This window comes from Quercus suber, unplaced genomic scaffold (assembly GCF_002906115.3).
Source record: "Quercus suber isolate HL8 unplaced genomic scaffold, Cork oak 2.0 scaffold_398, whole genome shotgun sequence".
NCBI lineage: Eukaryota > Viridiplantae > Streptophyta > Magnoliopsida > Fagales > Fagaceae > Quercus > Quercus suber.
Genome location: NW_027069849.1, coordinates 652980 through 717956, shown reverse-complemented (window position 1 = coordinate 717956; position 64977 = coordinate 652980). Strand labels below are relative to the sequence as shown.

The 64977-nt window shown below is 38.6% G+C and overlaps 3 protein-coding genes and 1 pseudogene across 3 annotated transcripts in view; 2 read left to right on the top strand and 2 right to left on the bottom strand.

Moving 5' to 3' along the window:
* Positions 1-4257: 4257 nt before the first annotated feature.
* On the bottom strand, positions 4258-6594 carry LOC112025429 (uncharacterized; annotated as a pseudogene).
* Positions 6595-25033: 18439 nt separating this feature from the next.
* LOC136062275 (uncharacterized) lies at positions 25034-25531 on the top strand. The gene has a single exon (XM_065761137.1). It carries the CDS (start codon positions 25034-25036, stop codon positions 25529-25531), a length of 498 nt encoding a protein of 165 aa, XP_065617209.1.
* A 13780-nt stretch (positions 25532-39311) lies between these two features.
* On the bottom strand, positions 39312-40388 carry LOC112025451 (uncharacterized). The gene is made up of 2 exons (XM_024058123.2): positions 40018-40388; positions 39312-39552 (listed from the first exon to the last, which is right to left on the bottom strand). The coding sequence occupies exons 1-2, from the start codon at positions 40290-40292 to the stop codon at positions 39414-39416; spliced, it is 414 nt and encodes a 137-aa protein (XP_023913891.1). The 5' UTR covers positions 40293-40388; the 3' UTR covers positions 39312-39413.
* A 22694-nt stretch (positions 40389-63082) lies between these two features.
* LOC112025453 (amino acid transporter AVT1D) overlaps positions 63083-64977 on the top strand; it is a 6548-nt gene continuing 4653 nt past the window's right edge. Inside the window, exons 1-2 of the mRNA XM_024058127.2 lie at positions 63083-63411; positions 64067-64341. Of these exons, the coding sequence (XP_023913895.2) occupies positions 63206-63411; positions 64067-64341 (481 nt within the window). The 5' untranslated portion in view covers positions 63083-63205. The remainder of the gene's footprint in view (positions 63412-64066; positions 64342-64977) is intronic.

Sequence of the window (64977 nt, the reverse complement as noted above, 5' to 3'; positions counted from 1 at the left end):
TCTCTACAATAGTTGATTCAATCCATCTAGTCTGGTACTACTCCTAAAGGGTTCACTTGGTAGAATAACTTGATCTTGATCTTCTACATGGATAGGTTCTCTTTGGGGCTAGGTTGTCCTTTGATACCCCAGGTTCTCCATCTTGTCCATAGCAGCCCTATTGCTAGCCATTCTGGGTTTCTCAAGACCTATCAGATGGCCAAAAGGGAGTTCTACTGGCATGGTATAAAGTCTGACATCAAGAAGTTTGTTAGGGAATGTGATGTGTGCCAACAAGTTAAATTTGAAACCTCTGTCCACATTGGATTTCTTCAACCATTGGAAATCCCAACTACCCTTTGGACCAATGTTAGGTTGGATTTTATTGAAGGTCTGCCTGAGTCACAGGGCTTTGAGGTAATTCTGGTGGTGGTGGATAGGTTGACTAAGTATGTCCATTTCATTCCTATTTCCCACCCATATACTGCTGCTAAGGTTGCCTCATTGTATATGCATTATGTTTTCAAACTCCATGGGATGCCTGCCACTATTGTTAGTGATAGAGATGCCACTTTCACCTCCCTCTTCTGGTCTAAATTGTTCATGTTGCAAGGTACTACCCTAGCCATGTCTACAGCTTATCACCCTCAGCCTGATGGCCAAACTGAGATTGTTAATAAGAGTTTACAACAATATCTAAGGGCCTTCACTGCTGACAAACCACATAGATGTGCTGAGTGGTTATCCTTGGCAGAATTTTGGTTCAATACTAATTTCCACACTAGTCTGAAGTTGACACCATTTGAGGCACTATATGGTTTTTCTCCTCCCACCTTGCAAAGTTACATTCTTGGCACTACTCGAGTGGATGCTTTGGATTCTCTTTTGTGTTAAAGGGATTCAGTTTTGGTTACTCTTAAGGCACATCTTGTTGCTACACAAGAGAGGATGAAGTTTCAAGCAGACAAACATAGGCAAGATAGGTCCTTTAATGTGGGTGATTGGGTTTACTTGAGGCTACAACCCTATAGGCAGAAGACTTTGGCTTATAAAGGGAAGTGAAAAATGTCCCCATGGTTTTTTGGACCTTTTTAGATTTTGCAAAAAGTAGGGATTGTGTCTTATAAGTTGGCTCTGCCTTCTGATTCCCAATTGCATCCTGTGTTTCATGTTTCTTGTCTAAAGATGAAGCTCATTGAAATACATTCTATTGTAATAGTGACAGTTGGCAGTTAGAGTGGTTGTTCTAATAGTAACAGTGGCAGTTAGTTAAAGTGGTATTGGTTACAGGTTGCATATATAGGCACATTATAGATTGTATTAGCCACTGGTTGATAAATGAATTGTTGATTCGGTTACACACACACACGTGCACACACACACACACACACACACTCTCTCTCTCTCTCTCTCTCTCTCTCTCTCTCTCTCAATTTTGTTATGGAGGCCAAGGTTCCCTCGAAGTGACCTACAAAAAAAGTCTCAAAATCATCTCAATCTTAACAAGTTCAACAAAAAACAAGTTTTGGTAATATTGCTTCTTAACATAACTAGAAGCATTGGGATTTTTTGGGAAAACTGGTTTAAATAGGATAGTTAGCAGTGACAACATATGGATCATATAAGGATGCTAGAATAGAGGAATAATTGGATTTAGTTATGTTACCAAGGGTAGTAAATCAGTTAGCAATTTCAACCGGTGAAGCAAGTTCATGCTTTTCCAGGTGTTTATCAGAGTTTGCAGCAAGCTGTTTATCTTTTGATTTTCTGCTTGCCATTATGGCATTGTAGAAATTCACGAGGGAGAAAATTAGGGATAGTGTTTGGAGAACCTTTAATATATTGAATATCCCCAAAAAAAAAAAAAAAAACACTTAAAATAGCTTGTCATATGGCAAAAATATGTTTTGAAGCAATGTTTTCAACGTCTTTTTCTAAAAAATATTTAGCACTTTTGCAATTAATACACAGTAAAAACTTTTGGTTTAGTAAATCACTTTGAAAGAATTAATAGTAAAAGAACAATAGGTACTTTAGCAATAATATTTCAATAAAAGCTTAAATCAAATAAGCTTTATAAAACACTTACAAGATCTAATAGTAGATACAAGATTTGAGCAGGGATTGGAAAAGGTTACAAGCGTTGGACCTTCTGAAGGTAGCCTAGAGACTAAAGGGAATTTAAAGCTAGGAAAAATAAGTTCTGCCCATAACATGAAGGGACAACCCTTTTTATAAGCAAAAGAAAACACTATTTTAATAGTGAATAATAAACACTAAAATTGACTTTTTTACTATTCACATCAAGCGTTCGGTAAAATCATGTAAGCAATGATGTCAACAAATTTGTTGGTTTGTTCTGTCAGCAATGGGAATCATTCCCTCGTGGGAAGCAGCGGGAATCATTCCAGACAGCAAGAACCAGCTTTAATATGTTTTTACCAGGACTAGTGAGAATCAATTAGGAGTAGTGGGAATATATATATATATATATATATTGATTATTGAGAAAAAGGTTTGAGGGGAGGGAAGGAATGAAAACACTTATGAAGAGAATATTGAAGCCCAATTTTTCTTCAATAATTCCGAGAAAGTGAAAAGGTTGAAGTATGTACTTTTTGACCGAATGAACATGCATTTTAACATTTTTTAGCGGCATATTAGATTGCATCCATCCCTAGTTCCATTATCAATGCAGCAAAAGAGGCATCAAACGTATAGTAGACATTCTTGTTTCAATGAACTACCAATTTAAGCTAAGAACATGACAAATAGAGCTAAGAACATGACAAATAGAGCTAAGAACATTGTCTAACACGTCAAGATAATGTCAATGTCAATGTCAAGATGTCCAAGCATATGTGCCAGCTGGTTCGCCCAGAGACCTCCAAGATTTTGGTTTGATTATCCTTTTCAGAATGTTTGCATTATAAGTGCGTTTGATTTTTTTTATTTTTTATTTATTTAAAGAAAACAAGGCAAACAAGTTTTTTTTTTAAGAAAAAGGCAAACAAGTTTTTTAAATCCCTTGGATATCCAAGGGATTTAAACTTCTTGTTTGCCTTTTTACTAAGACATGGTTGAAATTTCTTGACATCACATTAAAAAAATGTAGACATGGTTTAATTTCTTATAACCATGTCTTATACACTAACTTATCAATTAGTTCTTATACGCTACCTTATCAATTAGTTTGTAGTAGCATCGGACAACAAAAAGTTTTAAACCATGTCTAGACTGCAAACATTTCCATCAAGATCCAACAGGAAGAGATCTTTAACCCTTTTTTTTTTCTTTTCTATTTCTTTTTTTAAAATTTAATTTAATTTAATTTAATTTATTTAAGTTTTGACCCCAAGGTTGGGGGAAGAAGAGATTCAAACTACTTATTGTCTTTATTAATATGATAAAAGGGCAAGAATGCTACATTTTACAACCCAAAAAAATAAGGTATGGAGTCCTTTATGAAGTTTCCAAGAGCCTTGTAGCTCAATGACTTTACTTGTTCTCTTTTATGAGAAGAAATGTTTAAATCCCTCTTCTCCAACTTGTAAAAATTGAAATATCAATAAAAAAAATATTCCTTCAATTATGAAATTATTTATCCAAAAAAGAGAGAGAGAGAGAGAAAGAAGCTCTCAATGAAGTAGTTAACTCTAACATGGAAGTCAATGGCAATTAACTGCGTAGAATGGAAGAGATATTACAAGTGATAGGTGGACTTCCTATGAAAGTCACATTTGATTTACCCTTGAGAATAAAAAAATGTTACACGATTTCTCTCAAATGCAAAGAACAAACTCTTCCACTTGTGCAACCAAGATCAAACAATAAAGACACCTTTCATTTTTTTTTTTTGTTTAAATTTTATAAATTTTACAATGTCACTACAGAAAACAAAGAATAAATAGATATAGCTGCGAAAGAGAACAGCCAAACTCATTAACTGCATGCGCTAATCAACCTCCATACCAGAATTGGCTTCATCTAAAATCTTTTGTAGTTCCTTCATTCTTTGCCTTGTCAACGCAACACAATCCTGAAACAAGAGCAACTCTTCGTCATCAGCATTCAGCTAATAACTTTCTTTGTATTTGCACAGGTCATTGGCAAATATCTACTGATATATGCTCCTTAGAACAATTGTGCATAAATTGGATAAACCAGTATAAAATGGTCTCCACTGAGTCTTTTCTCTTTTTTTTTGGTAGTGAAAGGGGGGGGGGGGGGGGATTTTTTTTTTTTTTTTTTTTTTTTTATAAATTTAACAATGTCACTACAAAAAACAAAGAATAAATAGATATAGCTGCGAAAGAGAACAGCCAAACTCATTAACTGCACTAATCAACCTCCATACCAGAATTGGCTTCATCTAAAATCTTTTGTAGTTCCTTCATTCTTTGCCTTGTCAATGCAACACAATGCTGAAACAAGAGCAACTCTTCATCATCACCATTCAGCTAATAACTTTCTTTGTATTTGCACAGGTCATTGTTGAAAGGGCATTGGCTAATATAAATTTTAATTCCTTTTCTACACAAAGGTCTAATAATTCAAAACTTCGAACAACGTATTGAGTCCTGGGTTCCAATTTGATTCCACAAAAGGATGGAATCAATGTCAACCACTTTTTACAATCTTAGTTTCAGATATATTATGATCATATACCCCACAATCAAAAAGCATTCTGCTATAATTGTTATGGTTTAACTGAGTATATTGTAGGACCAAAGTTTGGAACATACTAAAATTGATCAACATATTGGCACTTTTGATGGATCCTTTAAATGTTTTTTAGGATGAAATCTAACCTGAATAGCAGATGTATAGGCAAGAACTGGTCCACCTGGCTTGTAAAGAGAAACAAGTTGACTTGAAGAATCCAAAACCACAGTAACAATAGTTTCCATGATGGACTCTTCCTCTGCAGTGGGGTCTGCCAAGATATAATTCTTGTGAAGTACGCATGTTAGTGAGAAAGGAATGCTTTTCAGCATCAGTTTCATCCTCTCTTTATTAACAGCATCCTTTTCCAGCTTTCCTCCATTTTCCTCAGACACAACTACTATTTTACCATCATTATTTAGGGAAACTGCAGGTATTTGTACTGCAAGGCATGGATAATTTTATAACAAATAAGATACTGCAGGTATAGTTAAAGATTTTGAGTTAAATCTGCATTCATATGTATGCAAACATATGAATTGAAAAATTTTATTTAGTTATAAAAACTTGAAACTGAGAAACAAATCTTTAACAAACACTCAATCTATCACTAACTAGGATTACAAAAAATATAAATAAATAAGTCTGATCCTGCCCATAGTTTATGATATCAATAAAACAAATCAATTTTAGACCATCTAATTCTATCAAACCAATTAGACTATGATTTTTTTTTTGGGGGGGGTGGGGGGAAGTTATTCATAAATCTAGTGAGTTCTGAACCCACAACCTCACCTTTTTTTTCCTTTTGATTAGTAATTTACATGCATACCCAGTAGGTTTTGAATTTGAACCCACAGCCTTACCCTCCATGTTGTTCTTATAATGATGTCTTTTTCTTAATGACGTGGAACCTCACCAAGGCAGGGCCACCCATCCTGAGGAGTAATTCAGTGGAACTCCTAGTGAGAATCAAGCCCTAGATGTTTGGATTTACAGCTCATCCCAAGCTTCCAACCACTAGGTTTTGACAGGTAAAAATTTGTTCTTATAATGATAGTAGATACTATTTGAGCTGGAGCTTATTGGCTTGGACAATGAAAATATTTTTGGGAGATCATGTGACAGAAAATTCTCAAATTAAAATTGTCTAAAACTATATAAAAATTTCAACCACTAAATTGGTGGAGGTCCAATACATGGTTGGCCTTGCGCCATACAATCAAGAAGCTTTCTACAGTGTTTGTACGATAAGATAAATAAAAAATTGGTGCGCATTTACCCAGTTTCTCCAAGTAAACCAAAAAGTAAAACACAACCAACAGAAACATTGTAAAACTTGCAACATATATTTGAACAGGGAAAAGAAGACGTAATTTCATATACATAACCAAGTATGACCAATGCTACATACATAGGTAAGAACCAGAGTCATGCCTCTCTTCACCATCAAAACATCAGGAAAGGTAAGGAAACAGTATAATCGAGATTCAAATTTTTGGGGTGTGTTGAGTTGTGTGCAGGTATGATGATTTTTCAAGGCTTCTGTTAGGCCTGTTGCTAGAATCTAAATAGGTCACAGACAATATCAAATGACAGAAAGAATGTAAATCTTACAATGATAGTAAAGGCAGCAACAGCTGATAGTAAAGCAGCATCAAAGAGAGCACCATCAGCATCCAAATAGTATATGTCCTGCAAGATATGATTTTGAGTCTTTCTTTATCATCCAATAGAGAAAAAGGACCATTATAATTAACAATTTGTCCAAAAGAAAATGCTGAAAGCATCAAAAGGAAGACTTCTAAATTCAAACAGATAAAGATGATATGATGCAGACAATAAAAAACCATTACCAAGTATGCCATCCAAGCAGCTTTTCCACTGACCAAGGATAAATCTTTCAAGTTGATCATGCCAGAACTGCAACAGCACAAATAACTAGTCACTACAGTAAAGTTACACTTAAGTGGAATAAGCTAAGAAAAAACATTGTATAAGATAATTGACCACCAAATAGAAGTCTTGATCAACCCTACAAATAATCGTATAAATAAAGGTGATGCTTCAAACTTCAAGGCACAACAAGTGCAAGATAAGGAACAAGTAAGTACCAAAGAGAAAGTTATGGAGATGAGCCTACATGTGTAATTTGATAACAAATTCTGAAGTTCTTTTTTTTTTTTTTTAAGAAGCTCTCAATGAAGTAGTTAACTCTAACATGGAAGTCAATGGCAATTAACTGCGTAGAATGGAAGAGATATTACAAGTGATAGGTGGACTTCCTATGAAAGTCACATTTGATTTACCCTTGAGAATAAAAAAATGTTACACGATTTCTCTCAAATGCAAAGAACAAACTCTTCCACTTGTGCAACCAAGATCAAACAATAAAGACACCTTTCATTTTTTTTTTTGTTTAAATTTTATAAATTTTACAATGTCACTACAGAAAACAAAGAATAAATAGATATAGCTGCGAAAGAGAACAGCCAAACTCATTAACTGCATGCGCTAATCAACCTCCATACCAGAATTGGCTTCATCAGAGAGAGAGAGAGAGAGAGAGAGAGAGAGAGAGAGAGAGAGAGCCACCATTGCTGGTGGGGTTGATGGTGGCTAGGATCGAACAAAGGAGAAAGAAAGAGAGGGAGATTTGAGAGATTTCTAGAAGACAAGAAATAGATTTCAGTTGGTTAAAACTTGAAATCGACCCATTTAGGAAGCCTAAACCAGTCTAAGTCCAACCCAATCCATCAAGCTCACCTTAAGGCTTAGGCCCAGTTCCAAAGCTCAATCCCCCAACTCCTTTGGGCTCAATCCACAATTAAAACCAATACTCACTTTAATGGACAAGCCCAACCCGATAATAAATTTGATTTGCTGAACAAAAAAGATCATGGAAGGCTTACAAAAGAGAAGGCTTGGGCCCTTCCCATCTTTGACCAGACCTTGAGAAATAGGCCCAAAGATATTACAAAAAGCTACCCTTTGATGGGCTGAAAAATTTCCTTATCTCTAACCAAAAAAAAAATGTATATCATGAGCATCAACTCTTCTAAAACAATTTAGCATTTGACACGTCAAAAAGTTATTTTATCTATTTTAACACACGCTTTGAATTTTTTTTTTTATAGCCATTTTAGTTAGCATATCAAATATTAGTGCATTAAACTTGAATTAGGAAACAAGCAATTAAACCACTAATCAAAGCCAATTTTGATTTCCGTACACGTATGATCCAATTAAATGGAATTGGCTTCCCTAACTCACCGAAGTTTTGTGGAAAATATGCAAACTTGGGACTAGAAGGATTCCTTTTGGAAGTACAATTAAACAAGTAGTAAACATAGAAATGTAAAAAGAATACTTATATATATATATATATATTAAAAGAAACGTAAAAAGAATATTAAATTATATACGTCCTTTAAAAAATAAAACGCATAATTTATTGATAACTCATTTTTTATTTAAAATTATTTTGTTCATACTTGATTACATAGTCAAGTAAGATTATTTAGTATCACTTTACAATGAAGTGAGAATATTCAGCATTGGCACGTACCAAATACATTGACCATCAACGCATTGCCCTAAACATTTGGTCGTGGTGGTTTTTAACATATAAATTGACAACTATTACTAACGCAAATCCCTTTGCATATTTTACATTGCGAAGAACATTTGAACTGCCGACATTGATCATCCCTAGTACAATGAACCGAGGGGGGTGCGGAGACACCCAAGGCTTCCTCACGATCGCATTTGCCACCAATACAAAAGGAACCAGTTGAGACTTCACATGAAACTTGTACCATTGTCAATGATAGACCTGCATTCAAAATTATTTCATAGTTTTCATTAGCCACTTCCATGTTGTATAAAAAATTCTACCTTTGTAATTAGTAGAGGGAAAGGAACTTACAAGATGAAATGGCCAATAGGATAATGACCATGGAAACTATCTTGGAAGATGCAAGATCCATATCTACGACGTTTATGTGGATACAAGACAACCTTAATTTCTAGCGACTTTGCTTTGCTCTATAGAATGGGATCCCCCCATAGGCAATATTTATAGAGTCCAAATATTCTACAACACTTTTTGTATACTACTTTATGTTCTACCAACCACTACTTGCCATGTTTTAATTTTGCTTTCTTTATAGAATAACTAAAGTTTAAAATGGAAAGCAATTATACACATAGTAAGTAGTGTTGGTGGAATATAGAGTGATACACAAAAAGTGGTACAGAGGATTTGTGTTCATATTTATATGGGAGGTCACATCTCATTTAGGAATAAAGTTAAAACTTATTACACTCATATGACTATATGAGTATACAAATATCCTTTATCCTTGGAAATAAATCCTTCGGTTATTTTAATTAATTTGGAAAATGGTTTAAATAGTTTTAATTTACACCATTAAAGGCCAATAAATTTGATAAGGATTCTTTCTAGTTTTACTTAATTTGGAAAATGGTTTAAATAATTTTAATTTACACCATTAAAGGCCAATAAATTTGATAACAATTCTTTCTAGTTTTTGCACTAACTTTTAATTTACACCATTAAAGTCCAGTAAATTTGATAAGGATTCTTTCTTATTTGGATTAATTAATTTGGAAAATGGTTTGAATAATTTTAATCCACACCATTAAAGGCCAATAAATTTGATAAGGATTCTTTCTTAGTTTAGTTAAAATTCCATGTTTTCAAAAGGATTTGTGACTTTGAGAAATGTTTAATTTGAATGCTATATAGTGTTTTGGGGAAAAAAAAAATCTTGATGCTTAGGTTGCTTTATTAGTTTGAATTTTGTGTTGAACGTAATAGATAAGCATCTTCATTTGAAAAAAAAAAAAAAAAAATCATCAAAAGTAGAGAAACATCGGATTGGGCACAAGTAGTGTTTGCAATGGGCAGGGTTGCATCAGATTTGGACCAGGCCTAACTTCGAGTCAACATCATGCTATTTACACTGAACCAGCCCAGCTCTGGCCTGCCATATTGGACATTATTTTATTTTTGCTAATAAAAAGAGCATATGAGGTCTTCTAGATTGTAGAAGAGAGAGTTAATGCATCTTAGATCACTAATTTCAAGAATGTTGATAACATGAGAATTCAACCGTCTAAGAAGAGGTAAAATTTTGGCAAAATTAAACTAGTTTTGTAATTTGAATTTATCTCATTTAGAAAATTCAATATTATCAAGTATATATTGCGTACTTAAATAGGTTTATTTTAATTAAAAATTCCAACCAAAGGTCTAATTTGTTACAAACTTAATGTGCAGGACCAAGGATCAAATTAACACTAACGTAACTACAAGGATTATAATTGTAAATACCCCAAATTGTTATTATTATTATTATTATTTTTAGAGAGTTTCAACTTATGGTGCCCGCTCCTGGTAATAGCTTTTTATCATCAGACCAAGACATAAATCAATTTTTGGTATAGGTGGGGATTGAACCCCAGCTCTCTTATTCAATTACCCCCCAATTATAACCAAGTTATGAATATTTATCAATTTTTTTTTTTTTTTGGTTGAGAAAAACGAAGTTATCATTTTTAATTTGCACACTTAATCTAGTATGTATATATGACTTTGTACTTTCTAGTAAATTCAATGGTGTAATTTTTTTTTTTTTGGATAAAAAATGTAATTACATACAAGTGAAAAAACTCTAAAGACAATTAATTTACGAGAAACCAAAAGATCACATCGTCCCAAAAATTATTAGAACTCTAGAAAATGACACTAGCAATGTCTAATTAATGGTCCTCCTATCCCACTCAATAATATAACACCAACATGCTTTCTAAACCCAATTAATTTGACAAGAGTCTATGGGGTAGTGCCGGAAGCGATGGGCCAGCAAGACAAGGAAAGAGGTCGCATGGGCTGTACGAATAGGAGAAGAACCAAGGATGGTGTCTCTTGAGGCCCACAGTGATTAATGGTGATGCTAAGAAAGCCCAAATGGTGGCCCATGAGCTTTCGCATTGCTGGACCAAGAAATTGATCACTAACAAGACCATTCAACGTTTTTGGTTGGTTGAGATTTTGTATTAGTACATTGGTTATATAATATATTATAAGCTTGTTTAAAAATTCTATATACTATTTTCATGTTTGTGTGTTCTAATAAATATTATTATTTCCTTAAAAAAAAGAAAAGATTTTTAGTTTTTTTTTTTAATTTCTTATTTTGAAGGACCAAAGTAGACCGAAAGGGAAGGAGGTAGACCAAATAGACCCAAGTGGACGTAATTGGACCAAAGTCATTTGAATTGAACCAAAATGAAGCGAATGGACTGAAATGGACCGAATGAATTGATGTCAACCGAAGTGGACCTTAATAGACTGAATAGACCTAAGTAGACCGAATTCGACCGAAATATACCAAAGTGGACCGAATCCAATTGAAATGGACTATGGACCAAAATGAACCAAATTGGAGCAAAACTTTATATTTGCTCTATTTTCAATAACATGTAAATAATGTAATATAATTGCAACTAATTCCTCAAATGCTAAATCACATAATGAGTTTATGCATGGTAGGCCCCTACATCTTTCTAATCTAAGCAACTCCCAAAGATAAATCATGTTAACAGGAAAAAAGATATTTCCTTATAGCAATTTTAACTTAAAGAAGAAAAAAGCTAGGAATGATGAATTGTACATACCAAGCAACGGCTATCCAACTATAAGGGGAGAGATCCATGTTGTTGAATGTCGTCAAGCCAGGATGAGCCTCAGCTAATTCATTTATCTGATCAGCAAATATCCCATCACATATAATCAAATATTAGCTAGTGGCAAAAGTACGATATTTATATTGTGGTATTGAGTAATGAGAAAAGAGGAATATTTAGATATAATAATAATTTGCCTTTGTAGTCAGCGGAAGTCTATCATAAGGACCTAATGTCTTGTTGAACTGAAAGTAGAGATGACCAAGGCCTTCCATTATTCTGGATGGTCCCTCGTGATGATCAACTAGCAGTGTGGTATGTTGTGAAGTCCTAGTTGATGAATTATTATTGCTCACACTCACTGAGATAGATTCACAAGGTTATCTAGTATATATCTGGATAGCTGACAGGGAAGGTGCATAGTATTGTACAACACTTTCACCATTGTTCAACAGTATTGGTACAGAAGCCCCATAGAAACTCTTCTCAACATAAAACTCCCGAACGTCACTCAAGGAGAAACACCCCACCATATCGTTCCCACTACTACTCTCACTTGATTGCCCAGACCCATTTAGTGTACGAGCCTGCATATATAAATAAGATGTGAGGAATAAAAGAAAATGAGAAAGAAGGGTAACCCTCCAAATAATTAAACGAAGACAGCTTTTATTCATTTGAAAAGTTACTTTTTTCCAAAAGTTATTTTTGCTATAGCCTGATATTTAAGCGTGATAGTGCTAATTATGGTTTTAGAAAACATTTATATTTGTTTTTCGTCGCTACTTCTTTTATAGATAATGGTAAAAAGTGAAGCAATTGGTCCTATAAATTTTTTTCCCGTCAGGAGTATGGTAAATGGTAAATGGTGTATGAATAAGCCGAGCATTACCAGGGTTACACATAAATGGTATTATGGAAAATAGTATACGGGGGGTTGCTATAAATGATGCCATGAAATGGCTAGCAATTCATGTGATCCATTCTCAGCTAGTCTTCAGTTCGGGAACATGGAGAGGATAATGGCTTTTTTTGGTGGGATTTTAACAATTGAGTAATTATTAGATATTGGTGTGTTTGGATAACAGGATTTGGGCACATAGTTTTGGATTTGGGTGAATAAAATCCAAATGCCCTATTTGGATAGCCAAGAATTTTAAATCTTAAAATCTTTGAATTTGAAATAATTAATTTCTAATTAAACTCATAGAATTGTAGAAATTCATATGATATACTTAAATATTTATGGACTTTGAATTAAGGAATTTCAAATCCATCACATTAAAATTCAAATTCAAGTATCCAAACACAACTTTGGAATTTGGTGACATTGTGCTCCTTTACAAAACACCAATAAGTTTTAGTGTATAGGTCGGATTTGAATTTCAGATTTTTTATTCGATGACAAGAAACTTCACCAGTTGAACTAATTAAAACTTACATTTCCATCTCCATTAAAGTTATTACCTATCAATGATGTCTAAACATGAAAAATTAATGTTTAAGAGTAAATGATGAAACTTTTTCTTATTAGTGTGCTATGTGCATATGTGAAAATAAGGATCAAAAGTAAACGCTCAAAAAAATAGAACATTCTGGTATATCAAATTTCGAATAAAAGCCTAGATATGCCCTCTCATTGACTATCTTACATTTAGATCCTAGTTTGAAATTGGTAAAAGATCATCAAAGTTACGCACAAACAAATAGCTGACATGAATATCGGTCTAGATTAGCAAAGAGAGAAATTAAGTAGAATTCAACCGATCAAGAAGAGAAAACATACTGTTTTGCTAATAAGGAAAGAATTGAGAATGGAAATTAAAGAATACCTTGGGAAGCAGTTTAGTAGAAACAATGGGAGTTACGGATTGAAGAAAGCAGTGAAGGTTGGAGTAGTGATTGAAATCAGAAAGCAATGGCAAGTCCCAAGGAGAGTGTGGCATGATGGTTTGGTTTCCACTTGTTTCTTGAGAGATGAGAAAGATGAGGAACAAGATGTTGAAAGTTTCAGGTGATTATCTCTCTATCTCTCTGTACTTTTGAAGCATAAATAAGCTCAGTAGGTGGTGGTGATGGCTGTGCGTTAATGGAATAGAATTGTTGGAGATTCCCCAAATGAAAACACACAAACACACATACCCATATATATATTGGAAAACAAAATGTAAAATTGTGTGAAAATAATAAATACGGTTAGAAAGTAGGCATGATATCCATGGTAATTCCATAATAATATGTAATGTTGCATGCCTGTTTTCATATATGGCATATTGACAACCATCCTCATTCATCTCACCATTCAACACTTTGCTCGCGTATTTCACTTTTCCCCTTTCCCACTATTGCCGTCTTGCTCCTCCCACATCCTTTGGTTTTGTGATTGACTCCTTTCCATATCTCTACCAAGTGAGAGAGAGTAACGGACGACCCTGAACATGAAGAACAAGACAAGAAACTGCATGCCCCCCGCTCCAAATGACAAAACAAAAAAAAAAAAAAAAAAAAACAAAAAAAGAAGGCAAAAAGCACTTAATGTTTGGCAGCTTTTCACTTGAAAAACTTGAAACCAGACAAAACCGCTTCCAACATTTAGATGCGGAGGAGATATATATTATCATATATGGATAATGGGTTCATGCTCATCTCATTTCTCACGCCCACCACATTTCAAAACTAGACAACTTATTTTTTTATAAGTAACCGAAATTTCCTATTACTGCAACGTGGCTTTTACATTTCCTTTGCTAACATATTAAATACCTGCTCTATTTCATCAATACTACTATTTAAGGGGCTTCTCCTGTTTGAATTCTTCATTTTTTATGCCTAAAATGCCCTCATCATATCCACTTACAAGATTTCAACTAACGGGGATAAATATGTAAATTAAAACTCCTACACTTTAAGACCTACAAACTCACGTACACTTTGCAGTTTATATATCACTTTCTATCTCTCATTCTTCTTCAGATTATAGACATTTATTTTAGCTCTACATCCTCCTTCCTTTTTCTTCAAATTAAAGACATTGAGCTTGTTTGGATAGCATGAAAACTAAGTGATATCACTCAGTTTTCATGATCCATCATCCAAAACAAGTGGGTCCCACAGATGGATGATTGTTTGGCTTGGTTTTGGATGATTGTTTCCATCACTCAATTCTTTGATTTTTGAGTGATAAGTTATAGAAACTGAAAACACATTTTATGTGTTTTCAGTTTTCATAACTTTGTTTTCAATGGCATTTTCATAATTAAAACTACATACCGAGTCCCATGGTTAGAGTCAGTCGCAACTTTTGACCCTTTTTTTTTCTTCACTGGGTTCGATGAGTTTAGTTTCTTCATGTTCTTTTTTTTTTCTTTTTCCTTTCACACAAGGTGGCTTCTTCTTCTTCTTCTTTTCTTTTCCCTTTCACGTTGGATCTAGTATCAAGCAAATTTTATTGAAACACAAGCTGTAAACCAGCAACAAATACAGAATCCACTCAAGTCAAAAGGCTTAAAAATACAACCTCAAGCCAGTGGCGGCTCTAGGATTATTTTCTAGGGGGTGCAATGAGAAACATAAATTATATAAAATCTAAAACAAAAATGAAGTTGAATATATTGGCATTGAAAAAAAAAAAAAAAAAAAAAAAAAACCCAAATGCAAGAAGTTTTTCGATTACCTTCTTTGAGATTTCATATATTGAAATCGTAACATGATATCTTTATTATCAATTCTATCAGTTACATTCTTTTTCAATGTACATAACCAAACAATTATTCATCCACTGATCTTTCATTTAATTGATTGATTTCAATTTTTTAAGATCTAAATGAGCTTTTTATAAGGTTTAAGAATTAAGATTAACAAATTTATACTTTTGTTGTTGGACTTTAAAAAAAAAAAAATTTAGATCAAATTAGTTTGTTATTGGACTTTTTTGTGTGTTTAAAAAGGCAAGATATTGTTAAGAGCATCATATTCAAACTTATTTCAATTGTATTTAACAAAATTTTAGAGTTAGAGTGTTCAAATTTTTATTTTATTTGAGGAGTCAAAAAAAAAAATTACATTACAATATATATTTTTGGGGCTAGTTCAGGGGGTTCATTTGAACCCCCTGAGCTTAATGTGGAGCCGCCCATGCCTCAAGCCCCAAGCAGAGGCTAACAACAGATAGCAATGTCAAAACATTAGTACAATACACCTAATAACTAGTTCACATCCTTGACACTGTTCTGTAATTCTACGGCCTAGATAATAATAGGTTTTATTACCAGTGAAACTTTTATAAAGATTTTAATTGAGTAATTTATGCTAGTACTTAGCCTAATGTAAGAAGGTTTTGCCCTTGTGTTATCCTTGCCTTTTAAATGATGGTATTGCAACTTTTTTGCCTCCTCATTAGCTCACCCTTGCCTTTTAAACGATTGTAATGCAACTTTTGTGCCTCATTAGCTCATCATCATCTAAATATCTTAGTTTTAGCCATTGCTTTGTTAAGAAAGATTGAAACATGTAGTGTCAAATTAATGACGGCTGGCTAATTCATCGATGGAGTACAATCCCCTTTATGATGCAAATAAGGGTTTCAATGTGATGCCATCTTCATTTCATGATGTCAGTGATGTTGAGTTTCAAGATAACTGGGGTCGTTTTTGGTATGAGCTCCAGACCTTCATTATTTTTCTTTTCAGTATCATATACATGTTCACGATATTCAACAAAATATAAACCCTAATCATTCATCTAATAAAAGAACAAATAAAACATGTTAATCCGCTGACCCAGGACTCAAACATGTGAAGAACAAATTACGTAGAGGCTAAACATGTGAAGAACAAATAAAACATGTTAATCCGCTGACCCAGTGTGCATGCGCATGGGCCTGTTCGTTGATCCACCAGCGCCGACTAAAACCGATCCGACTGCACTGATTCACCCCTTTCAGGTGGGCCGAAGGTTTCCGGTACTGTGGTCGGCGGCATCTCTTCAGTGCCGACGTTGGATCGGTGCGGCCATCGGCGCCAGGATATGCACACCGCCGAGAACCAAACCGCACCGAGGATATTTAATATATATATATATATATATAATTTTGGTTTTTTTTTTTTATTTCATATATGGCGTGCTACTGCTTCGTCCTTACTGCTCTACCTCGACTGCTCTCAATTTTTCTGTTCAAAAAATTATGGCGTGCTGAGCACACCGTGTGACACTACTCTCTCTCTCTTTTTGCTTTTTCCTTTTTCTTTTTTTTTTTTTTTTTTGAAAGTGTGTGACACTACTCTCTAAGAGCATCAGCAGTGGGGCTTGTAAATGCCAAATCTTAAGAATATTTGGCATTTAAGCCCCAAAACTGCTCAGCAACTGAGAGGGCATATGTTATATGCCAATTTTTTTTTGAGATTTTGCTACAGTACCATCTCAAATGTCAGATGGTACTGTAGCTCAATGTTATAAAAAAATATATATATTTTAATGCACTCATTTCTCTCTCCTCTCTTCATTTTAACCGGGAAATTCTCTCTCCTCTCTCATTTCTCTCTTCCTTCTCTCTTTATTTCTGCTCTCTCTTCTTCTTGCTCTATGATTCTTCTCAACGTCTTCACTCTCCGGCAACTCTCTAGATCAGCGTTGGATCGTCTACCATGATCGAGAGGATCGGCGCTGGATCGTCTACCACGATCGGAGAGGATCGTCTACCACGATCGGCGTTGGATCGGCGTTGTACCATGATCGGAGAGGATCGGCGTTGATCGGCGTTGTACCAAATCTAGATAGTGGTGGGTCTCGAGCTTCCTTCAAGGATCGGCGTTGATCGGCGTAGATCGGCGAATCCGCTTCCTTCGAGCTTCGGCGGTGGTGGGTTTGGTTTTTGACCGTGGGTTGCTGTGTTTTTTTTTTTTTTTTTTTTGTGGTGTTGATGGGCGGAGAGGGAGGTGGTGGTGGTGGTTTTGATGGACGGAGGGCAGTGTTCTGGTCTTTTCTCTGGATTTTTTTTTTTTTTTTTGTGTGTTGATGGCGGGAGAGGGTGGTGGTGGTTTTGATGGACAGAGAGGGTGGTGGTGGTGGTTTTGATGGACGGAGGGCAGTGTTCTGGTCTTTTCTCTGGATTTTTTTTTTTTTTTTTTGTGTGTGTTGATGGGCGGAGAGGGTGGTGGTGGTGGTTTTGATGGACGGAGAGGGTGGTGGTGGTGGTTTTGATGGACGGAGGGCAGTGTTCTGGTCTTTTCTCTGGATTTTTTTTTTGAGTGTTGATGGTAGATTATTGGTTGCCGGTGGTGGTGGTGGTGTGCAGCGTGGTGGCGATGATGGTGGTTCTTGAACAGAAAGAAGAGAAAAAAGAATAAAAATAAATAAATAATGTGTTGTATTGTACAGTGATAATTGTGAGATATTAATATTTTATTGCGGTAGAAATATTATTTTAATGAGTAGAATTGAGAAATAAAATTTGGGATGTTGGAGAATTGGAAAATTATATTGTAAATTGATAAAGTTGCTTTTTAAGATGGTAAAATAGGATGGGATATAGAAACCGGATGCGGATGCTCTAAGGATCTAAGCTCAGTTTCTCACAATCTCACCCGCGTGAGAAGTCAAAAAAATATAACGTTATTCTGCCTTTCAAAAATTAAAACATTTTAGCGTGTGTCAGTCCCCAAGACTGAATAGTCTCACTCACTCTCTCCAGTCTTGTCTAAGACTCTAAGCTATCTTGCATTTAAAAAAAAAAAAAAAACTCTCAGGTCTTAACTCTTGTCTAAGACTCTTAAGGCACTAAGCTGACTTGCATTTAAAAAAGAAAAAAAAAATTTATGATGCCATATTGGGTAAAGTGTTTAAGTCACTGTGTAATATTTTTTTTTTTGGTTTAATTTCAGCCACACACGTACCCTTAGTCCTGATTGAGTTAGACTCTAACTTGTCTCTTCTCTCTCTTTTTTAGACTTTTGCTCTCAGACTCAATTTACTCATTAATCACTCAGCTCAGTCACATTTATTTTCTTCAAAGTTCCAACCCTTAAGCCTGCCGAACAAAGTCTCTTAATCTCAGAAATCAGAATGTCATTCTCCCACCCAACCATTTTTCTCCTCTTTTGCTCTCAGTCCATAATTTTTCTTCCAAACCCTAATCCCGCCGAACAAATAGTAAAGTTTCCCTCTCAATTTCAGATTCTCAGGCTCCCACCTAACCATTTTTCTCTAATCTTTTGCCCTCAGCCACATAATTTTCTTTCCATACCCTAATCCCGCCGAGTAAACAGTAGTTTTTCCCTCTTAAATTCTCATTCTTAGGCTCCCAGTCCCACCTATGAGCTAACCTTCTACTCTTTAAGAACACAAGCTCTCACTTCTCAGTCTCCCACTCTCATCAAGACTCGTCTTTGAATCTCAGTCTCTCTCTCACAAAGAAAGACTTTCCTCTTAGTCAGTCTCCTTCTCATCTCCGTTCTCCACCGTGGCTCTACCATTATATAGTTCTGTCTTTGGTAACCCTAACCCCTAATTATATAGTTCCACCCCCTCTACTGAGCCTACTCCTGGTTCATGTGCTAAGGCTAATCAACCAAATACATAATCTCCCATTCCACCATCAGGTGCTGCAACCCCTCAAGCACAAACAGAAACTTAACAAGCTACTATTAATGGTGGTAAAGAGCCCTCCAAGATATGGGACCATTTCTCTAAAATAGAGGGATGTGACCCCCTTTACCCTAAGTCACGGTGCAACTATTGTAAAAGGAATTATAATTATCACCCAGAGAGAAATGGAACCTCTGCCATGTGGTTCCATATAAAATCTGGTTGTAAGAAGTACCCCTATAGGCGTGATAAAGGCCAAACCACTTTGAGTTACCAAAGTAAAAAAAGGAAGGGAGAGGGTGGTAATGAGCTGGCGTTGAGGAAGTTCAGTGTAGAAAGACTAAGGATGGCCTTAGCTAGGATGATAGTCGTTGATGAACTACCTTTTAGGTTTGTTAAGCATCGTGGGTTCATTGATTTTATGGCAGAGGTAGAGCCTAGGTTTGAAGTTTCCTCTCGGGTTACTATTACAAGGGATTGTCTTAGACTTTACATTAGGGAGAAGGAGACTTTAAAAAAGGTTTTAATGGCTGGTCAAAGGGTGTGTTTAACAACTGATACTTGGACTTCAATCCAAAACATTAATTACCTTTGTTTGACTGCACATTATATTGATGTTGATTGGGTTTATCATAAAAATATTTTGAATTTCTGCCTAGTACCTGATCATAATGGTGAGACCATTGGTAGGGTGGTTGAGTCTTGTTTGCTTCAATGGGGGATTGATCATATTTTTACAATTATTGTTGATAATGCAAGTACAAATGATGTGACCATAGAATATCCTAGGAGAAGGAAAACAAAGGATAGGGTGGGTAGCCTATTGGGTTGTGAGTTCCTTCATATGCGTTGTTGTGCCCATATTTTGAATTTAATTGTGCAAGATGGACTAAAGGACCTTAATGAGTCAATTGTTAAGGTTCGTAATGTTGTGAGGTATGTGAAATCCTCTCCTAATAGATTTGAGAAGTTTAAGGCATGTGTTGAAAAAGAAAATATTCAAAGTAAAAGTTTGTTATGCCTTGATGTGTCTACTAGGTGGAATTCAACTTACTTGATGTTAGAAAGTGCACTAAAGTTTGTGGCTGCATTTGAAAAGATGGAGGAAGATGATGGGCATTTCCTTCGTTATTTTGAGGATCCATATAGCGGTCCCCCTCAGTTTTTAGATTGGGAAAATGTAAGACTTTTTACAAAGTTTCTTGGTATGTTCTATGAGGCAATTTTAAGATTTTCTGGTTTCTTGTTTGTGACTATTAATGTGTATTTCCATGAGCTTGTTAGTCTTCAAGACCAGTTAAATCAATTGTGTAATGGTAGGGGTGATCCTTTGTTAAAGGGTATGGCACAAAGAATGAAATTGAAGTATGATAAGTATTAGGGAAGTGTTTATAGGATAAATCCAATGTTGTTTGTGGCTATTGTGGTTGATCCTAGATATAAATTGAAATATGTGAGGTTTTGGTTTAAGCAATGGTATGACAAGGAGAAGGCTGATGAGTTAGGATTGAGAATTAGGGAAGATTTGAATAGATTGTACAAGCACTATATTGGAGCAATAAGGACCCCATGTGGTGCTAGTGCTAGCGGGACTAGTGAGATTGGTACTAGTGATGTTACTGCCATGTCCTCCATGCTAAGTGGCTTTGGTAGTGCAGAAGAGAGGATGAAGAGGTACAATAACATTTACAAACAACACTTAGCAGATGAGGATAGTGTAGAATGCAAATTTGAATTGGATCGATACTTGTTAGAAGCTAGTGTAGATCTGGAGATGGAAGGCTTTGATATTCTTGATTGGTGGAGAGCAAATTGTTCAAGATATGGGATCCTTTCTCAAGTTGCCCGTGATGTTTTGGCAATTCCCTTCTCTACTGTTGCATCAAAATTTGCATTTAGCATAGGAGGTCGTGTCTTGGATCCTTTCCGTAGCTCATTGTCTCCCAATACTGTTGAAGCTTTGATTTATACACAAAATTGGTTGAGGTCTAAGGATTCAACTGAACCAATTAACCTACGAGAGGCAATGGATGAAGTGGAAAACTATGAACTAGAATTGGGTAATGTGTTTTTATTCTTTTCTAATTTTTTTTCTTATTTTGTTATTTATAAATTCTCTTGTATTTTTTTTTTTTTTTTTGGTTATTTATTTATTTGTGAGTTATTATTTATATACAATTTGTTTTGTTTTGTTTTTTATTTATTATTTATTTTTTATTTTTTCCTTTTAGAGCTTGCACCAAAACCCACTATGGGTACAGATTCTATTCTAGACTGATTTGGAAGGTGGGGTTGTTTTTTGGACTTAGCTACCTAAGGTAACTTAAAAATTTTATGTGATTTACTTATGTTTGTTGGCTGCTATTTGTAATGGTATTAGTTGTCATATTTTGCTTTCTACTTTCTACTTATCATTATTTTTTGGGGATTGAAATTGTAGGGATGGAGTTTTTTGTATATGATGACGTGGAGATGGAGTTGTTGGCTGGCTGATTGCAGAAATTTTTGGTGTTTGAATTGCTGATTTAATCATGGAGAGGACCAAATTGGGAGTGTTTGGGTGCTTGGGATGTTGCTGGTTGTTGGTTGCTAGCTTGATGCTTCTTTGCTACTCTCTCCTTTATTTTTGTTTACTAGATGCACACATAACAACACAAGTACTGAACACTTAAAAATTATTAGACTAGACTGCCTCCATTTTTTGTGAAAAATATGTAGTTGTGTAGTGTATCAACTATATACTGTCCAACATCCATTATGTATATTTATATAGTGCTTCTCAAGCACTACCTGACTACTTTGTAGTGCTGCACTACTACTCCTCCTCGAGGCTATGCTACTACTTGTATTTGATGTGATTACTATGATATAAATATTAATGTTAATGTTGCTGCCATGCTAGAATTCTCTTGTTATGGTTGAGACTTGATATTCTAAAATTGTGTGTTTGATTTGGAATGTTGTGATAGGTTTAGATTTATTAATATGTGATAATGTGTTTAATAAACACATGTTTAATTTGACAAGTTGAATTTAAGTTATAGTTTAAGACTTGATACTTTATAATTATGTATTTGATTTGGAATGTTATAAGTCTTGTAACAGGTTTGGAGTTGTCTTTTTGTGGTTGTAACTAGATAAAGAAGTTTGTTAAAAAGAAGTCTATTAAAAAAAGGGTTAAAATGGGCTCAAAATGCTATTTTTTAAAGGCCCAAAAGCCCAAAACTTAGAATAGTCATTTTTAAAAGTCCAGCCCATATAACCGAACTAACAGCAACGAGCCGCTAAGATTAACCGCACCTTGTGTAGATCGGTTCTTACCTTCCAAAAGTGAGATGCGGTCAAGCATAGGGTAAAACCACACCCTATAGGTGTGGTGCAAAAAACCTCTCTAAAATCGACCGAACCGAACCGTGTACAACCCTACATGCGCATAAATAGGGTATGCATACACATCCCTGTAGTATGCATGCGCACACTTCGAATATGTGTACACATGCATGAAGCATGCACACGCATACATGCTCATAAGCCAACCTAGAAAAACAAAACAAAAAAACAAAGCAAAATAAGAAAACTAACAGCCTATGATGCTTCTAATACAAACACAAAGTAAATCTAAACTAGCACAGGTATATCAAGGCATCAAAACATGTAAGCAAACAAAAAAATAAAACACAAAAACTCTTCAAAGCTTTAATTTGACTGTTCTCCTCAGTTAATCTAATCAATAACAAACCCAGAAGGTTAGTAAACTTTAGAACTCAAAGGTCAAGACCAAAGTAGGTCCCAACCAAGTAAAACTTGACTTGAGGATGTTTTTATGTGAATAACTCCCTCTTTAATTCACTATTTTCTAGTGATTCTTGTATCTTTTGTCCTCTTTTGAAAAGTACCTTTCATGTCTTTTTATAATGGTAAAATAGGGGTGCGGGGTGGCTCCCAAATGATGTGGAATTTAGTCTACATGAATTTATGTCCAAAAATATTTCCTTTCATTATTTCTAGAACACTAGATGCATGCGCATACTCAAGGTATGTGTGCACATACCTTAAGTATGTGTGCGAATACTTCAAGTGTGCGAGTGCATACACGTGTATGCATGTGCACACTTAAGGTCTCTTGTAGCCTTTCTTTTCCAAAAATAAGTTTTATTTTTCCATAAATAATTCCTAAAGTCAAGATTTCACGAAATTGGGCCCTAAATCAACATTGGGCCTCTAAATGACATCATCATTGGGGAATGGAGGCTCAGGTCGTAAGGGGTACAAAATGAGGTGTCTACAGTATCCTTATGGAGTTTTGTTGAATGCTTTCCTTTCCCATTTGAGAAGGTTGAGGCAAGGAAGTCATTAAGGAAGAGACCTGTGGCTGCTTCCCATGTAGCTGTGTTGGTATTGAATGGCATACTAATGAGTAAGAGTTGGGAAGAGAGAGGAAGGGGGAAGAGAGATGGAGAAAGAGTTCGAAATTCAATATAAAAAAAAATTAGTGTAGTAATGATAAAGGCTCACTACATGTAGCGATGAGACTATTCTCGTTATAAACTTTAGTTAATTTACTGAGACTGATGCATACTTATTTTGTTTGAGTGTAGACAAATTTTTGCTAAAATATTAAATAGGTGAAGCTGATGATAATGCTCTAAGTTAGTAAGTTAGTAAGTAATCAAAATTTCTTATGTGTTAGTTTCATATGGTTTGCATTTAAAAAAAAAAAAAAAAATTATGGCTTAATATTTTTTTTTCAAATGCCAGTTCTACCTTAATTCTTTCCCACTTCCAGATTCCAAACCCAAAATGAAAAATGGCAGCCACCTTTCGTGGTGGCACCTTGAGCTGCACTGCTATGAATGGTAATGGTGCTAATTTAAGTCAACTCTGGGCTAGGCTTGCACAAGAAGAAGGAGCCACTATGGTGGTAGCTTAATTGTTGTGGCCATAGAGGTTTTGCCGAGGTGGAGAGAGAGAGAGAGAGGGTTTGTGAGAGAAAAAGCCACCATTGCTGGTGGGGTTGATGGTGGCTAGGATCGAACAAAGGAGAAAGAAAGAGAGGGAGATTTGAGAGATTTCTAGAAGACGAGAAATAGATTTCGGTTGGTTGAAACTTGAAATCGTCCCATTTTGGAAGCCTAAACCAGTCTAAGTCCAACCCAATCCATCAAGCTCACCTTAAGGCTTAGGCCCAGTTACAAAGTTCAATCCCCTAACTCCTTTGAGCCCAATCCACAATTAAAACCAATACTCACTTTAATGGACAAGCCCAACTCGAAAATAAATTTGATTTGCTGAACAAAAAAGGTCATGGAAGGCTTACAAAAGAGAAAGCTTGGGCCCTTCCCATCTCTGACCAGACCTTGAGAAATAGGCCCAAAGATATTACAGAAAGCTACCCTTTGATGGGCTGAAAAATTTCCTTATCTCTAACCAAAAGACAAAAAAAAAAAAAAAAAAAAAAAAAAAAAAAAAAAAAAAAACGTATATCATGGGCATCAACTCTTCTAAAACAATTTAGCATTTGACACGTCAAAAAGTTATTTTATCTATTTTAACACACGATTTTACAATATATTCTACATCACATCTTTTATTCAAGATTATAACACATTAAAATAATTTAAAACAAATCTTGTCTATGTTAAAAAAATTAGCAAAACAAATATATTTTATCATGAGGCCCCATATGAGAGAGAGAGAGAGAGAGAGAGAGAGAGAGAGAGAGAGAGAGGACTTGGGATATGATGTGGGAGAGAGAACTGGAATAAATTAAAAAAAAAAAATCAAAGTATGTTTAGCACATAGAAGGGGCTATGTTTCGACGGTTCCATTAGCCTACATTCACCATTTATAATGGTCGAGCAGACCCCGTAGAGCATGTCAGCCAGTTCAATCAAAAAATGGCCGTCCACTCCAAGAACGAAGCTTTGATGTGCAAGGTCTTTCCTTCCAGCCTAGGACCTGTAGTGATGAGGTGGTTCAATGGATTAAAACGAACTCCATAGATTCCTATAAGTAGCTCACCCAAGCCTTTGGCTCTCACTTCATTACAAACAGCAGGGCCCCACGGCCTCTGAGTTCGTTATTGTCATTATCCATGCATGAGGGAGAAACTCTAAAGGCATACTTGGACAGATATTGGGAAATGTATAATGAGATGGACGGCAACTTTGACAACGTCGCCATTAGCACTTTCAAAAGCAGTCTCCCAACCAACCATGGCTTAAGGAAATCCTTGACTGGTAAGCCTGTCACCAGTGTACGTCAACTTATGAACTGGATTGACAAATACAAAAAAGTGGAAGAAGACCAGCTGCAAGGGAAAGGGAAGGAGAAGGTTATCCCTCAAAAGAACAGGGATTTCAGGTCGAACCGATACAACAATGACCGTCTGAGGAGAGATTTCACTGGACCGGCCAACACGCGAATGGTCAACACTGTATTCAGAGAACCGATACATCAGGTTTTGGAGAAAATCAAGCATGAGCCATTCTTCAAGCGGCCTAATAAGATGGCTGGAGAGTCAACGAAACGCAACCAGAGACAGTACCACCAAGACCACGGACACACCACAGAGGACTGCAGGAATCTCTAGAACCACCTAGATCAATTGGTTCGAGAAGGGAAATTAAGGCACCTTTTACATCCTTCCAATGGCCATCAAGGCCAGGCAGACCAAGAGCCCCGGAGAGATGTTTCCTTAAGACCGCCCATAGGAATGATAAACGTAATTTTTGCTGCACCGGGAAGAACGGGCTCATGCCCCTTTAGGGTGATGTCTGTGGCTCGGTTGCCTGCCAATGACCCCAGCCCAGAGCCGAAAAAACCCAGAGTGTATCCTCATCTGGTCGTGAGTTTCTCCGAAGATGAAAAAATTGGAACCATCCAACCCCACGATGATGCATTGGTAATCACTCTGCGAATTGGGGGCTACGACGTGAAGAGGGTGATGGTAGATGGTGGTAGTGGAGTCGAGATCATGTACCCCGACCTCTATAAGGGGCTGAAGTTAAGACCAGAGGATTTGACGCCCTACAGCTTCCCTCTAATGAGTTTTGATGGAAAAATTGTCATGCCAAAGGGCCAGATTAGACTACTTGTGCAAACCGGCCCAGAAATAGTGGAGGTTGACTTCATTGTGGTGGATACTTACTCCCTCTACATCGCCATCGTGGCCAGACCTTGGCTTTATACCCTAGGAGCCGTCGCCTCCACCCTGCATCAGAAGGTGAAATTCCCCTCCGAAGGTCGGGTCTTGGAGATTCAGGGTTGCCAAACCACAGCTAGAGAGTGCTTGGTGGCTGCCATCTCAAATAAGCCCAGAGCAGAGTCCTCGGCCCCTGTTGATAAGGGTTCATAGCAATTAAGGACCCCGACATCACCTACTGACACACCAGCCAAGGAAACAAAATGTGAGGACCTAGAAAGAGTAATCATTGGCGATGATCCGGAGAAGTTCTTCCAAGTAGGGTCTCAATTGCCCCCTCAAGAAAAGGCAAAATTGGTAGATTTCCTCATAAAAAATGTTGATGTGTTTGCATAGGACGCCTATGATGCCCCAGGAATTGATCCGAACTTCATATGTCACCACTTAAATGTAAATCCATCAGCCACTCCCAAAAAAAACCACCTCGGCACCCATCCAGGGAGCACGCCGACGCTGTCAGGGATGAAGTGAGAAAGCTCAAGCAAGCAGGGGCTATCAAGGAGGTGTTCTACCCTGAGTGGTTGGCTAACACCATGGTTGTAAAGAAGAAGAGTGGGAAATGGCGAGTTTGTGTGAACTTCACAGACTTAAACAAGGCATGTCCAAAAGACCCATTCCCCATGCCTCGGATAGATCAGCTAGTGGATGCAAGGGTAGGCCATCCACGGATGAGCTTCCTAGATGCCTTCTAGGGCTACCATCAAATACCATTGGCCTTAGGCGATCAAGAAAAAACAACATTCGTTACTCCCATTGGGAATTACCACTACAAAGTGATGCCCTTTGGCTTGAAGAATGCAGGGTCAACCTCCCAAAGAATGATGACTAAAATGTTCGAGTCACAACTAGGCAAGAATATAGAGGTCTACATAGACGACATGGTGGTAAAGAGTAAATTAACATCCGAGCACATGGAAGACCTCGGGGTTATTTTTCATGTTTTAAGAAAACACAAAATGCGTCTCAATGTCTCTAAATGCTCATTTGGTGTTGGGTCTAACAAATTTTTGGGCTACATGGTGACGCATAGGGGAATTAAGGTGAACCCAGATCAGATCAAAGAAATCCACAATCTGCAGCCTCCTCGAAATCCCAAAGAAGTTCAGAAACTCACTAGGATGATCGCAGCCTTAAATCGGTTTATTTCTAGATCTGCAGACAGATGCCGAGCATTTCACCTCCTGGTGAACAAATGGAAAGGATTTGAGTGGTCCGAGGACTACGCTTTGGCCTTCCAACAACTTAAGGAGTACCTATCATGGCTGCCCATCATGTCCAACCATAAGGCCGACGAGGTTTTATTCACCTACATCATAGTGGCTCCTCATGCTGTAAGCTTGGTGTTGATATGCGTTGATGATGGCGTACAACGGCCAGTATATTATGTGAGTAAATCATTACATGAGACTGAGGTACGTTATTAGCCGCTGGAAAAGGCGATTTTGAAAATAGTGCATGCCACGCAAAAGCTCTCCCATTACTTCCAAGTGCACACAGTGGTTATTCTAACTCAACTTCCACTCAGATCTGTGCTCCAAAGTACCAATTATACAGGAAGAATTGCCATATAAAGCATAATCCTAGGAGCTTTTGATATCAAATACATGCCTCGGACCTCTATCAAAGGCTAGATCCTCGTTGATTTGATAGTCGAATTTGCCGAATCATCAATAGAAATGGTAACAGAGGGACAAAACATGGATGGAAAATTGGTTGGCACAATCTCTACATGAGGACCCTCATGCTGGAAAGTATACGTTGATGGCGCGGCAAACCAAAGGGGGTCTGGAGTGGGGCTGGTCCTAATATCTCCTGAAAAGACTACTATAGAGAAATCCTTGAGATTAGGGTTTTCGGCCATAAACAATGAAGCTGAATATGAGGCATTACTGCACAGAATGGCCATGGTACAGAAAATGGGAGGAAAGGCAATGGAAGTGTTCTTGGACTCTAGATTAGTTGTGGGCTACATGATGGGAGAGCTAGAGACTAAATATACGAGAATGCAGGAATACCTGAGTCGGGCCAAGCGCTTGCAATCGGATTTTGAATTCTTCAACCTGTCACACATTTCCAGGAGTGGAAACACGCACGTAGATTTGTTGGCCACCCTTGCCACCTCCATGGTGCAAGGTCTACCTCAAACCATCCTTGTTGAGGACTTATGCAAATCAGATGGAGTCAAGGTAGGCGTGGTGCAGATCCATCAGGCCAAGTTGGGTCTGAACTGGATGGATCCTATAGTGAATTTCCTTAAGGATGATGCACTGCCTAAAGAAAAATCAGAGGCAGAGAAAATACGAAGAAAAGCTCCTCGTTTCTGGTTGTCTGAGGATCATAAGTTGTACAAGCGCTCCTATTCTGGACGGTATCTGTTATGCATACACCCTGAAGCATCAGAATTACTGCTCGAGGAATTGTATGAAGGAGTTTATGGGAGCCACACTGGAGGAAGATCTCTGTCTCACAGAGCCATTACTCAAGGATACTAGTGGCTGGGAATACGGAAGGAAGCCGAAGAGTATGTCAAGAAATGTGACCAATGCCAAAGTTTTGCTCCGAACATCCACCAACCAGGAGGGGTCCTCAATCCTATCTACAGTCCATGGCCATTTGCTCAGTGGGGCTTAGATATCGTAGGTCTTTTTCCTAAAGCAGCAAGAAATAAGAGATATCTTATAGTCGACACTGATTATTTCACTAAGTGGGTCGAAGCCGAGCCCTTAGCCAACATCAGGGATGTGGATGCTAAGAAGTTCATCTGGAAGAAGATCGTTACTCGATTTGGGGTCCCTCATACCCTCATCTTGGACAACGGCCTCCAATTTGATAGCAAGGCCTTCAAGAGATACTGCTATAACCTGGGAATTACAAACAGATATTCCACTCCGGCCTACCTCTAAAGAAATAGACAAGCTGAAGCTGTCAAAAAAGTCATAGTTAATGGGCTGAAAAAGAGATTGGATGATGCAAAGGGAAGATGGGTGGAGGAAATGCCACACGTCTTATGGACATATCGGACTACACTGCACCGATCAACAGGAGAAATCCCCTTTTCCATGACTTATAGGGCCGAAGCCGTCATCCTTGTTGAAACTTGCTTCCCAACGTTGAGGACGAGCACTTTTACTTCGAGTAACAACGACGAACTACTAAGAGAGAGTTTAGATTTAATCGAAGAAAAAAGAGAAAAGGCAATGATCCTGCTAGCCAACTACCATCAAAAGCTGAAACAAGGGTATAATGCCAATGTAAAACAGCATCCACTAGCATCAGGAGACTTGGTGCTGAGAAAGGTTTTGGGTAGTGCCAAGAACCCATTCTAGGGAAAGTTGAGGCCCAACTGGGAAGGATCGTATCGCGTCACCTTAGTGGCAGGAATAGATGCCTATTATTTAGAAGACTTAGATGAAAAAGCTGTACTTCACCCATGGAATGTAAACAACCAAAGAAGGTATTATTATTAATGAAAACAGTTTCTGTCTGCACTATGACTTATTGTAATTACGTGCCATATTTCTAGCAATTACTTAAGTGTTAGACAGAACCAAGGTCTTTCATGGGTCCTCGAACCGCAAACCTTGGGGAAACTAATAACTTCTAGCAATTACTTAAGTGTTAGACAGAACCAAGGCCTTGCATGGGTCCTCGGACCTCAAACCTTGGGGAAACTAATAACTTTTAGCAATTACTTAAGTGTTAGACAGAACCAAGGTCTTGCATGGGTCCTCGGACCTCAAACCTTGGGGAAACTAATAACTTGTGGCATCTATCCAAGTATTAAACGAAACCAAATTATTGCATGGGTCCCCGAACCACAACCCTTAAAGAATTTAACTACTTTAAATGTTTACCTAAACCATAAACAGAGCCCAAAATGGAGCCTAGCTCCATGAGCATCACTTAAAGCATTTCAAGGTACATTGGGCTTTACTTTATCCTTCATAGTCCACGTTATAATGCTTTTCTTTATAGTCAATATTGTAATGAACCTAAAAATTAGAGTTTTATCCTTACAAATACTGTGAGATTTGCATTACAAACTTAAATCCTTTTATGGCAAATTGCCTTACCAAAATTACCTAATTCTCCATTGGAGCCCAAGTTGAAAATTACGTTGTGGACTTAGTATTTTTTGAATATCCATTCAATGGACTTGTTGTTCCTAGGGCTATGCAAGTGTCAATAAAAATACGAATCATGTAAGCAAAGGACTTTGTCATTAAAAGAAACACACACATTTCATTGCGAAAAAGACAATTTCATTACAAAAATCCAAGTACAACAAAAAACAAAAAAATGGGCAGCCTACTTCTTCAACTTGATGGACAGCTTGTCCTTAGAGATTTGTTGAGAAGCAGCATCAGGGGCCTCAGAGCCCTAGCCTGGCAGAACAGCCTCGGAAGGCACAGCAGGAGAGGCCGAGGCTAACCCCTTTTCGGCTGGAGGAGCTTGAAGATTAGCTAAAGGCTTCGCCACACCCCGGGGTACCTCCTGGTTACTAGTTTTTTCCTTCTATAATACCCTTGGGTGCTCAGCCTCCTCGGCAGGCTTATCAATTGAAGTAGGATTATTGGCAGCACTGGCTTAATCTACATCTGCCGCTTCGGATGCAGTATTGGCTTCGGAGCTGGGAGGAGTAGCCTCTCGTATGGCAGGGGGTAATACACGCTCTCGGCTCTCCTAAGCTCAGATGAAGCCTCAACCCCAGCTCGGTTGAAGGCCTCAACCCAAACTTGGAAACAGTAGAGCCTGCATACCCCAGGAACCTGAGCCTTGAGGTTGGTCTCAGTCTCAGCTATTCCCATCTCGTAAGCATCCTACTCGGCCTGCTGTTTAGCCTCCTCTGCTAACTTCCTGGCCTTCTCTGCCTTAGCTCGAGCATTCACTACCTCGCCCTTTGCTTTCTCCACATTTTCCAACTTCTTTTTAAAGGACTTGATATGTCCTTTGGTAGCAGCTAATTACTCCTCGGCCTTGTGAAGGAGCAATCTTTGGTCCTCGGCTTGCTTTTGGGCGCTTGCCAAAGCCGAATCCGCGCTCTTCCTGGCCCTCTCCTCTTCCTGCAGCTTGCCTCTCAGGTCTTGGGTGGACTGATCAGCAATGTTGAAGGCTTCAACAGTAGCAACACGCCTCTTCCTTTCATCATCTAACTGTCTGTTGCTGCTATTGGCCATCTCCTCAATCCTGAATGCGGCCTAAACAGCCTGAAAAAGAGAACAAATATGAGATAAACAAGGAGCAAAGGTCAAAAAGTGGGGGTTGACTGACTAAACTAAGTTGGAAACCTTACCATGCCCAAGTACCTCTTCAGGCTAAGGAAGACCTCCTGCCTCCTGAATAACCGTAGCTCAATCATATCCGCAGGCAATAGCAGGGCCCTCTCCAGAGCATCGGCCACGTGGCTGCCAGTACCTCCTTGGAAATCCCTAATGGAGGCAGTTTCCATCAATGGGGCCCCGTCGAGCATTAGGGCCGGGAGCCAGGCCTGTGACTCAGGCCGAGGATCAATCGTCCTCTCAAGCACCTTGGGCCCAACCTTTTGTTGTTTAGCTGCCTGCTGGGCCTTCTCTTCCAGCGTAGGGCGAGATCCCTTTTCTTCCATAACTTCCTTGCCCTTTGAGTCCCTTTTACGCTTAGGGTCAAAAGGCTCCGGCCTCAGCAGTAGGGTTGGCTTGGGAGGAGGAGGAGGAAGTTAAAATAGAAGGTTTAAGGCTTATCTTTTAGTGTGTGAACATTTAAAAGAGTTCCATCACTTGGTTCCCCAAGCGTGATGTCGTGGCTCACAAGAGTACTAGGTCTATAATCCATGGAACCCAAAATCTCTAGTTCCTTGAACTGTAGGATCTTTCTCTATGACTATTATGCAATGGAGTTTTGTCCTTTCCCTTTACCTCTATAGGTCCTACACAAGAACAATTATACAATACACATATCTTCAAATAATAGTCAGTTCTTCAGATTAGGATATACATTCTAAAACATATACATATATATAAATGAATTTCATAGGAATGAGTCAGCCGCGAGGATCCTGGCCCTGATTCTCATAGACTTAGTACTTTTGCACAAGACTTGTAGGATTTGGAGCTCAAGTCCAAGTAATTTTGCTTGGGCATCGCCTTCCAAGATAGTCAAGTGAGGAGGATTTTGTGGGAGAGAGTGATATTTGATGTGTGCATGTTTTGGCATATATTTCTTTGGAGGCTAAGTGATATTTTGAATGATTTCAAGGATATGGGATGAATTCCTCCTCTTTGGCTCTCTTATTTTGTTCCTTTTCTCTCCTCTCTCCCTTGCTAAGCTCTTAAAGCTCTAAGAATTATCTTTTTGAACCTCTGAACTCTCCCCTTTTTTCTCCATCTGAATCTCCCTTTTTCTCCCCCTCCCTTCTACTATGCCTTTGTGTTCCTTTTATAGTGGACATGGTCTGGTACCCCAGGCAAGGACGTCCTTGGTCTGCTGAGTAAAACCATGTCCTCTGGAACCTAAAAAAGTGCATTGCGCAGAAGTTTAGCTTAAGTAGGCAATTATAACTCAGAAGAGGTGTTTGGCTTTAGCTATAAATGGAAGATGCCTTCTTGGAAAGTCAAAGGAGTGGGTGAGTTGCTCAATGCAATGGATGACAGTTTTAATTGAAAATGACAATTAAGAGGAAATTGTGGGGAGATGTCATGCACATGGAGGAACTGAGTTTTCCATTGGTTCATGCATTCAAGCAAATATATGAACCAAGGGAAACCTTCAGGATCCTCCTTTCACTAGAAATCACTCCCCTACTGACCAAACCACTTCTCCCTTACTACCAACTCAGGATCCCATGGGCTTGGACCATGGGTTACAAAGATAATATCTAGTTTTGTTGGACTTTTTAATGGCTTTCGCTAGAAATCTGAACATACATTCCATGTGTCAGTCAAGGTCCTCTTCTTAAGGCTTCAAAAGGACACATCAAGGTCCTAGGGCCATAATGTTGATTCTTCTTGCTGCATATCCTCTGGCCTAACCAAGTCTGGGTCATCTTCTTTATTATTATTATTATTATTTCTTTCCTTTTCCTTCTTTTTGGGACTTTAGGCCTTCATGGTCCTTCTTAACTTCATGAATTGCGTCTTCTTTTGTTAAGGCCCATGGAATTTTCTTACTTTTCATGGAATGAGCTTTCTTGTCAAATTTTCATCCTCAACACCTCTATTTGACTAACTACTAGCCAAGAATCCGAATGTATCTCCAAATCGGCTACTTCAAGGCTAAGTGCGACTCTAAGTCCCGCGAAAAATGTCTCATATTCAGCCTCATTATTGGGTGCTCGGAAACCTAGCCTCAAAGAATGTTCTAGCTTTACTCCCTCTGGGGACACGATCACAATTCCAATTCCTGCACCCCTTGCATTGGATGCGCCATCCACGTACACCTTCCCGGGGAGTAAATTTAGTGACAAAGTCGGTAAGCACTTGTCCTTTCATCGAACTTTTAGGCTTGTAGCAAATATTGAACGACCCAAGCCTGGTTCCCCATTTAGCTATTCAGCCTGTGAAGTCAGATCTCTTAAGTAAGGATTGCAGAGGGTACTCGGTTAACACATACACCGTGTAGGCTTGGAAATAGTGGGGTAACTTCCTAGTGGCATGGACTAATGCTAATGCGAGTTTTTCCAATGGTAGATACCTGGTATCCGCATCGACCAAGGTTTTACTGATGTGATAGACTGGTCTTTGAATCCCCCTTTGATCCTTTAATAATACTACACTCACGGCATGCTCGAATACTACTAGATACATATACAAGTCTTTCTCTAGATCCAGACAAGATAATATCGACGCACTCATTAAATATTTCTTCAGATCTTGAAAGGCCTCTTCGCAGTGTTCGGTCCAGCGAAACCCCTTCCACTTCTTCAGCAATTGATAAAAAGGGCAACATCTATCCGCTGACTTCGACACAAATTGGTTCAACACAACTATCATCCTAGTTAACTTCTACACATCCTTCGGGTTACTTGGTGGCTTGAACCGCTCTATGACACTTATTTGATCAGGGTTAACCTTAATTCCTCGATTAGTAATCATGTACCCTAGAAACTTTCCAACCCCCACCTCGAAAGCACATTTGTTGGCATTGAGGCATAATTTATGCTGTCGGAGTATCTCAAAAACTTCTATCAGATCGCCTATGTGCTTCTAGCTTTCGCTCTTCACAACCATGTCATCTATGTACACCTCCACCGTGCCTCCAATCTTGCCCTTGAACATCCTGGCCATCATCCTTTGATAAGTGGCCCCTATATTCTTAAGGTCAAAAAACATTACTGTATAGTGGTAATTCGCCTCGGGGGTTATAAAAGAGGTCTTCTCTTGATCCTCGGCTGCTAGAGCAATCTGATGATATCCTTGGAAAGTATCCAAAAAGCTTATCCTCTGATGTCCACACATAGCATCTACTAACAAGTCAATCTTCGAAATCGAAAAAGGATCTTTGGGGCATGCCCTATTAAGATTAGTAAAGTCCACACAAACCCACCACTTACCATTCTTCTTCTTAACCACTACAGTATTAGACAACCACTCCAAAAAAAAGACTTCCCGAATTGCCCCTTCTTGTTTCAGTTTTTCTAGTTCTTGCTTCATGGCTTCAACATGTTGCTTAGCTGACCTCCTCAGTTTTTGCTTCTTTGGGGGAAATGACAAGTCCACATTTAGCTTGTGTGTGATAAACTCTGGATCCACCCGGGGGGAGTTGTACGGGCTCCAAGCAAAAATGTCCACATTTTGTTGCAGGGCTTGCTTCATACTTGCCCTAATTTGGAAACTCCTATTTTCGTATAAAAGTATGCTTACCTTAACCAACTCCTCGGCACTGTCTACACTTTGGCCCTCTACAGGCTCCTATAATTGCTACAATAGGTCATGCTCAGCTGATTCTTTCTGCTTAATTTCTCGATTGACAGCCACCACCAAACATTGCCTCACTACCTGTTGATCTCCTCTTACCACGGAAATCCCATGATCGATGTGAAACTTCACCTTTACATGCAAAGTGGACGGTACAGCTCCCATGGTGTGGATCTAAGGTCGGCTGAGAATTGTAGTGTACTGGGAGAAGGAACTTCCCACAATGAAGTTTACCATTACCTCTTTACCTTCAGTATTCACGAGCAAGGAGATTTGCCCTTCTAGGATCACCACTCTGCCATCAGACCCCACCAAGGAGGTGTCATACTTAGACAAGTCCTCCGCCTTCAACCCCAACCCCTTAAATAGATCAAGGTACATCACTTCAACCCTACTTCCCTAATCTACTAATACTCTCTTCACTATAAAGCCATTGATTCTAGCAGTAACTACTAGAGTGTCATCATACAGCTGTGTAAGGTTGAAATTTATCAACCATCTTGTTGGCTATATTTCGTGCCAATTTTCTTGTAATTTAAGCATTTAGTAACCCTGTATTTAGGTGGGATTATTGTAAGGGTAGTGTGTGAGAAGTTTTGAAGAAAAGCTCAAGTATGTGCAAAGAAGCAAAGCTTCGCAGCTAGGACTCGCGGGTGGCTCGCGGCTGCAAGTCGCCAACTTCAGGCACGTCAGATGTACGCAGGGAAGTTGAACGGTCGCGCCAGCTGTCGTACTACAGGAGAAAAGTCCCAGGCTGGCCAGACCGTTACATCGCGACTTGATTTCGCGACTTGGACAAGCCGCGAGACCAAGCCACCAATTTACCCTGTTTGGCAAAAATCTGTCTCTTCATATTCTCATCTCACCTCACTATATATAGACCCTTATACCCACTAAATGGGGAGAGCTTCCAGAGAGAATTTTGTGAGAGAAAACCCTAGAGAAAAATAAGATTGCCTCATCCCCAATCTTCATCTAAGAAACTCTACAAATTCCTCTACTCTCTTCCTCTCCATTGTCATACCCTTCAGAGGTATTTTACCAAATCCTTATCTCACCACACTCACGTCTGTGAAAAGGTTTATTTGGTGTTGAGGAAAGCAGTTTGGAAGGAACCAATATACATTGGTTGATACTATGGTCAAGTAGTGGAATCCGGGAAGCTAAAGAAGAAATAGGTTCGGCGTAACCTCGTTGGAGCAAGAAGCTTGGAGGGCTTAGGTACCTGGGTAGATTAGGCTTGGAGGGTCTTCTGCTGTTCATGTATTCCAACTATATTCTTTAGTGGATTTTATCACCACTTGGAGGGTGGCAAAGAGGTTTTACGCCGAGGATTTCGGTTTCCTCTTCAATAACACATCGTGTGTTGTCCGTGTGTTTGCATCTTTCTTCCCTTTATCTTTGCCTTATATTTACTGCTGTAGATGTGTTTATATTTGGCTTAGATTGTCTATCAATTCTGTTATAAGCTTATTATCATGTTCTGCACATTAATTGTTTGATATAAAGCTTGAATTGGTATTTTTGTAATTTGGGGTCTAAACATTCAAGGGTGTTTCATACCCATATTGAACTTTCAGGCTAGGTCGTCCCTTCCAAATCTTCATCCCCAAACTCAATTGGTCCCCAGTTCAACTTCAGTTTTTTCTCGGGCCGAGTATCACCCTCAGCATTCTCCACCGAGACTACACTTAACACCCCCTTGCATCGACTCACACTTGTGCCCATTGAAGCTGCATGAATTACTTTGATTATCCCTATGGCAATAGGAGTGTGTTCCCCTGAGTTCTTGACGACTGCCCTGTGGTGCAACCCTCGAGTGCCTCTACAAACTCCTTTAAATGCCCGGATTTCACCATCTGCTCCAAATGATCCTTAAATACCCAGCACAGTTCAGTAATGTGCCCCTTGTCTTGATGGTATGTGTAGTATAGGTTCTGATTACTTCTCGTTGAGTCGCCCCCCATCTTGCTCGGCCATTGAAAGTATGGCTCGTTCTAGATCCATTCTAGAATCTTATGGATGGGCTCCTTAAATGCCACATTAATCTCACAGGTCCAAACACTAGGCTCTTGGATTCTTAGCTCCCTTCTTGATCTTGACTGAAAACCCCCTGAACAAGAATCATTCGCATATTGTGAAGAGGCAGGTGCTTTGCCTTTACTTTGTTGTTGCCAATCATCCTCTAACATCTTAAACTCTTTAATTTACCTCATTAACTGATGCATATTCTCGAGGGGCCTCATAGTCCACGAGTCTTTCAACTCCAAGTCCTGCAGGAGCCCCTATCCAAAGGTGCTAGCAGCCACCTTCTCATTGCCTCCCCCGATCTCATTGTACTTCTCCCAATAGTGATTAGTGTAACTTTGAAGAGTTTCCCCAGCCCCTATCTTCATAGATGGCAACGCGTCCACGGGCTGTGGTACCTAACTACAAGTCATAAACCATGCCCCGAATTCTTGAATTAACTCACCGAAACTGTGAATTGATCCCTTCCTTAACCCATTAAACCATCTCAAGGCAATAGGCTCCAAACTGGAAAGGAATACCTTGCACATAAGCGCATCATTCTGGCTGTGCAGCAACATCATCTAAATATTATGGCTAACATGTTTGACGGGGTTAGCCTTACCATCATACGAAATGAACGGCGGTCTACTAAATTGCCTCAACATCTACACTCATTCAATCTTGTCAAAAAATGGTGATCGGGCTACTCTACGTAAAGCCCGGCTCATTGTGTCCATCGCCGTGCTATGATGCTTGCGTCGCTCGAGGGACACCGACAATCGTTCAGCGAAATCCCACGATCTCTCTCTTGATCAGCAAGAACCGCTTTGGTGGGACAACTTTCCTTGACTTTCCCCGGTACTGCCAAACCCTTCAGGGGATTCACCACGATTCCTCCTACAACGCCTACCTCGTACTTCTAACTCCAAATCTCTCACTTGTTTACGTAGGCACTCCAATTCCTAATCCCTCCTATCATGCTGCTCCTGTTTAGGGATGTCTGACGCTGGTCGATACAACTGCTAGGGAGTCATTATCCCACTCGTACCATTTAGGCCTAATGGTAATGGGCTGATAACCGCACAACAATGAATGAGGTAAGTGTGAGGTAATCATGCGCTGCAAACAGGTGATGCCATGCTTGTGCAACTAGGTGTGGACGACATGCAATTTAAGGTTCTCTCTCTTTTGATAGTATGCAGTCTGGGACACTCTGGCATTTTGTTAGTTTTATTTGTCTAAGAAGAAAGTCCTTAGACACAAGTGTGACTGGTTGTTAATATTCAGTAAAAAAGTGATGTTAATGGTGGGTCTAAATAATAGCCAGTAAAAAGTTGTTAACTCAAATGTTGTAAAAATTGTTGTGAATTTTTGTATGTATGTAGCATTGCTCTTGTCTAGGTTAGTCAAAATCTGTTCAATTTTGCTTTTCTCACTACATGGATGATAACAATAGTATCCCAAGAAGCAAAATATTTAGAAAAAAATTTCATTACTATAGATGTGTCAAGTTGTTAATAAGTACTAAAGTCGCGTTAGTAGGATAAAAACTTGCCAACTCAACTACGCTGAAAAATATTGTGAAAATTGTTGTATGTAATAATATCTTTTTTAGGCAATCCTAGTAGTACCTCATGATGAAGTTTATACTGTTTCATCATGATTTTACGGAAGTTCGGTTGCCAATGGTTTAGTAAACCTAACATATTTTTTTATAGGAAGGTAGTGGCAAAGAAGGTAGATGAGATTTGAACCAGAGTTATGAGACACCATAAAAGATGTCATTATCACTCTTAAACTATCATTTGTACCCGTAAATTTCGTATTTTAGCATGGATGGAACCATGCGCTGGAAGAATATCCCAAGTTTATGCCCAATAAGAGGTCCAAGGATATCAGGCCATTCATTATGTAGCCAAACGAGATTACAATTGCGATTATATATCTGCCAATAGTCTGAATATATGTCCCCTTCACAATTGTGTAATAACTATTAACTACACCAATAGGGAAAGGCTTCCTCACAAATAACCAACGTCCTTTTGTTGGTAGCATAATTGGATGAAAATAACTAGACTCTAGTAATATGAGGCATTGTGGAAGGGCCACAACATTGACTTGTTTGTCAATTTTCGGAAATGAGAATTTGTTCACTTATTTACCACGGATTCAAATAATAATCAAAGACTAACATGCTTTAGATACTGGCAAATATATACCGTGTAAATTACACTTGGCATACATGTAATATGTTGGAGATCTAACCGTGTTAAAAGGGACCTCATAATCTCATAGCTTCAGAATAATTGAAGACGAAGTATGATCATAATATAATTATTGCAAAGCAAAAAGGAAGTTACATCGGACACCTATTTGTCAACTTGGTTGAGCTTGCCAAGACCATTGCAGCGAGCACACACGATTTGAGCTTGGTCCTTTCGTGCTGCATTTGCCCTCAATGTCACCCCTGACTTCCTGACAAAACCCGCTCCATCGCATTCTGGACACCTGTGATGAGCATTGGGAAGCAAACACAAAATGAAAATAAAACAAACAAACAAATCATCCCACACAAAAACAGTAAACTGTAAACTACATAAAATAGGATGAAGCTTAGCAAAGCCCAGCAGAGTGGTAGGTTAGGTTGTTCAAAATTTGCTTTACTCTTAAAAACATATTATCTTAGTTTTGCTTTCATCTTTATTGTTTTTGAGCAACAACCAACATGTATCTTAATGGCAATTTTTATGAAATCAATTCAAAAACTAACATCATAAGAGAAAAGGGCAAAAACTAAAACAATGAGAGGGGAAACCTTGTAGCTAAACTACGTACTTTCTGTTTGTTTATGTAACGGATATATTCCGAGATCAAATCTTTATTCCCTCATTGGGACCATCGAATTATATAAAAATTAAAATTAAATTAAAAGTAAAAAAATAAAAAAGCAATGTGAGGGGAAAATGTAATTACAAGTCCTTGCGAGAAAATAGGAGAGGGAAGGCAGTTCCAAGGAGGGCCACTGCAGCAGCGCCGGCAATAAGGTAGGTGGTGCCATTAGCGGATACATCTCCAACGGCCGCAACCACAGTTGAAGATCTTCTCTTTTTAGTTATCTCATTCTTGTTCTTCCATGGAATGACTGTTGAACCAGCTACTGATGATGATGCATGAAGGGGACTAGCTGCAAATGCTGATGGTGATGGCCTGTGTGTAAAGATGGCTTGAAGAGGAGCAATTGATGCCATGGTGTTTAATGTTCTTTGTACAGTTGAATGGGTTGCAGAGATTCAGGGTTTGAGTTGTTGGATGTTATACTGACACGCTTCCATGTTTTAAATCATTCAGGGCTTGGCCTATTGCTGTGTTAATACTGCTATGTGTTAATACTTTGGATAAGGCCACGTCAGAAGTCAAGATTGTTGTGGTTTTTCAGATAAGGCTGGGTGCCTGGGGGGTCGGGGGTCCCAATTCCCAACTGATCCCAAAAGCCTACAAAAGAGTCCCAAACAAAACTAATAAAACTTCCAATGCATGATTTATGAGTAAAAAAAGAAAAAAAAAAAAAAATCCTTGACTCTGGGTCTTGGGGGTGATTTCGCGTAGGAGAAAGGAGGAAAAAAGAGCTTGATTTTACATTAAAAAAAAGAAAAAAAAAAAAAAATCCTTGACTCTGGGTCTTGGGGGTGATTTCGCGTAGGAGAAAGGAGGAAAAAAGAGCTTGATTTTACATTTTGTGAAGCCTATAAAAAGAATTTAAGCTAAAGCAGGCAAAAAAACAGCTTGGGCTGCCTGACCCGACTCAACTCATGCGGATCCATTAAGTGAGGCGGGTTTGGTTAGGTGAGTTAGATAGATAATTTAGCGGGTTGGGTTGAAAGTAGGTTGAGATATTTCTAACCCACCACAATCCGACCCACCCACCTCTCTCTCTCTCTCTCTCTCTACACACACACACACACACACTTTTTTATGTCACAAAACTCTACCTCACATATGCACCCATTTTATTTCTCTCATCTTTTTCTCTTTCTTTTTATCTAGTGTGATAAAATTTTAGTGATGATGTGCATCAGATGCTATATTTCAGTTTCAGATAACTCTACTTTAATGATATGCATCAGATGCTATTTTTCAGCTAACTCTACTCTACTCCCCTCCCCTCCACTCCCCCTCAATCCAAACAGGCCCCACTACATGTTAGCCATTTGGATTTAGCCACCCGAGAGGGAGGGTGATTTAGAACAGACAGCACATGCCTTCTTGGAGCAGTAGGGGCGTAGAAAGTCACAATGCAAGATCAAATGGGGGTGCCAGTAGAGGCCATCAGGGCGACAATGTTAGAATTGCATAAAATTTGGCAGGTTGAAGGGAAACAACATTTTGATCCAGAATCACATAGATAGGCGTCACCTAAATTTAGGCGAATTACTTCATTAAGGCCCTGAAAACAATGCGAATTAAGGTTTTAGACCTTTTTTTTTTTTTTCTCAATATTTATATGTTTTGTAGCCGTCAGAGACAAAATAGATTATTATCAATAAAATACAGACTTTTTGTTAAATTCTTTCTCTGGTGGATTCCAATTATCTCCTTGTGGATTAAAGGAAACCCCTCGTAAATTCGATGTTTACTACTAGAAACTAACAGTTTAGTTTCTGTTCCATCAAAGAGAGTATCATATGTGCTTTCTTCAGACTTTCACGATATCAGTTGGTATCAGAGACTTGACTTACCTTGGTCTGATGGCTAATCAACGAGACGGTAACCACGAAAACAATGATAGCGGTGACAATGTCAACAACCCAGTCCTTACTAGGGCTAAGTTCCTTGATTTTTGTGATGAAAATCAACAGTTTTGTGATTCAACCCAACAAACTCTAGACAAGATTCAAGAAGCACTTGCCATACCCTAATCATGATGACGAAAAGCGACATGATAACCGAGCACGTGGCCCTTCCCATCGTGGTCCAAATCAAAACAGGCAGCAAGACTACAACGAAGAGAATAGTAAGGACAAGAAGTATGCAAAAAGAATCCTTGGGAATCATCGTGGTCTTATGAGGGATAATGGCAGAGATTATCAGGAGCAGAGGGACTATCAGATGAAAGCAGAGTTACCATCCTTTAATGGTAATGTCTACATTGAAGGGTACTGTAGAGGACAAACAGATGTGTTTGGTAGCTTACAATTGAGGGCAGAGCGTCTACCTGGTGGGATTGTGTTCAATTAAACCATACTCGTGAATGAAAGCTTCCAATACGATCATGGAGGAGGATAAAGAGATTAATGGCAGATCAGTTCTTACCACCAAATTACTAGCAGGAGTTGTTCAAACAGTACCAGGATTACAAGTAAGGTACTTGAATAGTTAATAAGTACATGGAAGAGTTTGACAGATTGGCAAATCGCAATGATTTGGAGGAAATTGAAGATCAATGGATATCCAAATTTGTACACGGGCTGCAAGTTTCCATCCACGATCAGGTATCCCTACAAACCTTATATACTTTAAATGAGGCTATAACCCTATCCGAGAAAATAGAAAATCAACATCTCATGGCAGGTTCAAAGTTTTCCAACTGTAGTTTGGATTCATCTAGTTCCACTGCCAACAAAAGTAAACAGCCCATGTTTACACCACAATCACAACCTATGGTTAAGGAGAATAGTGGTTTCAACCATTCCACAGTGGCAGTGGCAGGTTCCGTAATACAACCAATAGCGAACGCCAACCCCTATATTCGGCCAACTGGAAATAAGTGCTACAAGTGTGGAGAACCAAGGCATCGATCTAGTACATGCCCTACACAAGCCGCAGTGAATCTGGTGAAGGCAAAAGGCAAAAAGGAAGGTGAAGAGGTGTATAATAATGCTGATTCATATGCCTATAACCCCAATGACATTTAGGAAGATAAGGAAGGCATGTCATTAGGGAGGTCTTTAGTGATTAGAGTTGTTGCTTGCACCAAGGGTGGATTACAGTGATTAGCGAAATGAGATATTTTGAGTGCATTGCACCATCAATAAAAAGGTCTGTGACTTGATCATTAATAGTGGTAGTGTAGAGAATATTGCATCTAAGAGTTTGGTTGCCAAGTTGGGACTGAAGACAGAAAAACATCCATCTACGTACAAAATAGGTTGGATCAAGAAAGGTACAAAAACTCTTGTTACTCAATGATGTAGTGTCAATTTTTCTATGGGTAAATGCTATGTAGATGAAGTAGTTTGTGATGTTGTTGAAATGGATGCATGTCATTTAATATTAGGTAGACCTTGGAAGTATGATGTAGATGCTACTCATAGGTGTAAGGATAATGTATATATGTTCTTTAAGAATGGTAGAAAAATTGGCTTTGGTCCTATTAAGGATAGCAATGTACCCAATAAGGATGAGCTTGACAAAGAGTGTGAGGAGATGAAATAGGTTTATGTAGTAGTGGTGACAGATGGAGAGCCAAAGAAGGTTGCTAAGATACCTGAGGCAATTCAACCATTGATCAAAGAATTTGAGGAGCTTTTTCCAAAGAAGTTGCCCGCAAGTTTACCACCAATGTGCGACATCCAGTATTGCATTGATTTAGTTCCTGGAGCTAGTCTACCAAATCTGCCACACTATAGGATGAATCCTCAAAAGGGTCAGATTCTACAGGGGCATGTGGATGAGTTTCTGAGCAAGGGATAGCTCAAGGAGAGTATGAGTCCATCTGCAGTATCAGCATTATTAACACCGAACAAGGATGGGGGCTGGCATATATGTGTGGATAGTTAAGCTATTAACAAGATCACAGTCAGGTATCGATTCCCTATTCCCCATCTGGATAACATATTTGATATGCTGAGTGATTCCAAGTGTTACACTAAGCTAGATCTCAAGAGTGGGTATCATCAGATTTGGATCCAACCTGGAGATAAGTAGAAGACAACTTTCAAGACAAATGAGGGGTTGTATGAGTAGATGGTGATGCCTATCGGATTGTCCAATGCTCACAACGCTTTCATAAGGCTTATGAATTAGGTATTGAAACCATTTATTAGGAGGTTTGTGGTAGTTTATTTTGACAATATCTTGATTTATAGTAAGATAGAAGCAACCCATTATAATCATGTGCAATTATTATTGACGGTATTGTAGGCCAATGAGTTGCACATCAACTTGAAGAAGTGCAACTTCTTGACTAATAAGTTACTGCTCTTAGGGTATATGGTCAGTGTGGATGGGATTCATGTTGATGAGGACAAGGTCCGTGCAATCAAAGAATGGCCAACCCCAAAGACAATAAGTGATGTACGAAGCTTCCATGGGCTGACAACCTTCTATTGAAGGTTTGTTCGAGATTTCAGTAGCATAGTAGCCCCTATCACTAAGTGTCTGAAGAAAGGGAGGTTCTCATGGGGAAAGGAGGCAGAACAAAGCTTTGCCTTGATCGAGGAGACGTTGAGCACCGCTCTAGTTTTGGCATTGCCCAACTTCAATAAGGTGTTTTAGGCAGAGTGTAATGCATTTATGGTCAGGATAGGCAATGTTCTTTCACAAGACAACAGACCAGTAGCATTCTTTAGTGAGAAAGTTTTTGAAGCTCAAAGTAAATGGTCGGTCTATGAGCTAGAGTTCTTTGTTGTTGTTAGGACATATGTGTTTCACTTCTTAAGAACATATGTCATTCTTTTATGTAATTGGCCAATCCTTTGACAAAACGCACTTTACTTGTAATTGGGTAAATCTAGGTGTTTTTAATACTTTAAGAAACAAGGTTTCAAGATCAAGTGTTAAAGTCATTCAAGTCTGTCCAAGAAACAAGCTGAAAAGTGCAAGTTCATTAAAGCTCGACAGCTGCTTGACAGCTTCTTGACAACTTCTATCTGTCGAGGTTTAAGAAAAATGGATTTTTCTGTTCTGTTTTCTTGGTATCTGTGAATGTGTCTTTGAGCCTTCTTTTTTCCTAACCCTAAACATATAAAATGATTATTTTAAGGGCCGTCAAAGTGTTCACAAGTTGTACAAGTATTGAGCAAAGTCTATTCAAGCAAATTATGACCAGAGACGAAGTTTTGCCCTAGTTCATCATTCTTGTGAAGAAGTTGCTGTGTTTGTACACCATAAGGTTTTGTAACCAAGTACTTTTTGATCTTCATTGTTGATGAAGTGAAGAACTTTGCAGCTAACATCTTCTTCAAGTTCATCTATGAGGATTGTAGAGTCTAGGGACAAATGTTTTGTACTAGATCTAAACCTTCTCTTTACTATAGTGGATTACTTTTCAGGAAGGTTTCCCCCCAAGTTTTTTACTGTGAAACTAGTTTATTTCATTGGTTTTCTTGGATCATCGTATCTTGTCTTATTTATTTTTTCGCTGCATGATATTGATGTTTGTTTATTTTAACAATTTTTATTCATTATAAATCTAATTAACAACTTGGGTTTGAAACTTGTTAATTCTATCAACTAGGGTCTAAATTTCCTAATAGTTGTAGTACGAACTCTTAAGCATTGGGAGCACTACCTGATTCAAAGGTAGTTTGTATTATATACAGATCATCAACCATTAACGCACATCAACAGTCAAGCTAGCATTAACCAGATGCATGCTCAGTGGGTAGCTTATATATAGCGCTTTCATTTCACATTAAAGCACAAGTCTGGTGTCACTAATAAGGTGGCAGATGCGCTTAGCAAGCTAGCATCTTTGTTGACCACACTACATACTAAAGTTATAGGGTTTAATTGCCTCAAGGAGCTATACCAGGATGATGTGGATTTTGGTGATATTTGGGTAAGTGTTAACAAACTCATACTGCTATCAATAGTATGTACATCCAGGATGGTTTCCCCTTTTAGGGTAATCAATTATGCATCCCTAAAAGTTCATTAAGGGAGCAAATTATTAAGGAGTTGCATGATGGAGGTTTAGGTGGAAACATGGGCAAAGACAAGACTATAGCACTGGTGGAGGAGAGGTATTATTGGCCACAACTCAAAAGGGATGTTGGCAATCATGTGAGGAAGTGTCCAATCTACCAAACTACAAAGGGTCAATCTCAGAATACTGGTTTATACATGCCTTTACCAGTTCCACAAGTACCACGAGAGGATCTCTCTGTGGATTTTATACTAGGTCTTCCTTGAACCTAGGAAGGCATGGATTCTGTTTTTGTTATGATAGACAGGTACTAGAAGATGTCCCATTTCATAGCATGCAAGAAGACTTCAAATGCTACTCGAATGGCCAATCTGTTCTTTAAAGAAGTTATGCATTTGCATGGAGTACCAAAGTCCATCACCTCTAACTGTGATACCAAGTTCATTAGTCAATTCTGGCAGACCTTATGGAATCATTTTGACACTTCCTTGAATTATAGTAGCACCAGTCATCCTTAGAATGACAGCCAGACAAAAATGGTTAACCAAACTTTGGGGAATCTGATCTGGTGTATCTTAGGAGCGAAGCCCAAGTAATGGGATCTTGCACTATCCTAAGCAAAGTTTGCTTACAATAACTCAGTTAGCAAAAGCACTAGTAAGTCTCCATTTGCCATCGTCTACTGCATGCCCCCAAAACACGCTTTGAACTTGGTAAATTTACCTGAGCTTCTAGGTGTGAGTCAAGCTACAGAAAATATGGCTGACCGTATTCATGTCATGCAAAAAGAGGTGAGGTAGAAACTTGAAGCTACAAATGCCAAGTACAAGGAAGCTATTGATAAAAAGAGGTGTGAGAAGATCTTCAATGTTGGGGATTTAGTGTTGGTTTATCTTAGAAATGAGAGGTTTCCTGTTGGTACCTACAAAAAATTGAAGGGCAAGAAGTATGAGCCATTTCAGATTACTAAGAAGATTAACAACAATGCTTATGTGGTTGGTCTTCCTCTAGACATAAGCATTTCTTCTACCTTTAATGTTGCTCACTTATATGATTATCATCCTCCTGATGAACCAGATATTGGAAACTCAAGGTCGTTTTCTTTTCAAGTAGGGGAGACTGATGTAGAACAGACAACACATGCCTTCTTAAAGCAACAGGAAGTCACAATGCAAGATCAAATGGGGGTGCCAGTAAAGGCCATTGGGGCGATAGTGTCAAAATTGCATAAAATTTGGCAAGTTAAAGGAAACGGCATTCTGATCCAAGCTCATAATCTATAAGTGTCACCTAAATTTAGGCGAATTCCTTCGCTAAACCCCCGAAAACAGTGTTTTTGCTATTTATAGTAATATTTGTCTTTCCTTAATAACTTTTAGTTTAAAATTCAAAATAAAGTTCCATCCATTTTGGAACGATCCTAAAGGTCAGTAGTTTATAATTCTGCATTTAACTCAATTTTTCCATTTTTGGTAAATTTCGGTGTTTTGTCACCTAATCGTGTAATTAGTGTGAATTAGGGTTTTAGACTTTTTTTTTCTTAGTATTTATATGTTTTGTAGCCGTAAGAGGCAAAGTAAATTATTATCAATAAAATACAGGCATTTTGTCAAATTTTTTCTTTGGTGGATTCCACCTATCTCCTTGTGGATTCAAGAAAACCCCTTGTGGATTCAAGAAAACCCCTTGTGGATTCGAGGTTTACTACTAGAAACTAACAGTTTAGTTTTTGTTCCATCAAAGAGAGTATCGTGTATGCTTTCTTTAGGCTTCTGCGAAATCAAAGGAGGAGAGGTAAGGGTGTGCCTCCAACCCGCCAAAACCTACCCGACCCAACCTAGCCCCACTGGACCATATATTTAAAATATATTATATTATTAATAAATTTTTTTAAATAACCAGCTCTTCCTATCTTATATAAAAACCAATTAGTTCACACATACTCTAGTAAATTATTATTGTTGTTTAGTCATTAGTGTTGTTTGCCTTTAAGAAATTACATTGATACTAATCTTTGGGCTTTTTTAATATATTTATATTTATATTTTTTTTCCTACTCAATTTAATAATAATAGTAATAAATAAATAAAAATTGTCCAACCCATGGGTTCATCCCGACCCATATAGGTTGGGTTGGGTTGGGTTGGGTTGGGTTGGACTTATGTGATGGGTTGGGTTGGGTTGGGTTGAATTTTTTTTAACCCACCATAGTGGGTTGGGTCAAAAAATCCACTTAACCCGACCTATGCACACCCCTAGGGAGGGGAGTAAAGTGGAATTGGCAGGAAAATATTCTATTTTTCTTTTCTTTTCTTTTTGATACAAGATAGAAATTTTACTATTTCTTAATCTATGTGTATATGTGTATAAAACTCCCTCCTGGAGACTTGAACCCCAGCCATTACCCTCCACACCCTACAAGCACTTATACTTGTGGAGTGACCATCGCACCAAGGGTATGCTATGGTAATATTCTATTTTTCAACTAACTCTACTCTACTCCCCTCCACTTTCTCTCAATCCAAACAGGTCCTGCTACATGTCAGCCATTTGGATATGGCCACCCCAAATCCCAATTTCCTTCCCAATTCCCTTCACTATTGTTTTCCATTCCCCTCCCAGCATGTCATTTTGTTATGTTCTAGGAGGATGAGTCATGCGTGGTTATAAGTTGAAGACATCAAGTTAAAAGTTGCATATAGAGGAAGAACTCCTAAGATGATAAATGATTGTGTTAGATTAGATTTAGTTAGCTATTATTATTTGAATTCCTTTTAAGAGTTGGGCTAGCAGTAGAAGTTATCAATAAATAGATATCTCCTAATCTTTAGGAGAAGTGATAGAACCATTTAGTTGATTTATTTTGGGATTAGTATTCGAATGCAGTTGCACTTATCGTATTGCATCTGTCATTGTTTTTTGTTATGCTTCATATTGGATTAGTTCATATTTTACTATTAACTTCTGTGATTTGTTTGTATTTTTAGTGCCTATAAGAATTACACCTATTAAAATTTTCTATTGATAATCCTGCATTATATATCATATTATATTATATTATATATAATAAAAGTTGGATTTAGACGCCGTGGTTGCGCCAAATGGCATCACCAAATTGCAGAAATTTTCTTAAATATTTAGATTTTAAGAAAAAATATATATAAGTTTTCTTCAACTACAATTTCTAAGTAGATATAATTTTTCTTCAACTATAATTGCTAAGTGGATAAAAATCTTAATTTGATTAAAACAATTCATCTTTCACTCAAATGTGACTTAATTAATTTGAAGATGAAGGTTACATATAAAACAGTGCTGTGCTTCCTTGGCCAATAAGACCCCGTGAGGTTGAAACTTTAAAATTCATGAGAGGATATATATATATATATATATACTTTTCCTCTCTGACATGTGTGTCATCTTAGTTGTATGGATATAAAAGTGTATACTTCATGTGGCCAGCAATTGGCATATCACATAGTGGTTTAATTAGCTTTAGACTTTTTGTTCATGTAAAATTCTTCAATGTGGAGTGTGTGTATATATATATATATATATATCAAATAATTCATAATTAATACCCATCATACGATTCCTTTGTGCTATTATTTTCTTCTTCTACCTACAATCTCTATTATTCTCTTCTTCTACCTACAACTTTACAAGTACATATTTGTTTACTCTAATTTTTTTTCCCCCATCCAATTGAATATATTTTGTGTATTTGTTTAAGTTGATTTCCTTAAGTTTAATCCAATTTAGAGAATTGTTATGGATTGTCAATTGATTTCTTTTTTATAATGTTAGTTTCATTGTTTAGAAATTATATAAGAAATTGAGCTTTCATGTCTAATTAACTAAGAAATTAATTTTTTTACTTTAAACTTGAATAAAAAAATTTTAAATAAAAATTAATCAATTTAGGTTTTCCAAAAAATAAAATAAAACGTGTAGTTGTTTGGAGCAGTGATTTTTGGCATTTTATGGATTTTAGAGACTTACAGATTGGGTGTCCATAGATAAATACAATGGCAGCCGAAATCCCACAAGCCAAGTCGGTGATTTTTCAGGTTTATTTGTTCGTTCTTTTTTAACAGCGAAGAAACTATGAGCATGAAAGGAAAAGAGAGAGATAAATTTGATGAATGTGAATTTGTGATGGTTTTTTAATAGGTTTTTTGGATTAAATTTGATACTAATAGAATGGAAGTAAAAGTGTAAAACTATTAAAAAAAAATCTGATATTTATCTTGTAGGGACCAGGTTTGAGCACTTTTCCTTTTAGATGAGTGGACTCAAGCCCAGGTAGCTCAATACAATGAATTTGTAGAAAGCGGGTCAAAGAACTAGGCCCTAGTGAGGATTGCAACAATTAAACATGGTAATACGCGGATTAGATGGCGAGAACACAAGCTAAAGTATGAAACTCGGCTCCTCGGCACTGTCCTTAAAGCGTGTAGTTCTTATTATTTCTTTGGTGCTTCCTTACAAAGATGTTACAAATGCTACGGTGTTTCTTTCTTCTAAACTTCCATCCCCCGTTTCTGGAGGACTGATTACATTATATACCCCCTTCTGGTTAATCTTGGCCCTCCATTTGTTGATCATGCAGGTCACCACTTGAGTGCTTGTCCCATCAACCACCTTCCATTCTTTCTGTGGGTTGCAGCAACTAAGGCAGTGCTATTCAGGGGTCACTTCTCCATTAATGGGGCCAGAATGTTAGTTGTGGGCATTTAATGTAGAGGTGACAATTCCTCTTGTAATTGCTCCTCCACCATGCCTCTATGGCTAACGTGTTGTACTTGTTTCTCCCCTGAGACGCTCTAAAGGGTTACCTCCGAAGGTATTTTGCTCTTCCTTTCCATGATCTCGACAGGCTAAGGACAGGATTGTCCTCGACAATGCTTCTTGGTAATTAAAGCTTCCTTGATTCATCCTCGGACATTTCTTCCTCCTCGGCGTGGGCCTTGGGCTTAGCATAGAGTGGGCCGGGGTTGCCAAATTCTCTGACCCCACAATAGCCCCTCAAAATCCTGCTGTCAAGATCCTCGAACAAAGAGGAGGATTTTGATGTCCTTGGGCCCTTACCATGGCTTGTCAAGTCTTGTCATCCATCAGTTCCAGAGCCTTTTCACATGTCCAAGGCACATTCCTGACGCTTCGGTATGCAGAGCGTGCCCTTATTAAATTCGGGCAGCTCTATGCTCCTCACGTTCAACGGTGTGATGATAATCTAACAGTGGTGATCCTCCTGACTTTATAGGTGGGAAAACTCACACGGTTATTTTTAATTGGGGGTATAAATACCCATTTGAATTGATATGCCTCTTTACTTTCACATTCAAGAGTTCTTGCGCACATACCCTGAATCCGGTCAAATCCCCAACTAAACTCACGACTTCCTTCAGCACAAAAAGTCTGTCCGATGAGCTTTTCCTCATTTCTGTAAGTCTTCTCCTCTCTTTCCAAATTACACTTCCTCTCTTCTAAACTTTTTTCTTCGTATCCCTCTCTTCCTTTCATCTTTCTCTGAATCTTTTAGTTGTCTCTAGGGATGGGTAGGTTCAAGAAGCTGGTTGAGTCTGAAGAGACAATGGAGAAATTCATCGTCGATTATAAGATACCTAGTAACTTAGGTCTAAGGTACTGTGAAGAGGGAGAGGGGAGTTTTAGGAGGCGAGAGAGTGAGGTGATGATTCCCATAATCGCCTTCTTAGAGGGAGGTATAAGAATCCCCATGGGTTAGATGACGAGGGGTTACCTTAGGCATTTTCGGTTAACCCCACCCAGTGCGGCATCAATATGTTTAGGATTCTGGGCTGTGTAGATGCCCTAAACGAGAAGATGGGGCTGAGGTTAACCAATCATAACGTGAACTGGTGCTACAACCTTTAGCTCCTGAAGGGCAAGTCCTACTACATAAAGACGAGGGAGGATAGGGTGTGGCTTATCCACTACCTCCCCTCGTCCAGCAAGGGGCTGGATAAGGACTTTCTCATCGTGTCCATAGAGTGGCATGATGGCCTTCATTGTCCAACAACGGAGGGTACACCAGGTAGGGCACTCAGAGTAGGAGAGGATCTAGTTTCTCGTGTCTTCACGGTCTACTCTATTTGGTTGCTAACAAGAACATGTTTTCTTCTTTGCAGATCCACATGCTTTTGAGCGTCACTTCGGTTTGATCAACAAGGCGAACTTGGAAACTGTACTAAGGGTGGAGATCTTCGTGAATGAGGCCGACAACCAAGTTAGGGCTACTCACAAGATCTTGCGATACGACCCTATTCAGAAATTGTTCTCGACGCCAAAGTACGAGATCAGGGCAAAGGATCCTCGACTTCGAAAAATCGCTGTAACCGAGGACGGTTTCTTGATCCTGGAGGGATCCCCCACTCCAGAAGGTACTCCATTGGCGGGCTCCTCTACATCCCACCAAGTTGCGGAGGCCAAGGGAGGAAGTAGAGAAACAGAGGAAGAAGTTACTGGTTTGGGTCCGTCCAAGGACGAATTTGGTGTGTTTGAACAAATCCATCTGTCCGAGAACCCTTCTGGTGACTTGGGTGACCAGAGCCCAGCCGAAGCAGACTTTCAGTCAGCAGGAGACTGAGGCGAGGTATCTGACTGAGGCGAAGGAGCAGCTGAAGATTGCCAAAGAGCAAATCGTCGAGCTGAAGAAAAAGGCAACTGAGGCAGAGGGAGCTAGGAACGTTGCAGAGTTTGCCCGAGATGAAGCCTTACGGGCTAAGGTAAAGGCAGAATTTGCCAGGGCAGAGGCTCAAGCTTCTAAGGAGGAAGCCGATAAGGCAGCTTATGCCGCTAGGGTGGCTGAAACAGAGGCTGCCCTTAAAGCTCAAGTCTCTGGGGTATGCAGGCTCTACTGCTTCCAGGTTTGGAATGAGGCCCTCAAACAAGCCGGGGTTGAGGCCTCATCCGACATGTGGAAGGTGGAGAATGTGTATTATCCCTTTGGCATCCGCGAGGCTACTCCCTCTAGCTCTGAGGCTGGGATGGCTGCTGAGGAGGCTGGTGTTGTTCCCAATGGAAAGGCTGAGGAGGCTGCGGTGGTTACTGAGGTGTTTATTGCCACTTTTGATGAGCCTGCCAAGGAAGCTGATTCTCTTGGGGTAATTGAAACAGCCAAAGGTACCACTGATCCTTTTGGGGTAATTGAAACAACCAAAGGTCCCAACGAGGTGATTCGATATAGTCCCTCCTAGTTAGGTCCTAGCTTTCCATAGGATGGGTTCTTGGCAATGCCCATAACTTTCCTCAACACTAAGTCCCCCGGTGCTAGTGGTCTTAGCTTCACATTAGTATCATATCCCTGCTTAAGCTTTTGGTGGTGGTAGGCCAGCTGGATCATTGCCATCTCCCTTCGCTCATCAATTAGATCTAGGCTCTTCCCTAGTAGCTCATCATTACTATTCGAGGTGAAGGAGCTCGTCCTCAGCGTTGGGAAGTTTGCTTCTAAAGGGATAACAGTCTCATCTAGCCTCTTCTTGAGCCCATTAATTATAACCTTATTGACAGCCTCGGCCTACCCATTTCCCTAAGGATAGGCTAGAGTTGAGGACCGGTTTGTGATTCCCAGTTCACAACAGTATCTTCTGAAGGCTTTGCTATCAAATTGAATCCCATTATCTGAAATAAAGGTATGAGGGACCCCGAATCGTGTAACAATGTTCCTCCAGATGAACTTCTTAGCGTCCACGTCTCTAATGTTGGCCAGTGGCTCAGTTTCAACTCACTTAGTGAAATAATCTGTACCGACCAACATATATCTTTTATTTCCTGACGCCTTGGGGAAAAGACCTACAATATCCAGGCCCCATTGGGCAAACGGCCATGGGCTGGACAAAGGGTTAAGGACCCCTCCTAGCTAATGAATATTTGGGGCAAACTTTTGGCATTGGTCACACTTCTTAACATACTCCAGGGCTTCCTTCTGCATCCCTGGCCACCAATATCCTTGGGTGATGGCTCGGTGAGATAGGGATCTTCCTCCTGTGTGACCCCCACAAATCTCTTCGTGCAACTCCTCAAGCAGTAGTTTTGATGTCTCAGGGTGAATACACAGTAAATATGGTCCAGAGTAAAAGCGCTTGTATAATTTGTAGTCCTCGGACAACCAGAACCGAGGAGCGTTCCTTCGTATTTTATCAGCCTCCGATTTCTCCTTAAGTAGGATATCATCTTTGAGGAATCTTACTATAGGGTCCATCCAGCTAGGGCTCACTCTAGCTTAGTGGACATGAGCCGTGCCTTTTGCCACTTCACTCGCTCTCTCTAAATGCTCAACAAGGATAATTTGAGGCAGATCTCCTTGCGAGGATGTAGCAAGTGTGGCCAATGAATCTGCATGGGTGTTTCCACTTCTGGAGACATGTGACAAGCTGAAAAGATCGAAGTTTGTTTGCAAGCGTTTGACTTGGCTTAAGTATCCTTGCATCCTCGCATCTCTGGCTTCCAATTCTCCGTTTACCTGGCCCACCACCAATCTCGAATCCAAGAACATATCCACTGCTTTTCCTCCCATTTTTGCACTATGACCATCCCTTGCAGCAAGGCCTCATACTCAACTTCGTTATTTGTGGCCGAGAACCCGAGTCTTAGGGATTTCTCCACAATGAACTTCTTTAGGGACACTAGGACTAGCCCCACTCCAAACCCCCTTTTATTCACGGCACCATCAACGTACACTTTCCAGCATGGGGGCCTTGGAATAGAGATTGCCCTAACTGACTTTCCATCCATGTCTCCATTCTCGGCTACTGTTTCCACTAGCAATTCGGCAAATTCGACCACCAAGTCAACCAGGACCTAACCCTTTATAGAGGTCCAAGACATGTACTTGATGTCAAAAGCTCTCAGAATTATGTTCCACTTAGTGATCCTTCCAGTGTAATCAGCAGTACGAAGTACAGACCTCAAGGGTAGTTGAGTTAGAACAACTACCGTGTAGGCCTGGAAATAATGGGGAAGCTTTCATGTAACATGGACCACAACCAGTATGGCTTTCTCCAAGGGCAAGTACTTGACCTCAGCTTCATGCAGCGACTTGCTCACATAATAGACTGGCTTTTGAATGCCACTGTCATCTCGTATTAACACCAAGTTCACCGCATGAAGGGCTACGGCAATGTATGCGTATAGGACTTCGTCGGCTTCGGGGTTAGACATGATAGGTAGCCGAGATAGGTATTCTTTGAGCTGCTGAAAGGCCGCAGCACAATCCTCGGACCACTCGAATCCTTCCACTTGTTGATCAGGAGGTAGAATGGCCTACATCTATCAGCCGAACTAAAAATGAACTTGTTTAGGGCCACGATCATTTCAGTGAGTTTTTGGACCTCCTTAGGATTTTGCGGAGGCTTCAAGTTATAGATAACTTTAATCTGGTCAGGATCAACCTCAATTCTCCTATGAGTAATGATGTAGCCCAAAAACTTGCCTGACCCTACGCCGAATGAGCATTTGGAAGCATTCAGGCGCAGCTTGTGCCTTCTTAGGATGTCAAAGATACAACCGAGGTCTCCTAGATGCTCGGACACCACTTTACTCTTTACCACAATGTCATCAACATAAATTTCGATGCTCTTGCCCAACAATGGCTCAAATATTCTCATTATCATCCTTTGATAGGTAGACCCTGCGTTCTTCAGGCCAAAGGGCATCACTTTATAGTGGTAATTTCCGATAGGTGTCACGAAGGTTGTTTTCTCCTGATCCTCCAGGGCTAGTGGTATTTGTTGATAGCCCTGAAAGGCATCTAAGAAACTCATCCGAGGATGTCCCGCAGTTGCATCCACCAGCTGGTCTATCCGAGGCATAGGGAACGGGTCTTTCGAGCGTGCCTTGTTTAGGTCCGTGAAGTCTACACAAACCTTCCATTTTCCGCTTTTCTTCTTGATCACCACGGTATTGGCCAACCATTCAGGGTAAAAAACCTCCTTGATAGCCCCTGCACGCTTAAGCTTCTTCACTTCTTCCCTAATCGCATCGGCGTGCTCCCTTGATGGGCACCGAGGTGGTTGCTTCTTAGGAATGATAAATGGGTTGACATTGAGGTGGTGGTAGATAAAGGCTGGATCAATCCCTATGGTATCACAGGCGTTCCATGCAAATACGTCAATATTTGTTTTGAGGAACTCGATCAACTCCTCCTTCTCCCAGGGAGGCAGTTGAGCCCCGACCTGAAAAAACTTCTCTGAATCATCACCAATGATCACCTTCTCAAGATCTTCACACTTTGGTTCCTCGACAGCTGCATCAGGGGGTGCCACCGGGTTCTTTAATTGCTATAAGCCCCCTTAAGCAGTGGCCGAGGACCCTGCATCGAGCCGATGCGATGTTGCAACCACCATGCACTGTCTTACTATGGATTGGCAACCACGGATCTCGAGGACTTGGTCCCCCGATGGGAATTTCACCTTTTGGTGCAAGGAAGAGGCCACAGCCCCCAAGGTGTGGAGATAGGGCCTGCTGACGATGGCTGTGTACGGGGAGCAAGTGTCCACCATTATAAAGTTCACCTCCACTACGTCTAGGCGAGTCTAGATGGGCAGCCTAATCATGCCCTTTGGGATAACCAGCTTCCCATTGAAGCTCATCAAGGGAGAGCTATAGGGTGTCAAATCTTCTAGTTTTAACCCCAGCGCCTTGTAGAGGTCGAGGTACATAATCTCGACCCCGCTGCCATCATCCACCATCACCCTTTTCACATCACAGTTCATGATTCTGAGGGTGATCACCAGCGCATCACCATGAGGCTGGGTGGTCCCGATCTTGTCTTCCTCTGAAAAACTTAGGATCGGGTGAAAGTTTCTTCTAGCCCTCTTCAGCTCTAACTAGGACTCCTCAGTAAGCATCTAGGCCACAGACAGCACTCGCGAAGGGCGCGTGCCTATTCTTCCCGACGCAGCCAAGATCACATTAACCGTCCCTATGGGTGGCCTCATGGCAGTATCTCTCTAGGGCTTTTGATAGGTCTGGCCTTGATGACCACTGGAATGATACAAGATGTGCTTCAGCTTTCCTTCCCGGACTAGCTGGTCCAGATAGTTCTAGAGGTTCCTACAGTCCTCCGTGGCATGTCCGTGGTCCTGATGGTATTAGCAATAAAGGTTTTGATTGCATTTCGTGGGATCCCCCACCATCTTATTCGGCCACTTGAAGTATGGCTCACTTCTGATCCTCTCCAACACCCTGTGTATTAGTTCTTGGAATACAGCATTGACAACCTAAGCATTGGTCGCTCCGAATTGCCCTGCAAAGTCTCTCCTTGAGCAGTTGCTATTATACCGGTCTGACCTAAAATCTCTCCTCTCTTGAGGGATAACCTTATCTTTTCCCTTGCCTTACAGCTGATCCTCCTCTACCCGCTTATACTTATCGATCCGATTCATTAGCTAGCGCACACTGGTGGCAGGCTTACCAGTCAGAGACTTCCTCAGGCCATGCCCCGTCAGGAGACCATTTTTAAAGGTGTTGATGGCGACATCCTCAAACTTGCCGTCCAATTTATTGTATATCTCCCAGTATCGGTCCGAGTTAGCCTTTAGGGTTTCTCCATCATGCATGGATAGGGACAACAATGCACTTAAGGGCCGAAGAGGTCTGCTGTTCGTGACGAACCAGAAGCCGAAGGCCTGGGTCAGCTGTCTGTACAAGTCTATGGAATTCATCTTCAGACCATTGAATCATCTCATTGCCACTAGTCCCAGGCTAGAGGGGAAGACCTTGCACATCAACACCTCATTTTTGGAGTGGACAACCATCCTTTGGTTGTATTGGCTCACATGCTCCACAAGGTCTGTTCTACCGTTATAAATGGTGAAGGTTGGCTGCTGGAATCGCCGAAGAAGCATAGCCTCTTCAATATGGCGTGTGAAAGGTGATTTGGATAGTTAATCCAGTGCCCTGCTCATGGCATCACTCCCTAAGCCGCTAGGGGATGGGCTTTTACGTTTGTGCCTCCAGTAGTGCTTTTCTTTGTGAGAGAAGGTCTCACTTGGAGGAGTCCTTGATCTTCACCTATAGTCATCATCGCTCTCCTCGTCAGAGGGCATGTCAAGACTAGGACGAGACTGCCTTTATTGTGCATGGCACAGCTTTCTCTTTAAATTTTATATCTCTCATTGCATGGCCACCTTATCATCCTGTCTCTTAGATACGTGACTCTTAACCTCTTCTGATTGCACGACCTGGTTGTCATTTTGCCTCTGAAGCACATGGCTGCCCCCACGGGTGTGGCTTCTGCTGGTCTGTGTGGTGTGCGCACTTCCCTCTCTAAACCTTCCATTTTCTTTGTTTCAACTGCGCTCGGGGTTGGGGAAGGTACCCTATTGTTGGGACCTCATCGGTTTGGACTGGTGGGATCTTGCTTGATGAAGGCCTGATCCTGCCATGCTTGATCGTTACCCTTACTAGCACACAAGTTCTTCCTACAGACGACGCCAATTGTAGGGACCAGGTTTGAACACTTTTCCTTTTAGATGAGTGGACTCAAACCCAGGTCGCCCAATACAATGAATTTGTAGAGAGCAAGTCAAAGAACTAGGCCCTAGTAAGGATTGCAACAACTAAACATGGTAATACGCGGATTGGATGGCGAGAACACAAGCTAAAGTATGAAACTTGGCTCCTCGGCACTGTCCTTAGAGCGTGTAGTTCTTATCATTTCTTTGGTGCTTCCTTACAAAGATGATACAAATGCTATGGTGTTTCTTTCTTCTAAACTTCGGTCCCCCATTTCTGGAGGACTTATTACATTATATACCCCCTTCTGGTTAATCTTGGTCCTCCATTTATTGATCATGCAGGTCACTACTTGAGTGCTTGTCCCATCAACCACCTTCCCATTCTTTCTGTGGGTTGCAGCAACTAAGGCAGCGCTGTTCAAGGGTCACTTCTCCATTAATGCAGCCAGAACGTTAGTTGTAGGCATTTAATGTGGAGGTGACAGTTCCTTCTGGAATTGCTCCTCCACCATGCCTCCATGGCTAACGTGTTGTACTTGTTTCTCCCCTAGGACGCTCTGAAGGGTTACCTCCAAAGGTATTTTGCTCTTCCTTTTCGTGATCTCAGCAGGCTGAGGACAGGATTGTCCTCGGCAGTGCTTCTTGGTAATTGAAGCTTCCTTGATTCGTCCTTGGACATTTCTTCCTCCTCGGCGTGGGCCTTTGGCTTAGCATAAAGTGGGCCGGGGTTGCCAAATTCTCTGACCCCACATATCTTTAACTTTTTTTCTTTTAAATTTGAGAATCAGATATTTATTCTTAAAAAAGAAAAAAAAATTTAATAGTTAACTATGTTTTTTTTTATATATATTATTTTTTAATATATTATACTCTTTGCAATTGTTGTGCATCTTATTAATATGTTATTATGTTTGCAATGGTTGCAGGGTGTAAAAATTTTTAATTTTTCAAAAATTTTACTTTTCATTTTTCTCTATCAAAATTTCTTTTTGTTTTTAGGTAAATGCTAATTATTTTTTTAATATTATTTTATCAAAATGGATAGACAAAATCAAAGATATAATCTCTTGGATGAAATTGACACTGAAAAAGACGATTGGAATATAAGAGTTAGAGTCACAAGAATGTGGCGCTGTTTTAATATTAAAACAACGTCATGTGCCTTCACCAAATTACAGAAATTTTATTAAATTTTTAGATTTTTAAAGAACTAAAAAAGAATAGTATACTACTAGGATTATAATTTATTCTTATCATTAAATAAAATTAGATTAACATTATTTTTTATTTGTTAGAATATAATTAAGGGATAATATTTAACATACAAAAATTTAATTTAGATAATATTTATCGTCTAATTAACATTAATTTTTTATTTGTTAGGATATATTTCTTAAATTAGGGAATAATATTTAACATACAAAAATTTAATTTAGATAATATTTATCATCTAAATTTTCAAAATTTTAATATTATTAAATTAATATTATTTTATTAGAATATCAAGCTACAAATTTAAAACTTGATTATTAAGGGATAAGCACAATCCAAATTCTTCAAGAGGTGATTAATATAAATCTATCCAAGAAACAGTATATATCTCCAATAATTTAATAATATCTTTCTATTGCAAAAAATAGTATATATCTCCATTAATTTGATAATTTCTATGTTGATAACATTTAATATATATATATATATATATATTCCTTATTGCTATCAATCACGTTCTCTTTCTCTCTTTTTTTTTTTAATTTTTAATTTTTTATATGTTACGTTATGTTGAATCAACTTTTTTTTTTTTTCATTCTATTCATATTATCTTTTTTTAATTCCAATTTTAATGGGATAAAAACAAACACATTGATTAGATATCTTTAATTTCAATAAGATTTAAATGAATTATATTTCAAATGGAACTCTACCAATATATATAACCCTATATATTATTTTTGGAGTGAAGCTTATTTCAATATGTAAATGCCTAAATCCCATGACAATGCAGGTGTGCATTTTTTCTTCTTTTAATATTATTATTTTCATTTTGTTTATTTTCTTTAGTGTTATTATTGGTTTTTTTGTCCTCGTGTGATTTTAATTAATGAATTCAAAACATTCGAAAACATTGTCAAGTTTCTAAAGGCTCCTTCTTTGTTTTTGTATTTTCTTTTTATTAAATTGATTAGGTTTTGTGTATTTGTTGCCTTTTGTTTAAACTAATTTTCTTAGTTTTGATCTAATTTATATGCTTAGGGTTAGGGTCTTAGAATTAATGATTAAATATGGTTAGTGTAGGGTCTGTTTTTGTAGCCCAAGCTCAAGAAGGATGGATTACGAGCCCAATGGATCCAAAACAATGAATTTGTAGAGAGTGGGCGAAAGAGCTGGGCTGGTTGCGAATTAAACAATGATTAATTATGGTATTTAAGGATCCATTAGCACAAGATCATGCTTAACTAACTGGACAAGTGTATATCCGAAGAGGTGTGTTATTGACTGAAAGGTGATTACAACTCTTGGAGTTACAGTAAAATTATCTCCTACTTCTCTCCTTTTTTCTTCGATCCCCATTATCAGAGACCTCTTCTCCTTATATAGCACCCTCCCCATCATCTTCATCGTCCACTTATTCTTCATCTAAGTATCCACTTGAGTGCATGTCCCATCAGGTATCCTCTTTAACCCTCCGTGAGTGGTGGTAGCTGAGATTATACTGTTCAGGAGTCTTCTCCACATTAATGCGGCCAAAAAAGCAGCTGCAGTGCATTTAATGTGGTGGTGGCAGCTTTTCCTTGAGATATTTCCTCTTTCTTATCATCCCCAGGTATGCCCAGAGCTTATCTTTGTCGTTGGGATTGCCAGGAAGGTCATTCGGACCTTCCATTTGTTGGCTTGATCAAGACTATTCGTATCCGAGGAGTAGAACCTCTTCGAACAAAAGGTGACCTCTTCGGATGATACTCTTCCTACATTTCTAAGTTAGTTGCGTTCAGATGAACTCTACCCCAACCCGTTATTCCTCTTCGGACATACAATAATCCTCAAGACAGGGCCTCGGCCCAATAGGTATGTCTGGGCTTTTACCCCCCCCCCTCCCAACAGTTAGAATTAATAGATTAAATTTAGCAATTTTCTTAATCGATTTTTATATTACATCAAATTATCAAGATGTTCAACACATGTATTCTTAAATTATCAACTTTAATTTTAATTTATATATCAAGATTATATTAATTTTAGATTTATCAATTGTTTAGTACGTTTTTATTAAATAATTATCAATTTAAAATTCAATTTGGAATTATCAATTTAATTTAGTTTTAAAAAGAAATCTCACCCCTTATTTTAGTGAGATAATTATTTACACTTGATAATTTTTTCTTTTTTCTTTTTGAATCTATTAAAATATATAATTATTTATACATTTATTTTATAAGCTTTTGCATAAATTCGTGCAACGCACGGGCCTATAACTAGTATATATATACATATATATACCTTGAATTTTTCTTGACTTGTATATCAACATGATAGTTTTATTTTGCACACACACATATATAATATTTATTTATTAATTATTACTTATGCATGGAATGTTTGTAATTTTGATTTAACATATGATATTTTTATACGTAAACAAAAATATTTACATCAAATAAGTCTTTACATCTTTGCCAAAAAAAAAAAAAGATTAGTCTTAGCATGTCTAAAAATATACAAGTCAATTTAATAAAAATAAGATATAATTAAATTACATATGGTTTACATTAAATACGCTTTAATTTAATGGGTTATGTATGACATAAGAGTAATTAGAGGGAATAAAAAAACATTAGCCAATTATGTAAATATATTACATATTTTTAGTGAAAATCTAAGAGTGGCCATTAATGGAATTTACGTCCAAGATTATCTCTTTTTACCAAAAATACAAGGGGGGAGGATTTTTGAAAAGCCAAGAGGTCATAGTCCTCATTTGTAATCTCGTTTGGCTACATAATGAACTTGCCTAATATCCTTGGTCCTCTTTTTATTGGGCATAAAACGTGGGTCATTCTTCCAGCTCATGGTCCTCATTTACTAGCATCTAGCTAAGAAAGATTAACAAAATGCTATATATTACTGCATACTCGGATGTTGTACACAACCGCACACATACTTTGTATTGATGTCATGATTTCAGTTTAAAACATGTTAAACTGAATTGTAATGGTGTGTGTTACAGTTATGTGTGAAATAAACACTACTCTTAACAAAAAGTATAAAATTGTAATAATATAATATCATATCTGATTATACCATTACCATTGTCATTGGCATCCTAATTTCCTTATAAAATAATACCAAATCTGGCTTTACTATTGGCAATTTGGCATCTAATTTCTTATAAAATATATTACCAAATCTGACTACACCATTGGCATCCTAATAACAATGAAACTTTGTCGAATTTGGACAAAACTAAACTTAAAAAAAAAAAAAAAAAAAAAAAAAAAAAAAAAAAAAAACATGTACAGCTCCAACATCGGATCTCCTCGTATCTTTCACATGCATGGTACCTATTCATAGGAAAACTAAAAACAACAACGCGTGTACACTCACACAAGATCTTAGCCACCTATATTTCTCACGCACATCTTTACTATAAACTAGGATCCCCGATTAGCTCGGCATCCTTAGGTACTTGAAACCAATCCAAGCCAAAACACTATAAGGTTGTGTTTGGCAGTAGAACGAGTTTTTCCCCCTGTGAAACCTTAACGTGAGGTATCAAGAGATATAGAAACTGTTCTATATAAGGTGGTGTTTGTATATGGTGTTTGAATCCACGAGGAGAAAAGGGATGAAAGTGGACGAAGAATTGGGTCGGGACCTCGTGGTCCAGTGGAACTCCGATGATGATAAAAACCAGGCCAAAACAATAGGTGAGAATGAGGACGAGACTGAATCTGAGGCCACAGGTTCCTCACCAAGTCAATCTGATAACGCCATGGACATCACATGGCCTCAAAGCTACAGGTACTATATTTACGTTTTTCTCTCCCCTCTTATTTCATGTATTTAATTTGCTAGCAAAATGTCAAGAACTGAAGCTAAAAAGATAATTCGCTGTTGTGAAATGAAAAAAAAAAAGACTCAGATTTTAATTTTCAATGACAATTCTTCTTTGTTGGCAGTTCAACAAAAATTATGCTTCTTGCCTTGAACTGCTTTAAGTTAAAAGGTCAAGGTTTTAGGGTATTAGGTACTCGTAAGAGTGCAGCTAGTGGATGGAGGCTTGGGATGAGTTGTAGACCCAGACATCCTGAGTTCGATCCCCATTAGGGGTTCCCTTGAATTTCCTGATACCTTGGTCCTTGGTGAGGTTTCATGTTATCTCAGGTTGAGGGGTGCAAAGGAAAAAATGGCGAACTTATCTCCCATCATCATAGGCATTGGCATGTCTTCTTGTTATTAGCATCACTATGAAAGCAAAAAGGCACAATAATAAATCAATTCTTTGATTTTTGTGTAATATGAGCAAGAAAAAGTACTTTTGTAATCTTAATTTAGTGGCATGAACCAATAATTTATAACAGATTAATATTACAGGTAGAGTTAAGAAGCAACAAAAAAGAAAGATTAAGCCGATCGTATCATAACATATTGACTTCCCTTTGTTAAATCTGTGCAGGCAGTCTATGGACATGTTTACAAGTGTTACCCCACCCTCCATTAGTTTTCTACGGGGGCCTAGCTTGACAGGAGTAAGTAGCTTTCTTTCCACAGCATACAAGAGGCCACAGCCACAACCATTGGAGCGTGATTCTTCGCTGAGTAAACCGCTCATTTCTGAAGATCCTACCACACCACCTGTGAAGTTATCGTCATCTACTTACTCCAAACTTTCTATCAGTGGATTGCCACCACCGCAGGAGCAGTGTTCATTTTCTCAATCAGTCATTAATGGTAAAAAACAATCATTAGTGACTCCCTTTCTCTTTAGTTTTATCACTATGTATAAACCAAATTGATTCTTCAGTCTGTCAGGGACTTAATTTGTTAGAAACCTCTTTATTGGCCAAACTTCTCATTGAAAAATTATAACAGAAATATAGTTGACACCCTTCAACTATTTCCCCAACAATTAATTTAAAAAAATTTAATATAACAACTAGTGTTCATCAAGCATTTTTTTTTTTTTTTTTTGATATATAGTATATAACAATTAGCATGCAGTTAAATTCCTTGTACTTTCATTAGAGCTTTAATTATGGACTTCATATCCACAATCCATTCTCATGTCCTTCAAGTCTTCCTCATCGATCTACTTAAATCCATTTTTAAACTATTTTTTTCTCCACTTATTAATGTATGTTAGGACATATATGGTTCACATGTTAATAACATATGTCATATTTTTATGTAATTAGCTAATCTTTTGACAAACGCACTTTACTTATATTTAGGTAGATTTAGGATGTGTTGAAATACTTCAAGAACCCATGTTTCAAGATCAAGTATTGAAACCTTCAAGTCTGTTCAAGAAAATAAGCTGAAAATGCAAGTTCATTATAGCTCGACAGCTACATCTATCGAGCTTCA

Excerpts from the sequence above, each read along its gene's own strand:
- LOC112025451 (XM_024058123.2), bottom strand. The coding sequence starts at position 40,292 with ATGGCATCAATTGCTCCTCTTCAAGCCATCTTTACACACAGGCCATCA. Across the intron at positions 39,553-40,017 it reads CTATTTTCTCGCAAGGACTT|GTGTCCAGAATGCGATGGAG; the intron begins GTAATTACATTT and ends TGCTCATCACAG.
- LOC136062275 (XM_065761137.1), top strand. The coding sequence starts at position 25,034 with ATGCATGAGGGAGAAACTCTAAAGGCATACTTGGACAGATATTGGGAA.